This window comes from Sminthopsis crassicaudata, chromosome 3 (genome assembly GCF_048593235.1).
Source record: "Sminthopsis crassicaudata isolate SCR6 chromosome 3, ASM4859323v1, whole genome shotgun sequence".
Taxonomy (NCBI): Eukaryota; Metazoa; Chordata; class Mammalia; order Dasyuromorphia; family Dasyuridae; genus Sminthopsis; species Sminthopsis crassicaudata.
This window is the reverse complement of record NC_133619.1, coordinates 583,444,258-583,505,205: the sequence shown is the minus strand read 5'-3', so window position 1 is coordinate 583,505,205 and position 60,948 is coordinate 583,444,258. Positions and strand designations below refer to the sequence as shown.

General features: G+C 36.2%; 4 protein-coding genes and 1 pseudogene across 4 annotated transcripts in view; 1 reads left to right on the top strand and 4 right to left on the bottom strand.

Annotated features, from left to right (window-relative positions):
- Positions 1 to 12,534: 12,534 nt before the first annotated feature.
- On the bottom strand, positions 12,535 to 17,955 carry LOC141563637 (olfactory receptor 51I2-like; annotated as a pseudogene).
- Positions 17,956 to 21,617: 3,662 nt separating this feature from the next.
- Positions 21,618 to 23,280, top strand: FTSJ1 (FtsJ RNA 2'-O-methyltransferase 1). Its single transcript, XM_074305009.1, has one exon. The coding sequence runs from the start codon at positions 21,798 to 21,800 to the stop codon at positions 22,779 to 22,781; it is 984 nt and encodes a 327-aa protein (XP_074161110.1). The 5' UTR covers positions 21,618 to 21,797; the 3' UTR covers positions 22,782 to 23,280.
- An 11,555-nt stretch (positions 23,281 to 34,835) lies between these two features.
- On the bottom strand, positions 34,836 to 35,798 carry LOC141562487 (olfactory receptor 51I2-like). The gene has a single exon (XM_074302516.1). The coding sequence runs from the start codon at positions 35,796 to 35,798 to the stop codon at positions 34,836 to 34,838; it is 963 nt and encodes a 320-aa protein (XP_074158617.1).
- Positions 35,799 to 47,418: 11,620 nt separating this feature from the next.
- Positions 47,419 to 48,378, bottom strand: LOC141562486 (olfactory receptor 51G2-like). The gene has a single exon (XM_074302515.1). It carries the CDS (start codon positions 48,376 to 48,378, stop codon positions 47,419 to 47,421), a length of 960 nt encoding a protein of 319 aa, XP_074158616.1.
- Positions 48,379 to 57,915: 9,537 nt separating this feature from the next.
- LOC141562485 (olfactory receptor 51A4-like) overlaps positions 57,916 to 60,948 on the bottom strand; it is a 7,592-nt gene continuing 4,559 nt past the window's right edge. The window contains exon 2 of the mRNA XM_074302514.1: positions 57,916 to 58,874. Within this exon, the coding sequence (XP_074158615.1) occupies positions 57,916 to 58,874 (959 nt within the window). The remainder of the gene's footprint in view (positions 58,875 to 60,948) is intronic.

Genomic DNA, 60,948 nt, shown 5'->3' with positions numbered 1-60,948 from the left:
CCTCCTCCCTAGTATTTTGCTTCTGACTCTTATCTCTCTCAAACAGCTTTCCCCTTTTGTACAGCCCTTCCTGCTTTCTTATACCTTTCCCTTTTTAATTCTGTTCTCCCTTCTGTTAGCTTTCCCCTTTCCTTTCCTCGTTCCCCACCTACTTCATTATAGGATGAGACAAGTTTCTCTGTGAAGCCAAATATGTCTGATATTCTCTCTTTGAGCCAAATCTAATGAGAGTAAGATTCTTACAAATCTCATCCCCCTTCTTTCTTTCCCTCAATTGTAATTGATTTTATTTGGCTCTTCATGAAATATAATTTGTCCCATTTTAACTCCATTTTCCTCTAGTTTTTTTCCTATATCATCACAATATAATCAAATTATACCTACACCTTCTAAGTGTATCCATAACAGAGATACAGATCTCAAGAGTTAAACATATCATCTTAACATAAAGGGATATAAGAGTTGTTTTTGTTTTTTTTTTTTAAAGAAAGTGTTTTTTTTTTCTTTCTTTCTTACCTTTTTTATGCTTCTCTTGAGTTTTGTATTTGAACATCAAATTTCCTATTCAGTTCTGGTCCTTGCATCAGAAATAAATAAAATTCACCTTTTTCACTAAATGCTCATCTTTTTTCCCCTGAAAGATAATGCTTAATTTTGTTGGATAATTGATTCTTGTTTTCAGTCCAAGTTCCTTTGCCTTTTGGAACATCAGATTCTAAGCCCTTTAATACTTTAAAGTGGAAGCTGATAGGTCCTGGGTAATCCTGATTGTGGCTCATTGATATTTGAATTTTTCTTTCTGGCGGCTTATGATATTTTCTCCTTTATCTGATAATTCAGAAATTTATCTATGATGTTCCTTGGAGGTTTCACTTACTACCTTTTAGGAGGTGATCAGTGAATTTTTTTTTTTTTTTGCTGAGGTACTGGGGTTAAGTGATTTGCCCAGGGTCTAAGACCAAATTTGAACTCAGGTTCTTCTGACTTCAGGGCTGGTACTCTATCCACTGTGCCACCTAGCTGCCCCTTGGTGAATTTTTTCAATGGCTATTTTACTCTCTAGTTACAGGACATCAGGGAAGTTTTCCTTGATGATTTCCTGAAAGATGATGTCTAGGCTTTTTTTTTTTTTTTTTTTTTCTTCATGGTTTTCAGGAAGTCCAATAATTTTTCTCCCAGATATATTTTCGAGTCAGTTGTTTTTCCAAAGAGGCATTTTTACATTTTTTTCTTTCTTTCTTTCTTTTCTTTTCTTTTTTTTTTAATAGTTTTTATTTACCAGATATATGCATGGGTAATTTTACAACACTGACAATTGCCAAACCTTTTATTCTAATTTTTCCCTTCCTTCCCCCCCCCCCCAATACAGATGGCAGGTTGACCAATACATGTTAAATATGTTACAGAATAAATTAAAAACAATATATGTATACATGTCCAAACAGTTGTTTTACTGTACAAAAAAGAATCGGACTTTGAAATATAGTGTACAATTAGCCTGTGAGGGAAATAAAAAATGCAGGCGGACAAAAATAGAGGAACTGGGAATTCTATGTAAGTGGTTCATAGTCATCTCACAGAGTTCTTTCACTGGTGTAACTGGTTCAGTTCATTACTGCTCTATTGGAATTGATTTGGTTCATCTCAATGTTGAAGAAGGCCACATCCATCAGAATTGATCATCATATAGTATTGTTGTTGAAGTATATAATGATCTCTTGGTCCTGCTCATTTTACTCAGCATCAGTTCATATAAGTCTCTCCAAGCCTTTTTGAAATCATCCTGTTGGTCATTTCTTACAGAACAATAATATTCCATAATATTCATATGCCACAATTTATTCAGCCATTCTCCAACTGATGGGCATCCACTTAGTTTCCAGTTTCTGGCCACTTCAAAGAGGGCTGCCACAAACTTTCTTGCACATACAGGTCCCTTTCTCTTTTTTAAGATCTTTTTGGATTATAAATCCAGTAGTAACACTGCTAGGTCAAAGGGTATGCACAGTTTGATAACTTTTTGAGCACAGTTCCAAATTGCTCTCCAGAATGGCTGGATGTATTTACAATTCCACCAATAATGTATCAGTGTAAAAAAAAAAAACACACACACACACAAAAACAATGTATCAGTGTCCCTGTTTTCCCACAACCCCTCCAACATTGCAAATTATCTTTCCCTGTCATTCTAGCCAATCTGACAGGTGTGTAGTAGTATCTCAGAGTTGTCTTAATTTGCATTTCTCTGATTAATAATGACTTGGAACATCTTTTCATATGACTAGAATTAGGTTCAATTTCTCCATCTGAGAATTGTCTGTTCATATCCTTTTACCATTTATCAATTGGAGATTGGCTTGATTTCTTATAAATTAGAGTCAATACTCTATATATTTTGGAAACGAGGCCTTTATTGGAACCTATGACTGTAAAAATGTTTTCCCATTTTATTGTTTCCCTTCTAATCTTATCTGTATTAGTTTTGTTTGTACAAAAACTTTTCTATTTAATATAATCAAAGTTTTCTACTTTGTGATCATTAATGATCTCTAGTTCTTCCTTGGACATAAATTCATTCCTCTTCCACAGGTCTGAGAGGTAAACTATCCTATGTTCCTCTCATTTATTTATAATGTCATTCTTTATTCCTAGGTCATGAATCCATTTTGACCTGAACTTAGTGTACAGTGTTAAGTGTGGGTCAATGCCTAGTTTCTGCCATATTAATTTCCAATTTTCCTAGCAATTTTTGTCAAACACTGAGTTCTTATCCCAAAAGCTGGGGTCCTTTGGTTTGTCAAACACTAGATTATTAAAGTTATTGATTATTTTCTCCTTTGGACCTAACCTATTCCACTGATCAACTAGTCTATTTCTTAACCAATACCAAATAGTTTTGGTAACCACTGCTTTATAATATAATTTTAGATCTGGTACAGCTACGCCACCTTCATTTGATTATTATTTTTTTTTTTATTAATTCCCTTGAAATTCTTGACCTTTTGTTTTTCCATATGAACTTTGTTGTTATTTTTTCTAGGTCATTAAAATAGTTTTTTGGAAGTCTGATTAGTATAGCGCTAAATAAATACATTAGTTTAAGTAGTATTGTCATCTTTATTATATTTTCTCGCCCTATCCAAGAATACTTAATATTTTTCCAATTGGTGAGAACAGACTTAATTTGTGTGGAAAGTGTTTTGTAGTTTTGCTCATATAATTTCTGATTTCCCCTTGACAGATAGATTCCTAAATATTTTATAGTATCTGTAGTTACTTTAAATGGAATTTCTCTTTGTAAGTCTGTTGGATTTTGTTAGTGACATATAAGAATGCTGATGATTTATATGGGTTTATTTTATATCCTGAAACTTTGCTAAAGTTGTGGATTATTTCTATTTTTTAAACTATTTTAATAGTTTTTAGTTGAATCTTTGGGGTTCTCTAAGTATACCATCATATCATCAGCAAAGAGTGATAATTTGGTTTCCTTGTTACCTACTCTAATTCCTTTCATCTCTTTCTCCACTCTTATTACCAAAATTATCATTTCTAATACAATATTGAATAGTAATGGTGATAGTGGACAACCTTGTTTCACCCTTGATCTTACTGGGAATGGTTGCAGTTTATCCCCATTATATATGATGCTTACTGATGGTCTTAAATAGATGCTACTGATTATTTTAAGGAAAAGTCCATTTATTCCTATACTCTCAAGTGTTTTTAATGGGAATGGATGTTGGATTTTATCAAATGCTTTTTCTGCATCTATTGAGATGATCATATGGTTTTTGTTAATTTGGTTATTAATATGGCCAAATATACTGATAGTTTTCCTAATATTGAACCAGCCCTGAATTCCTGGTATAAATCCTACTTGATCATGATGTATTATCCTGGGGATGATTTTCTGTAGTCTTTTTGCTAATATCTTATTTAAGCTTTTAGCATCAGTATTCATTAGGGAGATTGGTCTATAGTTTTCTTTCTCCATTTTCAAATTTTGGGTATCAATACCATGTCTGTGTCATAAAAGGAATTTGGAAGGACTCCTTCATTCCCTATTTTTTCAAATAGTTTATATAGCATTGGGGCTAATTGTTCTTTGAATGTTTGGTAGAATTCGCATGTAAATCCATCTATTCCTGGAGACTTTTTCTTAGGGAGTTGATTAATAGCTTGTTCTATTTCTTTTTTCTGAAATGTGACTATTTAAGCAATTTACTTCCTTCTCCTCTGTTAATCTGGGAAGCCTATATTTTTGGAGGTAGTCAGCCTCCAAAAGTAAGTTATCAAATTTATTGGCATAAAGTTGGGCAAAGTAACTGCTTATTATTTCTCTAATTTCCTCTTCATTGGTGGAAAGTGCCCCCTTTTCATTTTTAAGACTAACAATTTGATTTTCCTCTCTCCTTTTTCTTTTTTTTAATTTCTTTTTTTTTAATTTTTTTATTAATTTTTATAATTATAACATTTTCTTTGATAGTACATATTCATAGGTAATTTTTTTTTTTACAACATTATCCGTTGTACTCCCTTCTGTTCCAAATTTTTCCCCTCCTTCCCTCCACCCCCTCCCCTAGATGGCAGGCATTCCCATACATATTAAATATTTTATATTATATTCTAGGTACAATATATATGTGCAGAACTGAATTTTGTTGTTGTTGTTGCAAAGGAAGAATTGTATTCAGAAGCTAAAAATAATCTGGGAAGAAAAACAAAACAAAACAAAACAAAACAGTGCTCACAGTTTATACTCATTTCCCAGTGTTCCTTTTCTGGATGTAGCTGATTCTGTCCATCATTGATCAATTGGAATTGGATTAGCTCTTCTCTATGTTGAAGATATCCACTTCCATCAGAATACATCCTCATACAGTATCATTGTTGAAGTGTATAATGATCTTCTGGTTCTGCTCGTTTCACTTAGCATCAGTTGATGTAAGTCTCTCCAAGCCTCTCTGTATTCCTCCTGTTGGTCATTTCTTACAGAACAATAATATTCCATAACATTCATATACCATAATTTACCCAACCATTCTCCAATTGATGGACATCCATTCATTTTCCAGTTTCTAGCTACTATGAAAAGGGCTGCCACAAACATTTTGCCACATACAGGTCCCTTTCCCTTCTTTAGTATTTCCTCCCTCCTTTTTCTAATCAGATTTACAAAAGGTTTATCTATTTTGTGTTTTTTTTATAAAACCAACTCTTAGTTTTATTTATTAGTTCAATAGCTTTTTTTTTTACTTTCAATATTATTAATTTCTCTTTTTAATTTTTATAATTTCAAGTTTAATATTTGATTGGGGGTTTTTAATTAGGTCTTTTTCTAGCTTTTTAAGTTGCAAGCCCAATTCATTGATCTTCTCTTTTTTTATTTTATTCAAGTAAGCCTCTAAAGATATAAAATTTCCTCTTATTACCACTTTAGTTGCATCCCACAAATTTTGGTATGATGTCTCATTGTTCATTATCTTGAGTGGAATTATTAATTGTAAATAATTTGCTGTTTCACCCAATCATTCTTTAAGATGAGATTATTTAATTTCCCATTACTTTTTGGTTTATTTACCTCTAATTTTTTGTTGAATGTAGTTTTTATTGCACTGTGATCTGAAAAGAAAGCATTTAATATTTCTGCCTTCCTGCATTTAATTTTGAGATCTTTATGTCCTAATATATGGTCAATTGTTGTATAAGTTCCATGAACTGCTGAGAAGAAAGTATACTCCTTTCTATCACCATTCAGTTTTCTCCAAAGATCTATCATACCTAATTTTCCTAATATTCTATTTACCTCTTTAATTTCCTTCTTATTTGTTTTGTGGTTTGATTTGTCTAAATCTGAGAGTGCAAGGTTGAGATCTCCCCCTATTATAGTTTTGTTGTCTATTTCTTCTTGTAACTCTTAACTTTTCCTTTAGGAAGTTAGATGCTATACCACTTGGTGCATATATATTTAGTATTGATATTGGTTCATTGTCTATCCTACCCTTTAGCAAGATATAGTTTCCTTCTTTATCTCTTTTGATTAGATCAATTTTTCCTTTTGCTTGATCTTAGATAAGGATGGCTATCCCTTGTTTTTTGACTTCACTTGAAGCATAACAGATTCTGCTCCAGCATTTTACCTTTACTCTGTATGTATCTCCCTGTTTTAAATGTGTTTCCTATAAACAACATATTGTAGGGTTCTGACTTTTGATCCAGTCTGCTATCTGCCTCCAATTAATGGGAGAGTTCATCCCATTCACATTTACAGCTAAAATTACTAATTCTGTATTTCCTGCCATCATATTATCCCCAGATCATGCTTTTTTCCCTTGCCCCCCTGAACCCGTTCCCCAGTATTAAACTTATGGGCCCCACTTGCATCACACAACCCTCCCTCTTTAGTATCCCTTCCTCCTCCCTTTAAATCCCCTTCCCTTTCTTGTACCCTTCCCTTATTACTCTTTTCCTTTTCCCTTTTCCTCTCCCCATTTTTAATAGAGAGAGAATTCTCCGTAAAACAAATATGTCAATTATTTTCTCTTTGAGCCAATTCTGATGAGAGTAATATTCACACAATGTTCCTCCCCCTCTTTAACTTCCCTCAAATATAATAGGTTTTCTTTGCCTCTTTCTGAGATGTAGTTTCCCTCTTTTTATCTCCCCTTTTCCCTTTTTCTAACACTATCCCCTTTCCATTTCTACTTCCCTTTTTTATGTTTTATCAGTAAAGTCAAATTATATATGTGGGCTTAGTGTATATCCACAACAGAAATACAGTTGTCAAGAGTTCCTTTTACCTTTTTCTGATTCTCTTGAGTCCTGTGGTTGGAGATCAAATTTTTTGTTTAGATCTGGTTTTTTCTTTAGAAACAAATGGAATTCATCTTTTTCATTAAATGTCTATCTTCTTCCATGGAAGAAAATTCTCAGCTTAGCTGGGTAGTTCATTCTTGGCTGCATTCCAAGGACTTTTTGCCTTTCAGAATATCAGTTTCCAGGCCCTTCGATCCTTTAATGTAGAGGCAGCCAAATTTTGAGTGACCCTTATTGTGGCACCTTGATATTTGAATTGTTTTTTCTGGGCTGCTTGTAATATTTTTTCCTTAGTCTGAGAGTTCCGAAATTTGGCCACAATATTCCATGGAGTTTTTGTTGTTGTTGTTGTTGTTGTTGTTTCTTTGTTTTGTTTTGTTTTGTTTTTAGGGTCTTTTTAAGAAGGTGTTTGATGAATTCTTTCAATGTTTATTTTATCTTCTGGTTCTATTACCTCTGGGCAACATTCTCTTTGATGATTTTCTGTGAAATAGTATTTAGCCTCTTTATTTCATCATAATTTTCAGGAAGTCCAATAATCCTCAGATTATCTCTCCTATATCTATTTTTCAGGTCTGTCATTTTTCCAAGTAGATATTTGACATTTTTCTCCAGTTTTTCATTTTTTTTTGGTTTTGCTTGACTGATTCTTGATATCTAAATGAATCATTCATTTCTATTTGTTCAGTTCTGATTTTTAATGAGTTATTTTCTTCATTAGCTTTTTTTACTTCTTTTTGTATATGTCCAATTGAGTTTTTTTACTAAACCTTTTTTTTTTTTTGTTTTGTTTTGTTTTCTTTTTTTAATTAATTTTAAAATTATAATTTTTTTTGGACAATACATATGCATGGGTAATTTTTTACAACATTATCCCTTGCACTCACTTCTGTTCGGAATTTTCCCCTCCTTCCCTCCACCCCCTCCCCTAGATGGCAGGCAGTCCCATACATGTTAAATATGTTATAGTATATCCTAGATACAATATATGTGTGCAGAACTGAATTTTTTCTTGCATAGGAAGAATTGGATTCAGAAGCTAAAAATAACCTGGGAACAAAAACAAAAGTGCAAAGAGTTTACACTCATTTACCAGTGTTCCTTTTTTGAGTGTAGTTGATTCTGTCCATCTTTGATCAATTGGAACTGAGTTAGATCTCTCTTTGTTGAAGATATCCATCCAATTGAGTTTTTAAATGAGTTGTTTTGCTCTATGAATTTTTTTTTCCATTTCACTATATTTGTTTTTTATTTTCTTTTTCCAATTCACAAATCCTACTTTCTTGGGAATTATTTATCTTTTCCAATTCACAAATCTTACTTTCCTGTGATTTCTTTACCTTTTCCAATTTACTAATTCCGTTTCCCTGCACTTCCTGTGAACTCTTTACCTTTTCTAATTCACATTTCAGGAAGTTGTTTACCATTTCCAATTCACATTTCAGGAGGTTGTTACTCTCTTGCATAGCTTCTCTTTCCTTTCCCCATTTTTCTTCTAACTCTCTTTTGAGATTTTTAATAGTCTCTTCTAGGAGAATGTTATTTGGGATATTGTCTGGAGATTGTTTGCTATTAGCCTCCTTGTGGTTGGAAACCCGCTCTCTTTCTGTAAAGAAGCTATCAATCTTCCTCTTGATCTTTTTTACTCATTTTTATAAGCCTTTATGGTCTGCCTTCAGGACAAGGAGGTTACCAGCTTCCTCTGCAGAGCAAGAGTGGGTATATGGACAGTAACTGTCCTCTCAATGGGCTGCAAGGAATGGCTGAGCTGTGGGAGGGCTCTGGGAAGAGCTCCACATTGAAGTGAGTAGGCCTGTGTATCAAGGCCTGGGCTGTGTAACTACCCTGCACGGAGCCCCACTGTGAGAATTAGTGATTGCCTTGGGGCTAGAGGGTAAGAGCAAAAGTATCACTGCCCCCTCACAAACATCCACTTTGAATATTAGCAGTCGCCCTATCCCTCAGGCTCTGGAAGTGTCTCTGCCTGGGGAGCGCAGTCAAGGTGGGGAAATTCCACTGCCCCAGTCTGAGCCCCCCACTGTGCAGATGAGAGGCTGCCCTGGGCTATACCCCTGCCATGTAGGTTTGTGACTGCCCCCCCAATAAGAGCCACTAGCTGCAGAATGCTACAAAGAGAATGCTGTGTTATGGTCTGCACTGACTCACTTCTGGTCCTGGGTGAGCACAACCAGATCCTGTTAGGATCTGGGCATCCCTCAGAATACCCTCAACCCTAGGCTCCAATTTCTCTGCTGGTCCACTACTCTGATACCAAAGCAAAGCAGTCAGGCTATGGCAGAGAGCTCTATGTAAACCTTCCAACTGCAGAAGCCGCCCTTGCTCCAGATTCTATCCCTGCCTGCACTGATCTGTTCCCGTCACTCCGGACAAATCTTTTCTGACAATATTCCTGATTATCTTCAGCTGGTAAGTTGTTGTACTTCCAATCTTTGTGAACCTTACCAGTCTAGCACTATTTTTGAGGCTGATTTTAAAAATTGATAATGAGGGTATGAGAGGAGCTCAGAATGTCTCCTGTGCCTTCTCTGCCATCTTGCCACCTTGATGTTTAATGTGACTATCCTAATGCCCAAGATATCTATTACATCAAGACCTCTTTGCTATCATGAATAGAATTCTAATGCATGAGGAATTTTGTGCAGTGGCTGCATTCCTGGATCCCTTTTTAGATCTTTTCTTATGCTTATCACAGTTATGTGAACAATGAGTACTTATTAAATGTATGCATGACTTATTACAGAACTTGTTTCCTTTCCCAATCATATATGACATTTATTCCTCATATTCTACTTCTTTTATACAGAAATTGTCATTGATAATAGGTAGCTGCTTACCCATGCTCATTCAGTTATTCTTCCAAAAAAAGTCTTGATATGCTTTGTTTCCTGTAGCATAGTCATTTCTAATATACCCTTCTCTTGTCTTCTAGTCCCTAGGACTTGGAACTTATTGCTTATGACATTAATTTAAAAAAAAAAAAAAAAAAAGGTAAGAAAAACCAACCATCACAGTGGTGTCTGACATCTTGTCCAATACTCTAGAAGCACCCAGAGTTCAACATCTCCTCACAGATAGAAGGAAGTGCATTTTTTATTTCTTTTCTGTAACAAATTTGTCATGGCATCCTAAAGGTAGAACTCAGAGCTCTTATAGGCTTTCCCACTCATTTCTCATGAAAAGAAACTGAGAACTAGAGACCTGGAGTAATTTGTCATAATGAATAGCAAAGATTAGCCACAAAGGCATAGGTTCACAGTTTCAGAACCTGAAGGAATCTTAGACTCCATTTAGCCCAAAGCTTCATTTTACAGATAAGAATACTGTAACCCAGACAGTTGAGCTGCCAAGCTTGAGGTCATACAGGGAGGAAGGAGCACAACCAGAACAGGAACCCAGGATATCTCTGTACCAATTCAGAATTCTTTCTAGTTCTATACCCCAACATTAGACCCTAAACAAGAAGAGATGAAAGGCTCTTGGTGCTCATTTAGACAGCTTTCAATTAAGTTTACATGTTCCAATGAGGAAAGCATTGTTCAGAGAAAGCTATGTCCTGGGTCATAAAGTAGGCCAGATAAAATCTGGGCCAAAACAGGAGACAAGCTTCAACACTTTCCACTCAATCAGCTCTTTTCCTCACTCTGGACCTTCTCTAACAAGCCCTAGGAAGTTCCCTGCACTCTGGACTTCTCACATTAGAATTATAATCACTCCTGATGCCCCTTCCTCTGATTGGCTGGTTCCTTCTAGGATCTTCATTTGAACAAAATAGTAAGGTCTGTCCTGTCATCCCCCCTTTTCAGGATCCACTCCAGACTCTTCAGATTTTCTTTACCATGCCGCCAAATGCACACCTTATCCCTCTCTAACTCCTTAATGCTTCATTTTATAGGTTGTCTTCTCTCGTTAGGATATAAGCTCCTTGAGAGTAGGAAACATCTTTTTTACTTGTATTTTTATTCCCAGTGCTTAGTACAGTGCCTGGAACATAGTAAATATTTAATTAATGCTTGTTTACTTAACTTGCTTAGAACTTGCACCTGGAAAGAAATGGAGAAAGGCCTTGAGAGCTACCTCTCTCCTTTTATCTCTCAAAATTCCTTGATGACTTCATTTTTCCCTCTCCTCCCTGAAACCAAAAGAGCCTCACAATTCTTTGAAGACAGAGTTCAATGTTCCTGCCCTGGCAATAATTCTATATAACTAGTCAGCTTTCCTGCCCATGAAGCTTTTCCCAGGATTATGCAAGATTCATTTTAAATACATGTTTTATACTAGTCCAGTTGTTTACTTTATTAGATATTTATATATTCTTTCTAGAATAATAATAGTGGACTTTTTTGGTCAATTTAGAGTTTGCAAAATATTTTACATTCATTATTTCATATTGGTCACCACAAAATTGTGTGAGGCAATTATTACTGCCATTTTAAAGATGAGGAAACCAAGTCTCAAATGTGTAATGTCTTTTTGACTTGCATGTAAATTAGATTTAAGTGAGGCAGAGTGGCCAACGATCATCTGTCACATTATCTCTTCAAGAGTCATCAAATCTAATGGAAAGACAAAAGTCAAGATGCTTGGTGATGGGTCAGGATTAGTGGATGACCTTGGCATCCATGATGTCTGACCAAGCTCTAAGTGTTCCATAACACTTCAGTCATCTTCATATACTATTGGAACAAATTGTTCTTATTTGAGATCTCATCCACTCTATCCAAGGGGAGTCTTCACATATTTTGGGTACACATTCATCCTACTTCATCACTGGGTTTGAGGCTTGTCAGTTACTCTTAACTTAGTTTTAGCACATCTGTGAAAACAGTTTTACTGGGGTGTGACTGGGTACATGCTACAGCTTCTTGAGCCACAGTGAAAGATGGTGGCATGTAGACAGTACAGGTGAAAAGCAACCCTGAAAGGGGCTCAGCAAGTTCTCATACCAGAAGTGCTAGTCTTCCTGAACATCCCAAAAATACATAGCATTTCACTCATGGTAAAAGATAAGAATAATCAGCATCATAGATGTATTAAAATCCAGATCTTCCATTTTCTAAGTCCAATATTCTATTCAGAACACATATATTATTGTGTTATTGTGTTTATGCTCATTTTATGTACCTAGGTTTATGATTGCATAATAATGATGGTTCAGATAATGGTGGTTAAGTAGTATTGATGTGGAGACATTCCTTATCACTTATTTCTTTTCTTTTTCTCCTTTTAGTTTGTAAATTTTATCAAACTACACCATGATACAAAAGTGGTTATGTGCCTTTCTTAGAAAAAATCTTTCAGTTATACTTGGTCAGTTAGTCAATAAACATTTTTTCATTGACTACTATAAGTTTTCTATTACTTTTTAAAGTTTCTGTCCTAGGAAAAGTCAGGACTACAACCACAGGAGTTTAGAGGTCCCAATTAAGAAAAGTTTCTAATGTTTACATAGTGCTTTGACTCTATACTGTTTTAGTTTCAGCCAAAGGCTTCTTGGATCTTAGAGGAGGCAATAGTCTTCCTTGATTTATCACTTTTCTACTACAGCTAAATCCTACTATCTCTATCATCTTTTCTCTCTTTCACCTGTATAAGAATGTTTCTGTCTAAGCTGACTTAGGGTTAGCAGAACTGGGAAGGTTGACCCTTTGTTCCTAAAAAAAAAAAAAAAAAAAAAAAAAAAATTCAGATCCCCTCTCCTCTAGCAATTACCATACTATCTAGCACACACTAGGCACTTAACAAATATTTATTTGACTGATTCCTTTTATTCAATTTCCTTATTTGTGTATATCTCTATAAGGATTCTGTTATGACTTTATTCTGCCACCTCAAAGATTAAGAGGGAATGCTTGTCCTTTTGAACTATAAATCCTCAAAATGTTAGTCAATCCTCCAAATCTTAACAAACCTTAACAAGTGATATTTTAAAGTTTAAATTTCATAAAGTCATTCTATTTTTACTTTTAAAAATTTTATTTACGGTTACAATTTCTTTGAAACCAAATCCTTGCAAAAGAACTTCCCTGCTAGGAACTTTGTTTCTATGGGAAAATACAAACTGGCCTAAAATATAATTCATATTATAACTTAAGTTGATTAAGTTACTGTGAAATGTTGAACTGGTGTGAAACTCATTGTACATGTAGAGAAAAAGTGAAGTCTACTGGATTTGAGTGAAAGAGGCTATAACTAGTATGAGAAGCCTGTCTTCTCAGAAACTGATGTCATGACTCATATTCTCTAAAACGTCCAGTATATTAAATCTTACACAAATGATAGCCACTAGTTTTGTTGTTTTTATATTTTGTTTTTTGCAAATCTCGTAAAACCAACACTTAAAGTCACAGTGAATAAGATGGGATGATTCTCTGTGTGTCCAGTGTTTTATTATTTTTTCCTCACTTCTACTGTTCAGGGTTTATTCACAGACAATAACTTGATGAGCCTCCTAAGGATCTCTTTTGTCTTGATAGAATAAATGACAGCATTGAACATGGGAAGGACAAAGAGGTAGACAACAGACATTAGTGTAAACACATATGATGGTGCATATATACACATATACACAAGTAATAAGTGTTTTAAGCCTCTCTTCTTAGGAAGCAATAGCCAGCATAGAATGAAGAATAAAAATATGAGAAGAAAATAAGTGCAGAATCAAGGGCAAAGGTAGAAGTGACAATGCAAAGACCAAAGATATTATTAAAAGAGATATCTCTTCAGACACAGGTCTGAGTGCAGGCAGCAAGCATGGGACAAGATGTTGGCTTTGCAGAAGAGCAGACACTTCAGGAGGAAGGGCAATGGAAAAACCACACAGAAACTGCGGATACCAATGAAGAGGCTCATTTGTATAACTCAAGCATCAGTGAGAATGGTAGAATACCTCAGTGGGCTGCAGATAGCTACATAATGATCAAAGCTCCCAGAAAGCATATTGAGTACATCCCAGACTCCATGAAAGAGAAGAGATGTATAAAGAACATCTATGTCATGCATGCATCAAAGGCAATCTGCTGGATATGGAAGCAGAAAGTGACACACTGAAGGTAGTGTGGACAAGGTCATACCAAGGTCATTGAAAGAAAGTAGGGACAAGGAATAGTACTTGGATTGGTGCAGATTTTGTTCCTCTTTGACAATGAAAAAAATTAGTGTAGAGGATTCCAATCAGCAGGAACGTCCAGTGTTGGGAAGCTTCAAGGCCTGGGAGGCCAGTTAGGGTGAAGGGAGGTAACCCTGTGCCATTAGCAGAACTTCCCATGTTGGGAGTTTTGTTCAGAGTGCATAGTCAAATTTCATGGAAATAAAAAGAAGGGTTTGGTAATTGTTGATCAGAAACCTCAGTCTGGCGTTTAAGACCTTGAATAAGAAATTAAAATTTCATATTAAAATTGTAAGCTCACTCAAATCTAACAGGCCTGAGCTTCTAAATTATGGGAATTTGACTATTCCATGAACTCTATATGTCCTTGACAACAGATACCAGGAACTAGCCATCCCTGGGAATGTCTAGGCTGGGTGGCTTCCTCCCCGAGCATATACAATTGATAAGGAAATACGTCAAGGTATAAACAATATGGAATGGGTCAAAACACCAGATGGTCACGTATTTTACACATGTATATGTGCCAGACTTCTTGGCTGAAAGCCCTCTTTGTCTAAGAGGGGTATATAAGATTAAGAGTCCTACATCTCCACTGAGTCTCATCCATGGGGAGGATGCTTTGCCCGGAAAAATCTTTACACAATTCAAGTTGATTGAGGCTGAAACGGGACTCCCAGCCATTTGAGTTTTTGAGGTTCCCTTGAATTGGTGATGTATTCTCTTCCTCTATCTGCTATAATTGTCATGTTGTTAATTGTTCTTATTTCTATTTGTTTTGTTGTGTAAATCTAAATTGTCTGTACCTTGTCTTGTTTGATTAAAACTTTTTATTTTCATTTTTTAATTGAGCTTGAGAGCGTCATTTATAGGAGCGAATCCGAACTTTTCTTTAAAATCCTAATACAGACCTCCATAATCTAAACTCCTCTATTCAAAGTTCTATTTATTCTGTTGCTCAGCACATACCCTCTATTCTAGCGAGGAAGGTCTCAACATCTGTCCTTCACTCTTTGCCAAAACTTAGAATATTTTACCTTAGTCTTTCAGTTAATCCTTCTGCATTACCTTCTATAAGGCAGATTTGCAACTCAACTCATCTAGAACTCTTTTTTTGTTAACTCCAGAAGTAACCTGTCTGGATCTCTTGGCCTTCGTGATTGATGATGATAAATGATAATGTCTAATTTTTAGTATTGTATATTGTCTATATTTTCAGCATCACCCAACACCTTGCTACTAAGTTTCCTTGACCCTACAAATAAATATTCAACAACAGAGAGCAAAAATTTCTCTCCCTCCTTTCCTTCTATATCAGGGGTTCACAAATTATGGCCCGTGGGTCAGATGCATCTGAGGACTTTTATGCAGCCCGCTGGGTTATGGCAAATGGGCTGAGAGGCAGAGACAGAGTGTGAGTTTTTGTTTTTACTATAGTCTGGCAACAGTCTGAGGGACAGTGAACTGGCCTCCTATTTAAAAACTTTAATATATTTTTTCTCCTTTTTTTAATCCTCCTATTTTCCCCCTCCTTTTTTCTTCTCATTTTTTCCTCCTTCACTCTTTCTTTTTCCTCCTTTTCTTCTTTCTTCCCTTCTGTCTTTCTTATCGCTTGTATCCTAGTTAGCACTTCATTCTTGTCCTCCTTTCACTTCTTGTCTATTCTCCCTCCTATTACTCATTTACTCCTTACTCTTCCTTCTGGGTTTTTCATTCTTCTTTCCTGTTTCTTCCAGAACCACAGAAAGTCATACCTTGACTATTTTCTTACTCTCTTACTAGACCTTGACATCAAATACTCTTTGAAATTAAGGAGAGTGGAGCCTTCTTTTGCTGCCTGAATTTGTTATCTTCAAAATTAGGATGTGGTAAAAGTTCTTTAACAAGCTGAGTTAGTTATACCTAAAAATCTTTACAATCTGTTATACGTGTGTGTGCATGCATGCACATTTGAGAGAAAGAGAGAGAGAGTGAGAGAGAGAGAGAGAGAGAAAGAGAGAGAGAGAAAGAGAGAGAAAAAGAGAGAGAGAGAGAGAGAGAGAGAGAGAGAGAGAGAGAGAGAGAGAGAGAGAGAGAGAAGAGAGAGGACACATATTCTTTCAGAGAATGATTGATTTAAAGCTAGAAAGAACCTTAAAAACCATCTAATCTAATTTTACAACTGAGGATCCCTAAGCAGGAGTTAATATTCTGGGGTTGGGGACCCAGAATTTACCTATTTCATTGGCACTACTATTGCAAAAGATGAGTCTGCAAATTGTTCAAACCAATACTTCTCAGGTTGCTGGCTCTGAGTTCTCTGATTTTAATAAGAATGCCTCTAGGGGATTCCCCAATTACAGAGGCACTTCAGGAATAGATCAGGAAATAAACAAGAAGGGAGGGAGGTGTCTATGGAACCTTGGGATCTGGCAAAGAAGAAGCATGGCAAGGGATTTCTTCATCTCCAATCCCAGCAAGTAATTCCAAGTCCCCCAATTTGCCTGTACATTATGTTCTTGAGTGGTGTCTTCTTCTGATGATTGAGGCAGAATTAAACCACTGTTATTGAAAAAAATCTCAGAATTTGATGGAACTTCTGAGGGTATCTAGTCTAACCCATAATTGAAGAGTGAAAACAATCAGGTCATCTCTGCTTGAAAATCTTTGTTGAAGGGGAATCTATAATGTCCTCATGCAGTCCAACATTGTAAAGATTTTTTCTTATATTGAAACTGCCTCCATAATTTCTATCCATTGCTTCTCATTCTGCCCTCTTTTGCCAAGCAGAAACAAATCACTCTTTCTACTAGATGGCTCTTGAAATACTTGAATGCAGTTAGCATACTTTCAATCCACATCTTTTCTCCATGCTAACCTACTACTTCTTTTAGCTAATTCAATTCCTTCCCTATTCTAGTCACACTCATATGGTCTTCTGCATCTCCTATAGACAGACTTTGGCTTCTTCTGCTGAGTCCTGAGAGGGGCCAATAGAACACATGTCAGGGAGGTCATACTGTATTTTATAAGGCTATTGACATAACTAAGTTGGGTTTCATTTAGCAAAATGAGCAATCTTTTTTTTTTTAATTTAATAGTTTTTATTTACCAGAGATATGCATGGGTAATTTTATAACATTGACAATTGTCAAACCTTTTGTTCCAATTTTTCCCCTTCTTCCCTACCCCAGATGGCAGGTTGACCAATACATGTTAAATATGTTAAAGTATAAGTTAAATACAATATATGTATACATGTCCATACAGTTATTTTGCTGTACAAAAAGAATCAGATGTAAAATAGTGTACAATTAGCCTGTGAAGGAAATCAAAAATGCAGGTGGACAAAAAAAGAAGGACTGGGAATCTATGTAGTGGTTCACACTCATTTCCCAGAGTTCTTTTGCTGGGTGTAGCTGATTCAGTTCATTACTGCTTTATTGGAACTGATTTGGTTCATCTCATTGTTGAAAATGGCCACATCCATCAGAATTGATCATCATATAGTATTGTTATTGTTGTTGAAGTATACAATGATCTCCTGGTCCTGCTCAAAAATGAGGATTGTACTGTGGGTTCATTCTTCTCCTATAAGTTGATCTCTAGGGTAAACCATGTTGAATCCTTATAAAATGATGAATAGTCTGACATTTCAAAATATTAAGTAGATGAATTTCAAATTAATAGTTAGTTTGAAGAAAAATCAAAAACTAACTCTGTTTGTTAATACTTGAGCCTAAGAGGGCTAAGCTCCTGTCAGTTTAATAAAGAAAGAACCTGTTGAGAAATATAAGCTAACTCAGCAAAAACCTCACAGCATAAATGTAAGCAAAAAGTTTAAAGCATGAACATTGGCTTAGGGAAATGTCACATCACCAGTCTGGCCCACTTTACATATTTGGTTTTTAATTAACATTTTATTTTTCCCCAATTACTTGAAAAACAATTTTTAACATTAATTTTAAAAAGTTTTGAATTCCAAACTCTCTCCTTTTCTTCTTCCCCCACTTATGAGAAAGCAAGTAATTTGATATGTATTATATATATATATATATATACATATATATGTACATATATATATATATATATACATATATATATATTTGATCATGCAAAACCTATTCTTGTGTTAGTCATGCTGTGAAAGAAAACACATACCAAAAAAACAAAAGAAAAATAATGTTTTTATCTGCATTGAGACTTCATCAGTTTTTTTTTTTTTCATGAATAATGATTTTTCATCATAAATCCTTCAGAATTATCTTGGATCATTGTATTGTTGGAAATAGCTGAATCATTCAAAGTTGATCAGCATACAATGTGGTTATTGCTATATACAATGTTCTTCATCTGCAGTGGTATATATATATCATATATATATATATATATATATATATATATATATATATATATATATATATATATATATATATATATATATGCTTTTTTCCAGGTTTTTCTGAGAACATGATGCTCATCATTTCTTACAATTATATTCTATCACAATCATATACAACTTTTCAGCCCATCCCTAGTTGATGAACACCCTTCCAATTTCCAATTCTTTTCTACCATTTAAAGACCTATTATACATATTTCTATATGTGTATATACTATATTCTATATACTATAAATATTTCTATATATACGGCTTTTTTTTTTTTTTTTGCTTCTTTATCTCTTTGTGATATACACTCAGTAACGGTAGTGGTTGGTCAAAGTTTGTCCTTTGGGCATTCATTATGCTTCACATAATGGTTGAATAAATATACCATTTCATCAATAATGTATGTCTCTCAATTTTCCCACATCCCCTCCAATATTTGTCATTTTACTTATCTGTCATATTAACCAATCTGATAGATATGGGATTGTAGCTCAGAATTGTTTGAATTTGCATTTCTCCAATCATTAGTGATATAGTGTAATTTTTTCATGACTATAAATAACTGAATACTTCATCTGAAAACTGCCTACTTATATATCCTTTGAGCATTTATCAATTGAGAAATGGCTCTTATTTCTTTATATATTTGAGAAATGAAGTTTTTAGCAAACTTTCAATAAATTTTTTTCACTGTTAAGATTATGTATTTCCTTAGGTCCTATTTCAGTTTATTCTACTCTCTCCTTTCACCCTATCCTTCTCAAAAGGATTTTGTTTCAAACATTATATTTCACAATCTACCATCTTTTTTATCAGTTATCTCCCTATTATCACATTGCTCTCCTAATTTTCTTTACAGTAGGATAGATTTCTTTAACTGAGTGTATGTTTGAAACAACTCTAATGAGAGTTGTACTCTCCTTACAAAACAATAAAAGCAAAACAACCTCCTCCCCTCAAAAAGAGTAGCTTTTCTAATTCTTTTTTTTTTTTTTTTTAATGTATGGATACTTTCCCACTTTTTTTTATCTCATTGACCAGTAGGATAACTGTGGCATTACTGGGTCAAAGAGCATTCACAGTTTGGTAACTTTTATCAAAATACCATTTTAAATAGATTATGGAAGGATATATGATAGCCACAGGCTACTGAGAGTCAGGATACTGTTTTAGTTCTAGAGGAAGCATTTCAGCATGACTTGATAATTTTAGACCAAAAAGAACCTCACTGCCATTGTCATTGACATGACTATGCTATTTGAGAACAGATATTCCAGATATTCTGCTTTTAAATCAGCCAGAGCTGGTAAAATTGGAAAATATTTAGTAGTATGCCAGCTTATAGCCTAAATCATAACTATGAGGGTTCTGAGAAGTTATGCTATCCAAACAAGCATCCAGAGATATGGCGATATCATCAGAAAATTGTGTTGTTGGGGTTCATGGGGCACCCCCAAAATGTTAGAATTCAAGACCAGTGTCAAGAGGTATCTCAAAAGAATTTGTAGGCTCAGACCTATCTCTAAGGCAAGGGACAAAGTTTATTACAATTCTAATGTTAATTCATATGTGCTAAATTCCAAAAGAAGTTAACAAAGGACCAACAGCAGTAAGGTAAATTTATAGAAAAAAAATTAGAGAACAGATTTTTCATGTCACTGATATGCTAATTTTATGGTTTAAAGGTGGAATTGAATAGTCTGGTTCTGACTTTGTGCACAGATGCAATCCCTATAGTTCTGTGAGCAGAACTCACAGGTGTGTCTTCCAGAGGTGTGTTTTGGGGCCTGAAATAACACTAAGTCAAGTGGTGGGTATCCAACTTTGTCCTGCCCCTGGGTTAACTAAGTATCTCTTTATTGTTTCTCATTAATCTCAGAAAACTCCTTATCACAGACCAAGAGGCTGTTATCTGACATCCAGCAATATTCCAATTTCAATCTCCAGAATTGGGGCAGGATAGCCTAACCAAAAAAAAAAAAAAAAAGAATATATAAAATTTTTAATCAAGACCAGGTATTTTAGGATTATTGCTATATTCTTCCTAAGGTCTGCACCACATCAGTGTGAGAATGCTGGAATTAAGACACATACATTTAGCACATCAAACATGAGAACTTATAAAGACATGGTCTTTATAAGTGAAGGATGGTGAAATTTATTTTTAGTTTTAGCAAGGATCATTGGTCTTGCTGTTTTTAAACCATATCAGCTTTCTTTCATTCCCCATTTATAAGCACCTGTGATATTGTTTTTCACCTAATTTTTAAGAAAATTATTATGGTTGAATGTCATTCCTAAATCTGGACTTGCCCATGTAGACTAAAGATGATGAAGACATTACTTTGCGGCAGGAGTACAAAAGAAAGACAAAACTCACTCCTGTTTTCAAGGAGCTAACAATTCAATTCCAGAGTCGACGTGCATGCAAAGATCTAAGTATAAATAAGCTATTAATTGCACCAAGTCTTTTGGGACAAGCTTTATGCAGGATATTTTGGAGGTAATTTCAGAGAGAATTAAGATGATTTATGAAAGGTTCTAGGCAGTAAACAGTGTATTTATTTCATTTACAAAGGAGTTTTGAGTAGTTCTTCCCTGGGAACTTAGATCCATGCAGGGTTCTCAAACTACGACCTGCGGGCCAGATGCGGCCCTTTTTTTTTTTTTAATTAAAAAAAATTAAAACCAGCATTGATTTCTTCTAATTGCTTCTCATGGAAGACGGGTTTGTGTTTGTTGCAAGGGCTAAAGCTGGTGCTGCCTTGCCCACGTTTTGAGGTGATTTTTAGATTTCTTAGAATCTTAGATTCTTAAATCTTAAGAGATCTTAGAATCTTAAATTGCCAGTTTTAAGCTCGCCTCGTACTAAAATCCTTCGTATTCAGGAACAGGAGCCAAGCTCAGAGGCCGCCCAGGCCCCCCAGGCCCCAAATACACATTAAGCGACCCAAAAATAGCATTGGGCGCGGGTGAAAAGGCCCTTCCCTCAGCGAGCCTACAATCTGACCCTAGAGGCAACAATTAACTACGGTCGGACAAGATGTAGCTTCCGAATAGTCACGGAATTCTGAAGAGAAACTGCAGCGGTTTGCTCCCAGCTTGAGGAGTTCCCCGAGACATTCATAAAAGACAAGAAAAGGGACATACTTGGAATCTCGGCGCTCACTCCCTCACGTGAGAAGGCGGGATCCGCCTCCACGGTTTCTGCACCAATCACAACACCCCAAGCACCATGACGCTCCACCTTTTCCATCTTCCTGTTTCTTCTCCCTTTAGGACGCCGTCGCGACTGAATGACGTAACCGCGTCTTGCGTGAGAACCCTACGCACTTCCGGGCGCGACTCGCGGTTCTCCTTAGTAGAACTACCTTCTTTTCTGTTTTCCTCTGCCCTGCGTTTGCTGGTAACGTCTCTGTGTGTGTGGACTTGGGGCACTTCTTGCCTAGCCCCTCTCCCCTCCCCTCCTCCCGGTGCTCCGCGATGGGACGCACGTCTAAAGACAAGCGCGATGTCTATTACCGCCTGGCCAAGGAGGAAGGCTGGCGGGCCCGCAGCGCCTTCAAGCTGCTTCAGCTGGACGAGGAATTCCAGCTGTTCAGCGGCGTGAGGCGGGCAGTGGACCTCTGCGCCGCCCCCGGGAGCTGGAGCCAGGTGCTCAGTCGCAAGCTCGGGGAGTGCGGCCAGCCGGCCTGCATCGTGGCGGTGGACCTGCAGGCCATGGCGCCCCTGCCTGGGGTGGTGCAGATCCAGGGGGACATCACCAAGGCCTCCACGGCTCAGGAGATCATCGGGCACTTCGAGGGGCAGCCGGCGGACCTGGTGGTGTGTGACGGCGCCCCCGACGTCACGGGCCTGCACGACATTGACGAGTACATCCAAGCGCAGCTCCTCCTGGCAGCCCTCAACATCGCCATCCACGTCCTGAAGCCGGGAGGCAACTTCGTGGCCAAGATCTTCCGCGGCCGGGATGTCACGCTGCTCTACTCGCAGCTGCGGCTCTTCTTCCCCGACGTGGTGTGTGCCAAGCCTCGGAGCAGCCGCAACTCCAGCATCGAGGCCTTTGCCGTGTGCCGGGGCTTCGCGCTCCCTGAGGGCTACGTGCCCAGCATGCTGAACCCTCTGCTGGACCACAGCTACCGCGGAGACTTCAACCAACTCGAGGGCCCCACGCGGCTCATCGTGCCCTTCCTGGCCTGCGGGGACCTCAGTGCCTACGACGCCGACCGCACCTACCCCCTGCAGCTCGAGGGGAGCCCCGAGTACCGCTACACACCGCCCACACAGCCGCCCATCCGGCCGCCCTACCAAGAGGCCTGCAGGCTCAAGAAGTGTGGGGGGCTGGGCCGGGGCTCACTGCAGCCCGCGGCCCTGCCCGATGCCCAGGAACAGGCTGCTTCCCAGCCCGAGGACAAGGGCGAGCAGGCTGTGGCCCAGACCCTGGGCTCCCTGTCCCTGGACTCCTAGGGAGGAGCTTCCCCTCCCCCAAAAGTGCCTCCAGAAACTTCCCAACAAACCGGAGTGGTGGTGAGGGGCGTGATCCTCCAGGTGCAAGCTCCTCCTTTCCTTACTCCTCTGCTGAGTTCCCTAGGCTAAACATAACAGTTTAAATTGGTATCTGTAGAGGTGGGGTGGGATAGGGGAGAATATAGATGTATGTGTATGCATGCATATACACTTATACATGCACGTGCATATTTGATTTTACATTTATAAAATAAAATTTATTTTTTTTGTCAATTTTTTAAAAAATTAATTTAATTGATGCTTTTTTTTCCCTGTATGCCCCAAATTCCTTCAAATATCCATCTTTCCCATGTTATAGAATTTTTTTAATAGTTTTTATTTACAAGATATATGCATGGGTAATTTTACAACATTGACAATTGCCAGACCTTTTGTTCCAATTTTTCCTCTCCTCCAGATGGCAGAGAATTTTTTATTTTAATAAAAAGGAGGAACTGTTAATCAGCAAAACTCATCAGTACTTTACAAAAATCTGAAAATGTATGCAGGGCTATATACCTGGGGGAAACTTCCACCTCTGCAAAGTGTGGGAGAAAGTATCTTCTAATATCTTTTGAGGCTGTGTTTGTAACTTGTAATTCTGCAGTGTTCACTTTCAGTTATTTTGTGGTTGTGGATTCTTATAGTTGAAAGGATTGTTTAGATTTTTTGCAAACTGAAATAGGAACTATCCAAACAAGTGTTTATTAATTTGATTGACTTATTATTTATTTAAGTTGATTGACTTATCTCAACTTAGTTCCTTTTTTTTTAATTATTTGTTTGATTATTTTAACATATATTACTTTATGAATCATGTTGGGAGAGAAAAATCAGCAAAAAGGAAAAACCATAGGAAAGATAAAAGACAACAGAAAAAAGTGAACATAACATGTGTCCATTTGTGATTTGAATCACTGAACCACTGAGAAGAACCAAATCTTTGATAGTTGATTGTCATTATACATTCTTGCTGTTAGTGTATTACAATGTAATCCTGGTTCTGCTTGTTTTACTCAGTATCACTTCATGCAAGTCTTTCCATGCCTTCTTAGTTCATCATTTGTTACAGAACAATAATACTCCATTACCTTCATATACTATAACTTACTCTGCCATTCTCCAATTGATGGGCATCTGCTCATTTTCCAGTTCTTTACTACCACAAAAAGAACTGCTACAAATATTTTTTATACATTTGGGGCTTTTTCTCTTATAACCCAATAATGGCACTGCTGGGTCTAAGGGTATGCACAGTTTTATAATCCTTTAGACATAGTTCTAGATTGTTCTCCAGAATAGTTAGACCAACTTACTTTTTAAATTTTTTTATTTTAACTTGATCCATGCTTTTTTTTTTTTTTTTTTTTTTTAATTAAACAGAATTGGAGTACAGATATTTAGATATACTCACTCAGATCTCAGAAATTATTTATTCTGAGAGTGATTATTTTGGTCAGAAACAATGAGAAACATGGGATTATTGACACTTTGCTTTGTAAGTTAACTATAAGTAAATTAGATGTTTATTTCGAGCTTGGAAAATTTTGAAACTAGCCAATTAGCCTTACAAAGAAAAAAATTACTAAAGTGAATGCCTAAAAAGCTTAGAAATTATATCAAGGAGAAAAATAATTTCTTTTTTAAAAGGGAAACTTTTGAAATAGAAAAACACCAGATAGGTGGATGAAGGACAGGATACAGAGAGAGAAAAAGGAAGGGATTTTTGCAGGCCAGAAAAAAGAAAGTTCCTCATCTTTCACATAGGAAGAGGACCATAGATCACAGGAATTTTGCATGGTAATATAGTTGCTTTGTAATGTTTCCAGGGGAGAATGATGAGAGTAGTTCATACTTCTCAAAACTGTTACAGGAGGCATGGTTCAAGAATTGGGGGTGTTTATTTCAGAAAATAGATCAAAGTAGGAAAAGTGAGGGTTTTGTTTTGTTTATTTTTTTTAATTTGAAAGACTTCAATAGAATTGGTAGTAAAGGAAGGAGATTTGTTCCATTTACCAAATTATCAGAAGGAGGCCAATTTTGGTTCAGCATAATAACTTGGAATTGTGTGGAAAGACAGCATTGAAAACGTAGATCAGCTTAAATCAGAAGTCCTAGATTTAAGTCCCTATTTCCATTGTGTGACTTGACTTTGGCTAAACTGCTTAACTTTGTTGGAGCTGTTGTAAAGTGGGGCAAATGCTTAAAATGGTATAATAGAGTAGAAAGAATTTGGGACTTGGAGTCAGGAAAAGCCTCGATTACTTCAACTTAAAAGCTTTTTTAAAATTAGGCTTTGATGTTTTCTTTGATCTAATATCAATATTGAACTAATATAGCAAGTAGTATGTAGGCTGTGACTTAACTTTCAGGTCTTATGTGAAATTCTTCACATATCCTGTGGCCTAGTCAAATTCTCTCCTGTTCTTCCTATATGACTCTCCACTTTCTAGCTCTGGATCTTTTCAGAAGCTGTCCTCTGATTATTCCTAGTGAAGTATTCTGAGTACTCCTTAGATGAAACTTTTCTCAATCCCTGTAACTTTTCCTTAGCCCTTCCCCCATATCTTAATTTTTTTTCATTTATTATTAATTGATTAAAGATCCTATGATTCTATTATGCCTATGTAGTTTGGTAAATTCCTATCTATATAACATGTACTTTAAATTTTTTATTTCATTGATTCCCTAATATGACACATACTATCAGCAGGAGAGCTTTGCTCTTTCATCAGTAAAATTTTTGTATATCTGTAAATCACCCAGTTATTTTCCTTCTTTGGTGAGGAGCAGTGTGGGACAGTGAGAAGAGGGCTGAATTTAAATTTAGATGATCTGAATTTTTACTCTAAGTACCAAACAATTTGGGCAAATCATTTTATCTTCCTGGCAAAAGCAGTTTTTTGAAGATGGTTAACATTGTTTATCATAGGTCCTTCAAAGTTGTCTGATCAAAGTTTGTTGAGAATAGCTATGTCGTTCACAACTGATAATCTTACAATATTGCTGTTACTTTGTATATAGAACAACAGTTCACTTTGAATCAGCTTATGTGTTTTTCTGAGTATATCCTGTTCATTAATCATATACCATTAATTTATTTAGCTATTCCCCAGTTGATAGGTATCTCCTCAATTTCCAGTTCTTTGCCTTGAGGAAAAGCTGCTATAAATATTTTTTATGTGGTTCTTTTCCTTTTTTTTTTTTTTTTTTTTTTTTTAAATCTCTTGGAATATATGCCTGAATTTACATTGTTTTATATCCTTTGGGCATAGTTCCAAATTGCCCTGCATAGTTGAATCAGTTAACAACTGAATCAGTTCAACAACAACAATACATCTTCTCACATTCTCTCCACCATTTGTCATTTACTTTTTCTGTCCTATTAGGCAATAGGTATTAGGTAGTATCTCAAAAGTTCTTTCAATATGCATTCTTCCAAGAAATAGTGATTTACCATACTTTCTCATGTAACTATAGATAGCTTTGGCTACATATGAAAATTCTTCATATCTCTTAATCATTTATCAATTTGAGAGTGGCTCCTATTTTTATAAATTTGACCTAGTTCTCTATAATTTGAGAAATGAGGCCTTTACCAGAGAAATTTAGTCATTTTTTTTTCAGTAATAATTGCTTATTATCTCCTTCTATCCTCTTTCCCCGTTTATTCTCTCTCTTTTCACCCTGTCCCTTCTTAAAAGTGCCTTGCTTCCAACTACTGCATCTCCCATATCTTTCTTCAATCTTCCTTTCTATCAATCTTTCCTTCCCCCTATTCCTTTCCCTTACTACTTTCTTGTAGGATAAGATAGATTTCTCTATCCAATTGAGTGTGTGTTATTCTCTTTGAGCCAATTCTGATGAGTAAGGTTCATTCACTCCTTCCATATCCCTCATCTTCAACTACACTCAAGGATTTATTTTTTTTCGGGTGAGGGGAAGGGGGAGGGAAGGGGGGGATCTCTTTTATGTGAGATAATTTATCCTATCCTATCCCTCCCTTTTTTCTCCCAGTGCATTCCTGTTTCTTATCACATAATTTTATTCTTTTAGATATCTTCGCTTTATATTTAACTCACATTCATATGTTCTGTAACTCCTAATTGCTCTAATAAGTTTTTATGAATTATAAGTATCATCTTCTCATGTAGAAATATAAACAGTTTAACTGTATTAAGTCCCTTATAATTTTCCTTTTCTGTTTTACCTTTTTATGCTTCTCTTGAATCTTTTACTTTAAAGTCAGGTTGTCTATTCAAGTCTTTTCATCAAGAATGCTTGAAAGATCTCTGTATCATTGAATGTCCTGAAAGATTTTATTTATTCAGTTTTGCTGGGTAGGTGATTGTTGGTTGTAATTCTAGTTTTCTAGTTTCTTTGCACTCCAGAATATCATATTTTAAACCCTCTAATCCTTTAATGTAGAAGTTGCTAAATATTAATGTCATTCTTACTGTGACGCTACAATACTTAAATTGTTTCTTTCTGGCTATTTGCAATATTTTCTCCTTCACCTGAGAATTTTCATTTTGGAACCTCTTTGAAGAGGTAATTGATGGATTTTTTCATTTCTCTTTTAGCCTCTGGCTCTAGACTAGACTATCAGTATAGTTTTCTTCATAATTTCTTGAAAGGTGAAGTCTGTACTCTTTAAATCGTCTCTCCTGGATTTATTTCACAGGTTAGTTGTTTTCTAATAAGATATTTCATATTATCTTATGTTCCGCATTCTTTTGTTTTGTTGTTGTTCATAATTTGTCATTAGCTTCCATTTACTCAATTCTATTTTTTTTATTATTATTATAGCTTTTTATTTACAAAATATATGCATGGGTAATTTTTCAACATTGACCCTAGCAAAACCTTCTGTTCCAAATTTTCCCTTCTCTTCCCTTCCTCTTCCCCTAGATGGCAAGTATTCCAATACATGCTAAAATATATGTTAAATCCAATATATGTATACATATCCATACAGTTATCTTGCTGCAAAAGAAAAGTCAGATCTAGAAAGGGAAAAAAAAAAAAACCTGAGAAGGAAAACAAAAATGCAAGCAAACAACAGAAAGAGTGAAAATGCTATGTTTTGGTCCACAGTTCCCACAGTCCTCTCCCTGGGTATAGATGGCTCTCTTCATTACTGAACAATTGGAATAGTCTGACTCAATTCATTGTTGAAGAGAGCCATGTCCATCAGTCATTTCTAATTTTTAAGTTATTATTTTCTTCAGGGAGCTTTTTTTATCTCCTTTTTCATTAGACCAGTTCTACTTTTAAAGGAGTTTTTTCTTCTGTGAATCTTTGTGCTCCCTTTCTGTTTAGCCAATTCTGTTTTTCAGGACATTCTTCTTATTTGCTTTTTTGTGCCTCCTTTTTTTCCCTGAGGCAATTGGGGTTAAGTGACTTGCCCAGGGTCACACATCTAGGAAGTATTAAGTGTCTGAGGTAGATTTGAACACAGGTCCTCCTGACTTAAGGGCTGGTGCTCTATCTACTGTGCTGCCCAGCTGCCCCCTTTGTGCCTTTTTTACCATTTGCCTTAGATCTGTTTTTTAAGATGTTATTTTCTTCAGTATTGTTTGTTTCTCCTTTGCCAAGCTGTTGACTCTTTTTTCATTTTTTTCTTGCATTACGCATTTTTCTTATCAATTTTTCTTCTACCACTCCTACTTGATTTTCAAAATCCTTTTTTTTGAGCTTCCATTCCCTGAGATCAATTCATATTTTTCTTGGAGACTTTGGACTTTATTTTCTTTTGAGTGTGTTTTGATCATCCTTATCACCGTGGTAACTTTTTATGGTCAGAATTTTTTTCAGTTGTCTGCTCATTTTTCCAATCTATTTCTTGACTTTTAACTCATTGCTATAAAGTGAGGCTTTGCTTCCAGGTTAGAGGGTGCACTGTCCCAAGCTTCAGAAGTTTCATGCAGTTGTTTTCAGAAATACATCTAGGGACCTGTAATAGGTTTTTAGTTCTTCCAAAGTGGAATGATCTGAGGAGAGGTGCATTTAATACTCTTCTGATATTAAATTTAATCTGCATTTTTAGCAAAATATTTTTTCATTACTTTCTTAAGTCTAGACCAGTAAGGTCAGATCTTTATAATAAGGCCAATCTTTATGGCTGCCTAATTATTTAGAAAAACAAAAATATTATTTATTATATTTTATTAATTTTGTTGTTTATTTCCCATTTATATTTTAATCTGATTCTTCCTTGCACACTTTCTGCTAATGTTGACACTGATGGTCTAGGCAATTACATTTTCTGATTGCCAAGGTATGAGTGCTCACCCTGAAAATTTACTCATTAGTTGAGTTGATTTCAGCATCTCTTTGATATCAGTACTCCAGAATCTTTGGGAATAGGGCATAGCTGGAGCTTCTACCATGCTAAGTTCATTCAAAATAACTGGACTGGAAGTCCAGCAAAGTCTGAATTCACATTTCGAAACTTGTGACCCTTAAAAACAAGTCAGTTAAGCTTCAGTTCTCTCCCTTGTAAAACAGGAATAGAAAGAATGTTTGCCTCACAGGTTTATCAGGATCAAATGAGATAATATATCAATGACACTTAGCTATATAAAGCAGTATATAAATTTAAAAAAATAAGAATTATTAACAGGAAGACAACAAGCATTTATTGTGCTTACATGCCAGACCTTAGAATACAAATATAAAAAAGAAAAAAACAATCTTTGCTCTCAAATTTTTATATATATATATATTCCTATAAATGGAAATTGAAAAAGTAGAAGAGTAAGAACCCAAACAGAAACATGGTGGAAAAGGAATTGATGGATTACTGTACCCAAAATAGACCCAAGATACTCATTGATGAGAAAAGGGGGCTGTCATGGCAGAGAGAGTCCCAAGCTCTGAGGGCATTACAGAGTGAGAAGCTGAGTAATGGTGGTGAAACCCTAACAATTATTATTATAGCCTTCACTTATATAAACCATTTCAAAGGTCTTAGTGCCTAAATTTTAAGTTTAAATTGCTTTGAATGGCACTAAGACTTTTGGGATACTTTGTGTAGCATTTTAAAGTTAAGATACTTAATATGTTTTATCTATTTTCTTAGTTTTTTGTTTTCCAATTCTATATAAAGACAATTGTTAGCATTCATTTTTACGAAACTTTCAGCTGCAAATTTATCTTCTTCCCTCTCTTCCCTTCTCCCTAGAATGATAAACAATTTGATAACGATTATATTAGATGTGCAGTCTTGTAAAACATTATCTTATTAGTCATTGTTACATTAGTCAAGAAACAGACCAAAAGGAAAACATACACCAAAAAAACACAATTTTTCATTAATTTCTTTGATATTCTTAACCTTTTCTTATTCCAAATGAATTTTTCTAGTTCTATAAGATCATGTTTTATCCTCCAATTTTATTATAATTTTCTGTCATTAAAACTGGTAGCAAAATTTGTCTTGATTTTTATATGGCATTCTGGCCATTCTCAGGAACATATGTTGGATGACTGGTACTGAGGAAATAGTACTAAGGATTGGCCAGATACATCAAGTATGTTACATTTTTCAGAAGCTATGAGAAAGTAATTAGTGAGGAAAAGTGGTCTGGGAAGAGGAAGGAAATTATTCCCTATTATGAGTCAGGCACCAAATATCTCATTTGAGACTCATAACAATCCTATGAGTCAAGTGCTATTATCATCTTCATTTTACAGCATAGGAAATTGAGGCAAATAGTCAAGTAACTTCCCCAGGATCATACAAATAACTATCTGAAGCTGTATTTGAATTCATATCTTCCTGACTCCAGCCTCAATCTTCTATGCCACTAGTTTTGTTTCTGTTTCTCTAAGAGGAGGGAGGGCAAATGATCAGAGTAGAAAATGATGAGTGAAAGTTATGAAAATGATCATTAAAGAAAAAATAGCAAAGGAATAGGAATAGTATAGTCATGAAAAAGAAACTGAGAACTTCTGAAAGGACTGGATCCAAAGGTATTCTTGCTCTCTTCCTCCTCCTCCACCACTAACGTCATCACAAAGCCACCAGGAGAAGAGAGAAGAGTGCATTAATGAGCTAAGAAAGCAATTGAAGAATCATAGGTTTTGAATCTGATTGAGATTTTGGATCATAATAACTACTCTGAAGGGGAATTTTGGGCCACTTGTCCTAAGTATTGTATATAGCTTTTGTTTCAGGTGCATGAGAATCCTTATGAGAGGGACCAATGACAAGAAAGAACTCATGAAATGTCCTTATGAGAGGCACTATTGGCAAGGAAGAACCAGGTATGGGAAAGCAAAGCACATCTGGGCTGAAAATCTGGCTGCCTCTAGGTGCTCTTTAATTCATCAGAGTTCCTTTTAGAATGTGGTACCAAATATGCAGTGGTACAGAAGCAGTCCTCCCATGGCAGTGGACCTTCTTATTGTGGACACTCCGATCTTATCAATGTAATCTAAGATAAAATACTTCAACTTCTAATGACTGTGATCTCATATTTCTTGCCTTGTGCGATTAAGTTGGGTCCAAGAGATTCATTCATTGTACTTGGAAGCAACCAGATGGGTATGATGTATTGAGTACTGGACCTGAAATAGATATATGGAGTTCAAATGCAGCCTTACATACTTACTAGCTATATGAGCCTGGATACATCACTTCACCTCTATTTGTCTTGATTCCCTGAACCGTAAAAAGAAGATAATGTCATCTACATCACAGGCTTGTTATGAAATAATACTTGTATTTAGCATAGCACTTGACATGATAAGCACTAAATGCTTCCTTACTCAAGAGTTCAATTCAAGGTTTGGATGGACTAAGTTATTAAGGTACTGATGTGATAGGCAGATGTATTTGTAGGGCTAGTGATCTTTGAAAATAAGGAGAAGTAAGGAAAAATGTTACTACTCTGAGAAGAGCAGAAGTCAAGCTTTAAAAAAAAAATTGGGTAAGATATTTCATTCTTCCGTCTATTAGCTGGTGAGTTTCATTTCAGTTCTTGGCAAAATACTAGGATATGTTTTGAAAGACTGCTTTTTTTTAAAATATGAAGAACCAAAGCTGTGACTAATATCCAGAATGAGTCCATCAGAAGTAGATTATTCCAAATAAAACTTATCTCCATTTTGGTAAGTTTATTTGAAATGCTGTTGGCAGTCAGTAAACATTGATCAAACACTTGACTCTGTGTCATGCATATAGCACCTGTGCTTGGCACAACACTAAATTAGAAAAAGAAAAGTAGTTCCTACCTCAAGTAGCTTATATTCTAATGGGGGAAAAAACATATAAAAGGAAGTCAAAAAGTAGAGATGGGGAATATAACTGGCATATTATATACTTAGAATTTAGAAAGGGATTTGTCAACATCTTGAATGATAACATGATAAATGGGAAAATATATTTTAAATGAAGGCTTCTTAATTTTTTTCCAGTTTCAAATCCTCTTTTACCCAAATAATTTTTACTTGACCTTGAGTATATAAATATATGAAATAGATACATGAATCAAATATTTGCTGATAATAAGTTATAATTTCAAATTCAGTTCTGCAACCCCATATAGAATTGCAATCCACAGTTTAAAAAGTTTTGGTCTAGATGATAGTAAGTTAGCTTTGGAGCAAGTTTAACCAGATCCAGTGTAGTGATTAATGGATTAATATCAGCTTGGAATGACAATGCTAGGGATGACAGAAAGCTAGGTTAAATAGCTAAGAGTCAGAACCCATTAAGGTCATTAAAAACAGAATCAATGAAACATACAAAAAAGTAAAATATAATAGTGATAAATGTAAATTACTATAATAAGTAAATTACTATAAAAATTTTAGGATGGAGTGGTATGAAAAAGTTCATCTAGGTATTTTAGTGAATTACAACCCTGAGGATGTTACCAATGTGTTACATTTCAGATAGAAAAGTTAAAGTGAACTTGGGTTTCATTAATAGAAGTATCATAAGAACGAGGGAAATATATAAATTTGCAGTTGAAAGTTTCATAAAAATGAATGCAATGTATATATATATTGTTTTTAAATTTTTTCTAATCCTTGAGTATATATAAAGTTTCTGAGAAGCAAATTTTGGTTAGATAGAAAATACTTCTAAGAAATTAAGGAAATCCAAAAAAAGAATGAGCTGCTTTGAGAAGTGGTAGTTGCTTGTTACTAGAGTTCTTCTAGAAGAGGTTAAACATGTTTTTGTTGGGGATATTGTCAAGGAATTGTTGATGAGGCAGAAGTTGGACTAGACTGTAAACACAGAGAGATTGCATCAACAGAGTGATTCCTTTTCAGGAAGTTCCTGTGCAAACTAAATTTCAGGGCTCTCCAGTCTATTCCAACCAATACTTACATTACTACTTTGTGTTGAGAGAGAGGAAAAAAAAAAAAAAAAACTACACAAAGCTTATACCACTAAATAAATGTCAGCATTTATATATTAGAGGTCCTTTCCAGTTCTGTGATTATGAGATTCTACTACTGAAAGAGGGAGTTTGAGGTGTGTCGGTTGGCCTCCCTCATGTCTCTTTTCTGTAGAAAGTAAGCTCTCATTTTATAATATCTAAATAACCTTCTGATCTTTCAGCTCTGCATAGTGAATCTGTGGACCAGGAAGGGTGAATCCTACGAAGATTTCTAAATTCCTATCAAAACTTAAAAGTTGACATCTGATTTCATCATTCTGTCCCTTTGAACTCTGATAAATATAAATTAATCCTAAGAAACCTAGTCAGCCATAAACCAAATAAAACCTTGGTCAGGCCATATTTGAATTATTACGTTCAGTTCTGGACATCACATTTTACCATGACACTGAAGTCCAAATTCAGGCCTTGCTCTGGAAAGCAAAAATTGTCATCCCATACATTATATTTATTTATAGTTCAACTTTTAAAATCAGGAATTACATTTTCTTCTTTATTCAGTAGCACTTGTCACCTCTAATTTTTATCTGTGGGCAGTGAGGTGTCAGAATGGACAGAGCTTGGACCATGGAGTCAAGAAGACCCAAGTTCAAATCTAGACTCAGATATTTGCTAGGTTTATGATTTTGGAAAAATGACTTAACTTTTGTTTGCCTCAGTATATTTCTTTGTAAAATGGGAATAATAATAGCACCTACCTCCCCAATTTGTTGGGAGGATCAAATGAGATAATGTTTATATAGTACATGACACAGTGCCTGGCACATATTATATAAATGTTAGGTATCATCATCATCATCAATAAAGGACTAATACTCTATTAAACTCCATTTTTCCAATAATAATTTGTGTATCCTTGGCAATTCCAGTTCTCAGTTTCCTTAATTGTAAAATAAATGAGTTCTATGAGATTATCTTTATTATTCTGCTATATTTACATTTAAGAATTCTTTGACTTCAGACAAATACAATTAGAACTTTAGGGTTATCATTTGGTCTGTTAATTAAGATAAAAAACAAACCTAGCAACCAAAAGCCCTAATTTTAGATTAGGTTTATTTTATCTATCTTAAAATGTAAACTTTCAAACTGATATGTCACAAAAGCAATGTCCAAGCAGGTTTTTTTCAATGATAACCAAATTCCAAACAATACTATTAAAAGAAGATGTATTACACAGTGCTCAAACTTGCATGCTTTCATAAAGTCCATAAAACACTTTAGAATTATGAATCAAATGGGAAAACTTAAAATCCAAAGTGCTGGGCTGCCTCATTGATAGTCTATGTTGGACATCCTCTGCTGAGCCAGAGGGGCCCATCTTCATTAAGATCATTAAACTAAAAATATAACAGCCTTGGCTATAACTGGTCCTTCTTTTAAAGAAATGAACCAAATTCGTAGGTTATTCCTCCTCCACCGAAATGAATCAAAATATTCCATTGCTCTCAGGAATGACTAGTTCTTCCAGTTCCTTAGTTTCCATGGCTTCTTAGATTTTGCCTTCAAGTGGTAGTAGATTAGCTCTTATTTAGCACTGCTCCACTCAAATTTATTTATTCCCCATGTTTTTGGGATACATCTTCTCTTAACCATGCTAACCCCTGACCCTCTTTTTAGAGAATACACGAACAATACCTCGACGGATCTCCTTGGTCTTGATGCTGTAAACAATTGGGTTTACCACAGGTGGGAAGAAGAGGTAAATATTGGCCATGGTAGGTTGTACCAAAGTGGGAAGATGTCGCCCAAAGCGATGCACCATGGATAGACCAATCATGGGTACATAGTACACGAGTACAGCACAGACATGTGAGCCACAAGTATTAAGAGCCTTCCACCGGCCTTCCCCAGAGGCGATACTCAATACTGTGTGAAGGATGAGTATGTAGGAGACCACAATAAGTAGGAAGTCCAGCCCAAATGTGGAAATTACAATGAAAAGTCCATAGATGTTGTTGATGGAGGTGTCAGCACATGGGAGGTGGACGAGATTGGGATGCAGGCAGTAAGAATGGGAAAGGATATTGTGTCCACAGAAAGGCAGGCGTTGGAGTAGGATAGTCAGTGGGGCCATGAGCACCACACTCTTGAGTGTAACTGTAGCACCCATTGAAAAGATTCGAGGCAAAGTCAATATGACTGTATAGCGCAGTGGACTATAGATGGCCACAAAGCGGTCCATGGACATGGCCAGCAGGATACCCGACTCCATAATGGAGAAGGAATGTATAGAGAACATCTGGAGAAGGCAGACATTGAAGTCGATCTCAGTTGCATCAAAAAGGAAAATTCCCAATACAGTGGGAAGTGTAGAAGCAGATATACCAAGCTCAGCAAGAGCCAGCATGGCTAGGAACAAGTACATGGGCTGGTGCAAGGTGGCATTCATATGGATGACATGGAGGATGGTTCCATTTCCAAGGAATATGATGATATACATCAGGCAAAAAGGGATGGAGATCCAGATGTGTTCAGCCTCCATCCCTGGGATGCCAGCCAAGATGAATGTTTTAGGTGTGAACCCCACTATTAGACCAGAACTATTACTAGTCTGCATGATGGAACCTTGCATTACAGAAATAATTTTGCCTAATGAATAAGAAACAAAGTGCCAGTCAGTTTAGGACAATGGAAAGAACTGCCTGGGGACAAAACCCAGGACTGGGCATTGGAAAAATTACTAGAAAAGAGAATACATACTTCTCATCCTTTGAAAACTTTAAATCTTATTAGAGGAATGATATATTTGCTTTTGGTCTGATAGGGAAGATGTGGTCTTTGTACACTGAGAATATCTAATATCATGAGAAAGAAGTGGGTCATGTTCACATGTTCACAAGGCTATGATGTCCCACGCTAGACCCTTTCTAGAACTGGATAGTATATGAACAAAGAGGTACATAGAAAGCCTGAAAACTTTTGAGTAACTAACTATGGCGTTGAGAAAATATGAAAGCAAAGAAAGAGAACAATGGAGCTTGACAATGGGGAGAAGCAGCTATTCAGTGTTAATGGAAAGGAGATGGAATGACATACTCAGAAGCAGGGAGGAACAAGTTATGTTCTGTGTAGGGAAATAGCCAAAAAATTGGGGGAATGGGTGAAAAAAACAATAAGCCAGTTGACTGATTTTTCTCTAAGACCATATTCCCTTGGCAGAAGCCAAGAGCATGGGAAAGAACTATTGGTGGATACTATGCTAAGACATAAATTTTTAGTTAGGTTTTATCAATTATAATTTATTTATAATTGTATTAATAATAATTATTATTATTAATTTTATTTATAATTATGTGTAACTTTGAACATGTAATCACTGCTCTGAGTATCAATATTCTCATCTGTAAAATAGGGATAATAATATTTATATTATCTACTTCACAAAACTCATTTGAAGAAAGCGTTTTTTAAACCTTACAATATCACATAAAGATGAATACAATATTTTCAAAGTACTGAGCTTAGTACCTGACACAAAAATTTTTGCAGTTCAATTATGTCCCTGTGGACCATACTATCCATGGGGTTTTATTGGTAAAGATAACAGGGTGATTTGCCTTTTCCTTCTCTAGTGGATTAAGACAAATAGAAGTTAATGACTTGCCCAAAATTACAGAGCTAGTAAGTGTCAGAGGCTGGATTTGAACTCAGGACTTACTCCAGGTCCAGCACTCTATCCACTGAACTCTGTCTCCTAACATTGGCCTTCCCCTATGCCTGTAATGTTCTCTCTCCTCCTCTTAAACTCCTGTCTTCTCCAGGTTCCTTTAAGTCTTACCTAAAATCCAACCTTATCTTAGCATACCAGACCTAAAAAAAAAAACAGACTATTATAAAGCATCTTTGGTACTGGCTAAGAAACAGAGTAGTTGATCAGTGGAATAGGTTAGATTTACAAGGCACAATAATCAATGACTATAGTAATATAATGTTTGATAAACTCAAAGACTCCAGCTTCTAGGATAAGAACTCACTATTTGGCAAAAATTGCTAGGAACATTGGGAAATAGTATAGCAGAAACTAAGTATTGACCAACACCTAACACCCTATACCAAGATAAGGTCGAAATGGGTTCATGATTTAGACATAAAGGGTAATATGGGATTAAGATTGGATTGAGAACTGGCGTGGGAATTAGTAAAGGAGCTAAAATGAGGACTATGAATACTGTTAGGAACATGGTACATGGGAATGGGGTTCAAGGAAATGGGTGAAGCCAGGATTATCTAACATTTATATAAGCTTTTACATTGTACAAACTTCTTTCCTTATTTGAACCTCAAGACAACACTGTAAGACAAGTAGAATTATGTGAATGTTATTTTCATTGTAAACAGAGGATTGAAATTATTTGCTCAGGGTCATATAGCTAGCAGGATTTGAAGACCCTTCTCAACCAACTCTGAGTCCAGTGGTCTTTCCACTATATCATGAAACTGAGTTGAAGCTAGAGGCCAGTGTGCTACCTTCCTGAAAAGACTTAAATCATCTAATGTGACTCCTTTATTTTTTTATGCCATAAAACCTCTCTTTTTTTATATCTCCCATCATTATCCCTTCTTTTCCAATTTCACATGATGAGGGAGATCTCTTTCCCAATGTTAAACCCCCACCCATATCCTAGATCCCATCTTTTTGTTTTTAAATTGTTTAATTGTCTCTGAAGCATCTGACCAGCCTCTCTGAATCTCTCTTATGAATCTTCAATCTTTCCATAATTATTTGAGCTTTTTCCTTACTTTTTCTCCCAGAAAGTAAGAAAAAAAAAAAAAAACAAGCAGACTAACAAAAAGTCATATAATACTTACCCTTGAACCTTCAAGCTGTTGTATTAACTCTCTCTTCACTATAAAAATTTTAGAAAGAGTATACAACATTCGTTCATTGCCTTTTCTTATCAGCCATTCAGTTTTCAGTCCTATTAATTTGACTTCCATTCCCATCATTAATCACCAAATTCAATAACCTTTTCTCAGACCTTTTCTTTTCCAATCACTCTCCGGAATTTGCTACTGTTGACTACCTTCTTTCTGCCACATCGTCTCTTTTTTCCTTCCTCACCATTTTATCAAAACTCTACATAGTCTTCTTTGATCGTTCTCCTATTTCTTGAGGCCTCTTTAATTCAATAAACATTTAATAATGGTGTACTATTTCCAAAGTATATGAGGAAGGAGGGATACAAAGAGAAAACAAAAAACAAAACAAAACAAAACAAACAAACAAACAAACAAAAAAAAAAAAAAACAGTCCAGGGAGATTACATTCTGTATCTTTACCTTTATATGTGGGTATCCTATTTTAAGATTCACACCTCACTTTTTTTTTCTTCCTCTCTTTATATGCCCCCTTTTTCAATAATTATAATATTTTTTTCTTGGTTCTAATTATCAGCTCTATCAAGATGATTCAAAAATTTCTACATTGTTCTAACTTCTCTCCTGATATTTTGTTCTGAAGCTTCAGTTTTCTATTTTCCTTCTAAGCATCCCAAATTCAACATGATTAAACATGATTAAAATGAAACATATTCCTCTTCCTCTCAAACCCTTCTTTCCAACTTCTCTAATTCTATTGCAGCATCACAGTCCTTCCACTCACTCAGGCTCAAAATGTTGGATCATCTATGAATTATGACAATTTTTACCTCTGAAATATCTTTCATTTCTGTCTTATGATTTCTACTTCCATTGTCACAGTCTTAGTTCAAGTCCAATTCACCTGTTTTTTGTATTAAATGATAATATATTTGTATTATTAATAAAATATATTTAAATATATTTGTATATATTTAACTCATATTCAGTTATCTCTGCAATCCTGCAGGTCTTACCCAATAGATTACCCAAGTAAACTGCCTAATTCCCAAATCTGACCATGACACTTTCCAGCTCAAAACTCTCTAGAGTTCCTCTATTTTTATTCTATGCATATCATAAAAAAATCAATTCCCCCTTCCTGAAAAAAGTCTTAAATGTAAAGCCTTCCTAAATATGAATCCAATCTACCTTTCCAGACTAATTTCATATTTTAGGCACTGTATATTCACACTGAGGCTCATTGTTCTGGGATCTCATACTGCTTTCTCCCACCATTCTGCTTTTGAGTAGGTTGGCCTTCAAATCTAAAACCCATTCAACTTTCTCTGCCTACTAAGAACATCATTTTCCCCAAAGACTCAGATTAAGTATTATCTTCTTAGGGCAGCCATTCCTGATCCCACCAGCTTAAAATGTTTTTTTCCTTTCTCATATTTTTATGATGTTTTCTCTAAACCTCTTTTTTTCCCTCCCATCCAGTTGTACCTTTTATTAGATTTATTATGAATAAGTAGACTTACTACTAGATACATAGGTTGGAACCTCCCTAAGGCCCTGGATTTTGTCTTTTTTATTTTTCTACCCCAGAATAAAGTAGAAGGCATTTAACATAATAAATATTAATACATTTTTATTGAATTGAAAGATACATGAATGAATGAGACTGGTAACCAAATACTTACCATGATCAAAGAGGCAAATTCAGCTTCTTTTGAGTTAGAGACACGACACTCACACTGTCTCACACCTGACATCTCCTTCTTTCTGGGCACATGGAATGGGCCTCTACAGCTTCTTAAATCAGATGTGGGAAGATTCACTTGGGCAGCGGAGGCACTGTGGCAATAAGTAGGTGGGGTAATGGAGAGAAGAAGAAGTCCTTGGAGGAATAATTATCCATTTAGTTACTATTTTCTTCTGCACTGATTTAAGGAGCTCTCTGGGAATCCCCAAGAGACTAGAAGTCAAAATCCTCATCTGTACAATAGCCTAAAAAAGAAATGTCAATAGTGACCAGAAGCATATGAAGTAATCTTTTTTTTGTGACTCAGTTTCCCAATCTGTAAAATGAACCAGTTGGATTAGATAATCCTTAATACGTTTTGTAGCCCCAAACATTTTGTTAGTTTATGAAAAATGGCAGATGCCTAATAGTCATCAAACAAGTGAATACAAAGGAAATTAAAATATTTTCTCTCTCTCTTTTCTTCCTTCTCTAAGATTTCCTAAAGAAGAATGGCACACACACACACACACACACACACACACACACACAGATTTGTGTAACTATGATTTATTATAGATATTCTAAAAAATAATTTGGACTTATGCTAAAAATGACTAAAATATCACAGAACCAACAACTATGCATATATTCCAATAAAGTTAAAAAGAGAGAAAAAAAAAGGTCTTTTATCCAATAAAACTATTTAGAACCATACCTTTTTTTATAATTATATCAGAGAACCGGAAACATATTAGAATGCCCATCAACTGGACAAAGAATAAACAAATTGTGTGACATGAAAATAATGGAATTTTACTGTGACACAATGAATTGTTTCAAAAAAGCAAGAGTAGTATGGATATATATATATATATATATATATATATATATATATATATATATATATATATATATATATATATATCAACTGATTCATCATGAACTTAGTAATAACAGAAAATTGATATGTACAATAATGAAATTAAATGAAAAATGAAACCAACTATTACATAATTATAATGATCAAAATTGTACCCAAAGAAGAGATGAAACAATGTACCTGCTTAATGAAGAATTGAGGTCTATGGATGTGATATTTTTTTTTTTGGTTTTGTTTTGTTTTGTTTTTGTTTTTGTTTTTGCTGAGCCAATTGAGATTAAGTGACTTGCCCAGGGTCACACAGCTAGAAAATGTTAAGTGTCTGAGAACAAATTTGAACTCAGATCCTCCTGACTTCAGGGCTGGTGCTCTATCCATTGCACCACTTACTTGCTCCTCCTTTTTTTTTTTTTTAATCTTTGTTGTACAAGAGATGGTTCTCTGGATAGGGAAGGAATATGCAAAAATAAATGTGATATTTAAAAAAGATCATTAAACATAAAAGATAGATAACCAACAAATATGGCTGTGTTAAAGTAAAGAGGAAAGTAAAAAGAGAGAGACTGACCTAACAATCCATATAGTATCAACTACATGTGTAAAAATTGCCCATTGTCCAGCTGACACTATCAACTAGATGGTTAGTACATTAAGTTAGTGATGCAGGTTGTGGTTCCTTTAAAACTAGTCCTTTTAGATTGATTTATTCCTTTCTGATTCTCTGTCCCTCCTAGCTGATCAATTCAAGAAGCTGGGACCTTTGATTCACAAATCCTGGTCAAAAGCACCCCTTTGAATTCCAGTAGGAGATATCTGAACTCTCACAACCCCCATAGGATCTGAGCCAACTTGGGCTGTCCCAGCCCCCATTCTAATGATCTGCTCAGTTTCCCAACCCACACCTAGCAAATTCTAGTCCTTGCTGAAAACCAGTGAGGAACCAACTTGGAACTCTACCCACGGGTCCCTTTAGCTAAATCTCTCATTATAAAATAACTAAGCTGGAGTCTTCTCTTTGCAGAGGTTCCAAACATGCCATCACCATGCCTGGCAACAAAGACCCTCTCTACCCACTTGAATTCTATTTCCAGTGCCCTTTTATCTCTACCTTCACCTTTTACTAATTAGAATTTAATTTTACTTCCAAACCCCAATTAAACCTCTTTTATCAATCTATGTTTTCGGGTTTGTAAATTCCTTTATAGGGGACTCTTATGCCATCACTAGACCTCATTTAACTCTATATCCTTGCGCTGAATCCAAAAAGGTTGCAGGGAAGCTCCATTTGATTCGCTGTACCCAGAACCTGAAACTAGACCTCAATTAAACCCCAATTTTATTTAGGTACCCCAATTCTAAACCTCATCAGTTAGTTCAACACTATATGTGGTTGAAATAGATAACTCTTACAGAGAGTAAATTGGACTCATTATTCAATAGGAAGAAAAAAGTAGGTGACTAGGACATATTTGTGCTTCCTTGTGATTACATATCTTGAAGGACCACAAGTTCCAAACAATCAAATTTAAAGCTAACTCAAATGTCAAAGGAGAATTATGTGGAGAAATCAATAGAGGGACTATAGCATATTTTAACAATAATCTACACAGAAGAAATGGCCTAAGAAGTATTATTCAGCAAAATATGATCAGAAAAGTAGATGGATTATTATGTAGCAAGAGCAAGAGATAATCCATGTTTGGGCCATTATAGCCCAAATACCACTTAAAGTAAGGCTTGTAGTATGTTGTAGTATGTTGAAAAACCCTATATAATACTAATAACAAGAGCAACAATAATGCCGATTAATATCATATAATACTTTAAAGTGCATTTCATGTATTATATCTTTTGATCCTCTCAGGAAACTGGACAGAAGGTAAGAGTCACACAAATAATAACTAAGTAATGTTTTAAACACAGGTCTTCTCAATTCCAAATCCTAGATTCTGCCACCTGATTGCCATGATGGATCATTGAAGGGATATGCTATAGTCAATTTTTAAATTTTCAGTGTGAGCATTTTATGCCTGAGACTTTGGCCAACACTGCAAATCAAGGCTTGATTTATTATTTTGTTGATTGTCTAGACTTAATAAAATAATGAAGAAATGTAAATAATGTAGATTAAATTTAAACTTAAAAGTGAGTCATGAATATTCTCCTCTCTCTACTATCCCTAGAGAGCTGATTTACATTTACCAGCACACCAGTGGATCTATTGAATAGTCCTGAAAAGAATAGCATAGAAAGAAAAGTCATGAGTCTCAGTATGCTCCTAGGAAGGAAATATCCCTTATCCAGGAGATCACACATTCATTCAAATAGTGAAGAATATTTATAATGCTCTATGCTAGCCAGTTGGGATCCATAAACAAAACAATTCCTGTTTTCAGAACAGCTTACATTCATTCTAAGAGTAGAAGGGGTAGAGAATACAATAGATGCTCAGAGAAGGAAAATCAGGTGATTTGTGGGGAGGGGTGGAAGTAGGTAAGAATACTAATTTCTGGAGAATCAGAAAAATGTTTTCTGGAGGTGATGTCCAGATAGAGTTTTTAAGAAAACAGAAAATGCTTAAAGAAAGAAACATTGAGTGATATTCAAATAGAACCAGTGGATAGTAGATGTGTTGTCAGAAAATATATATTTTAGACATCAGCACTGGGGCCATCATGCCCCCAGCACAATCTCTCCCTTTCAGAAATCCAAATAAAATATTAAAAACTCTCTAATCTCTATCTTGCCTCAGTTTCTCTGGCAATACAAAATCTCTCTTCTTTTACCTCCTCACCCATTTTAAATATGTTAACTGACACCAAGGTTATATAGCATGTAGCAAATCAGACCTTTAATTTGAATCCAGTTTCTCTGACTAAATATACTGCCTTTTTGCCATATTAATGAGGGAAAGGAAAGGGGGAGGAACCCCATTTCTCAGTGCATAGATAGTAAGATAATCCCATGAGGTGCAGTGTCCCCTGTAAATGAATTTATAAGCCCAAAAACCTAGATTGATAAATAAAAGGTTTATTGTAGAAATTTGGAAGTAAAGCTCAGTTAGAAATACGCCAGGGCCGAAGGTGGCCGCTGGGCGGGCAGGAACCCTTACATGGCTGAAAGGATATCATGTGTTGGCTGGGAGGGCTCATGCAAAGAGGGAGTTTCTGCTCACCTCCTTTATTCCTAGAAGATGGGCGGTACCCCTAAGTTCTCTCGGGCTTTTCAGTTAGCTCAGATCAGGTGAGGGCTGGGGGAAGCTGAGCTGATAGTGGGGCTGGGCCCGGATATTCAAAGGGTGCCTTTGACCAGGATTTGTGAATTAAGGTCAGCCATGGATTGGGCAATTAGAAAGGAATCTTAAAGGGACCTCAACCCCCATAAATATTATTTGACTATTTCACAGGATTTGTGGAGAAAGTATTGTTACTTCCTGTATTTTCACCTTTTTGTTAAGGCCAGTGTGATTTCTGGCAATGGGGTTTTTTGGATTGGACTTTCAAGTTGTTGGTTGGAAATTATGGCTGCAAATAACTTATTTTGACTTATTTTGCTAGAACCATGATATTCTCTACTAATGTCAAAGTATAGTTTTAAAATAGGTGTCTAGAGATGAAAGTAAAAGTCAGTTCTCCATGACTTTCTTCTTCCATTCTCATCTTCATGTATCTCCCTTCCAAGGTCAGCATCTCTAGGATAGACTGAAGAGCGTAGTGTGGATTGTTCTATTGACTGTGTGGATGTACAGGTTTCACCTGTTTTGAAGTGTCTAGTTAACTCAAATCTATGTGAATGTCTCAAAATATCTCTAGTGGATATGCCTGCCCCCTTTTCTAGGACTTAATCACGTTTTGTAGGAGTTTCCCACCCTCAGTTTCCAGGAAGACAGAATCCAGGGAAGTCAAGGAAGATCTTAATCCAATATGAAATATGCAAAATTATGAATAGAAAAATGAGCAGCTAAACTGGAAGAAAATTAATTTATTAGGGCACTAAAGAAGAGCTGTAGTGATTGAAGCAGCTTCAAATTCTTGGAATACATCTTGGATTTTTATAGTTTTTTAGGGCAGCTTGGAGTACAGGACCAAACAGTGGCATTCTATGGCAAAATGGAAATGGGGTGAGTGTGTAAAGCTTGCAATCATAGAAGTTATAGTCTAGTTTAGGTTTCTTCCTGGGGGAAATTAATTTTTTCTGGTTAGTCTTATGCAAATTCCCTATATTGTAATGCAGGAGAAACTGAGGCAAGGTAGAAATTAGAGAGTTTTTAATATTTTGAGAGGAAGAGATTGAGCTAGGGGCATGTTGTCCCCAGGGCTAATGTCTCAAAGCATCCAGCAGGGAATGCGAGGTTCCCATGAAATATATAATCACAAGTCTCCAAGCTAAGGGATAGACCAAGGCATGGGCAGAGTCAGACCACTGAGAGAGGGAATGGACTATCACCCCAGTTCTGCTCATCTCACCCAGCACCAGCTCATGAAAGTCTCTGGGGCCTCTCTGAAATTGGCTTCCTCATCACTTCCCATAAAACACTAATATTCCATTACATTCACACATTATTATCCAATTTAGCCATTTCCTAACTGAAGGGCATCCACTCAATGTCCAGTTCCTTGCTACCACAAAAGAGCTGCCACAAACACCTGTGCACCCTCCCTCTTTTATGCTCTCCTTGGGATACAGAACTAGCAGTGAGACTGCTAAGTCAAAGGGCATACACAGTGCATGACACATAGTAAACTCTTAATCATTACTTATTTCTTTTTTAAACTTTTCTACCCAATTTAAAAATAAAAATAAAAACTTTATTTTTTAAGATTTTGAAAATATTACAATAGCTAATAGTTGCTTTAAATGTCCTATTTTAACTTTGGAAATATTTTATTTATTTATTTTTTTAAAAGTTTGTATTACATTTTCCCTAAATATAGCTCGCTCCTTTCTCCTATCCTTCTAGCAACAATATAAAAAGGAGAGAGATAAAGACATTAAAGCAAAACTAGAACAGCAACAATGCTCAAGTAAACTTTTTTATCTCTGTAAGGGAGATAGGGAAGTGCATTTTTAAAAATCTTCTTGGTAATTTTAATTATAATATTCTTGTGCTTATTATACTTTTTCACTTACATTATAATCATTTTCAAATCATTTAAGTGGTTCTGCTGACTTCACTTTGCATCAGTTCCTGTTTTCACATCTTTTTTTCTTCACATTCATTTTTCTTATGATTTAGCAATATTTTATTACACTTATGTATGAAAATTTATGTAGCCATTTCTCAATAGATGGATATTTACTGTGTTTTCAACTGGTATCAGATGGATATGCAGTTTATTTCGAGGAAAAGTACTACTATCTATATTTTGGTATGCAGGAAATCTTCATTTCTGTCTTTGACTTCCTTGGTGTACTCCTAGCCGTAAGAGTTGAGTCAAAGGATATAAATATTTTAGGCACCTTTTGTAACAATTTATAGCCTCAGCAACAGTGTATTAATTTGCTTGTCAATTCACAATCTCTACAATATTTATTTTCACCTTTGCCAATTGAAGTAAAAGTTCAGTGTTGTTTTCATTTGCATTTCTTAACATAGTTCCAAATTGTTTTACAGAATAGTCAGAACACTTTACAGTTTTAAATGTAGTTCATCAATGTTCCTGTCATTTCACAGGTTCTCCATCTCCAACACTGATTATTCTCTTCTTTTTTCATCTTTACCAATTTTCTACATGTAAGATGAGATGTTATGATTGTTTTGCTTTACATTCTTATTCTTACTGATTTGAAGCAATCATTTTATGTATTTTAATAACTTTATTTTTATTCCCAGACATGATCCTCCTAAACCTTCCCCAAAAAACATACATGAAACACACATACAAGAAAGAGACGAAAGCATAAAAAATATAGCTGATGAAGGATGAGGTAGGGAAGGAAAGGAAAGTGGGTGAGGAGTTCAGGGTAGACAATTCAAGATTCTAATCTCAAGAATTTATAAACAAAAGTACCAAACCATCCTCTCCCCAAATTTTTATCCCTGCTTCCAAATCATCTCTTATTTCCACCACTCAGTGATGAATCCATGTGGAATTGTTACTCAACAGCTGCTTCTGCAGCTATGGCATCCCCTTACCACCTTGGTAGCCATAGTTACTGAAGATCTGGGAAAGAAAGTTTTTACCACCAGCCTTTTGCACTGTCAAATGGTTTAACAATGGAAAGAGGTAGTTTTGTTAGTGGAAATAACATTAAAGAAAATGCATTACCAACTATTTTGCAGCTGGTACCTAAGAACTATGGGACTTTTCCATTTGGCTTACAGTGAAAATCCCCCTTATATGTTGTCTCCTCTAGTAGAAAGTGAGATCCTTGAGTACATTATTTTGTTTGTTATTTGGATCCCCAACCCCTAGCACATATGTGCTTTGCACATAGTAAGCAATTAATGTTTTTTCAATCATCCATTCTTCCTTCTATCCTTCTCCTTTCCTCTTCCCCCACTCTGCCTAGCCTTCCAACACACACACACACACACACACACATAGTGGAAGATGGAACAATTGGTGATAAATGCAAATGACTTGGGTCACAACAGAACAATTGAGTTGCTATTATATTCTGAAAGGCTCCCCAGATTGATGTCAAAGTCTTACTTTCAAAAGGAAATCCACAAAAAATTCTCACAAGAATGCCATCAGCCTATTTGAGCTTAATCTACAATTCCCTGTGTGATCTTCTCACTATTTATCATGAGCTAACTGTGACCCTCTTCCTGGACAGTGTTTGTATAATAGCTCGGCGTATTTCTTTGGTCTTGACACTGTAGACAATTGGGTTGACCACAGGTGGGAATAAGAGGTAAGCATTGGACATCATGACCTGCAGCAGGGGAGGCATTGGGTGCATGAAGCGATGTAACACAGAAAGACTAATCACGGGTACATAGTATGCAAGCACAGCACAGATATGTGACACACATGTGTTAAGTGCCTTCCATCGACCTTCCTTGGAGGCAATGCCCAACACTGTTCGAAGGATAAGTACATAAGAGACCACAATAAGCATTGAGTCTACTCCAAAGGTGAAGATGACAATGAAAAGCCCCAGGATGCTGTTTGGGCGGGTGTTTCCACAAGGCAACTTGATCAGGTCTGAGTGTAGGCAATAAGAATGGGACAGAGTATTGTGTCCACAGAAAGGCAAACGCCTTAAGAGTAAGGGCAGTGGAAGCATGAGCCCAAAGGTCTTTAGCCCAATGGCAATCCCTGTGCAGGCAATTCGAGGCAGAGTCAGGATGGCCATGTAGCGCAGTGGGTTGTAGATGGCTATGAAGCGGTCCACAGACATGGCCAGTAAGACACCTGACTCCATCATGGTAAAGGAATGCATAAAGAACATCTGGAACAGACAGGCTTCAAAGCTGATTTCATTGTTGCCAAAAAGGAAGATGCCCAAGACAGTAGGCAGCGTACATGTGGTGACACCGAGCTCCACTGACGCCAACATGGCCAAGAAAAGATACATGGGCTGATGAAGAGTTTGGTCAACCCGAATTACATGAAGAATAATGCCATTACCCAGGAAGATGATCGTGTACATCAGGCAGAAGGGAATAGAAATTCTGACTTGCTCAGCTTCCAGTCCAGGGATCCCAACCAGAATGAAGGTCTGAGGAGTGAATGGGAAGGAGTTGTTGAGACCTTGCATTGCAGAGCTGGTCCTATAAGACCAGAGTTTCCTAAAGGATTGTAAGCAAAATGTTAATCAGCCAGGGACTACTGCCAACAGGATTCCTGTGGGCGTATTGTAAAGAACACTGACTTTGGAACCAGAGGAGTAGGCTTCAAATCCTGCCTCTTTCATTTAACTGTCTTTATGATCTTGTATAAATTAGTGAACTTCTCAGGTTCTACAATGGTCCAAATGAGAAGTTTGGATTAACTAATCTACAAAGAAACATTCATATAGAAATCTGAGATCTTATGCACGGGGTGTCCAGACAGGGCAGATGAAAGGAAAGGAGTAGAGGTGATGAGGAAACCCCAAAAGTCTTAAAACCTCCTTGGACTCTGCCTCAGGGAGGGGACTCCACCCTAAACACAAACAATTTTCATCTTTGTTCTCTGATTCAGTCCAGAAAGCCATTGAATTCTATTCAAATTCTAACCCTGGCTGAAACCCAGCCCGAAGCCAACCTGGGACTGGACTCACGAGCCCCTTCAAATTGTCCAAAGCCCCCTATTATAAAAGAGCCAAACTAGAATCCTCTATTTGCAGAGGTCCCCAAACATGGTAGCCTTACACCTGTCATGTCAAAGGATTCTGCCCAGTGGAACTCAGGTTCTGGTGCCTTTTATCTCTACCTTCAACTTTACTAATTAAACTTTACTTCCAAACCCCATAATAAACCTCTTTTATCAATCTAGGCTTTCGAGTTTGTAAATTCCTTTACAGGGGACTCTTGCACTGCTACTAGACCTCATTTAATTCTGTATCCTTGGGCCAAATCCAAAGGGGTTGCAGGGGAGCTTCATTTGACTCCCTGTACCCCGAACCTGCCACTAGATCTCAAACCTAATTTCATTTAGATGCCCCTTATCTAGTTCTTATCAGAGGGAGTCTCATCCCAAGGTAGCATGGTGGATAGAATGCTGAACCTGGAGTCAAGAATACTTAAATTTAAATCTAGACTGATACTTATTAGCTCTGTGTCCCTTGGCAGGTCACTTAATCTCTATCTACTTCAATTTCCTCAACTGTAATATGAGGAAACCTACTAGCAGTTCCCTCATATATGGTAGTTGTGAGAATTAGCAGAGTGCCTGCAAATAATTGTGCCTGCAAATAATTGTTTATTCCCTTTCCCATTAGAATCCTATAGGTAAACATACATAATGGTCTTCAAAGTTTGATCCAAAAATTAAAAGAAGGTGATGCTGGACTTAGTTTTAGAGCATTATAATGTTACCACTACATAGTATCTTTCCTATTTTATGAGAAATGGTTTTGCAAAAGAGAAAAAATAAGAATGAGTAAAGAAAGGGGAGAATGAGAAAAGAATGGAAAAAAAAAGAAAAAAGAAATATTAAAAAAGGAAGAAAGCATTTATCAAATACTTACTATGGGCCAGATACTGTGCTAAGTTAGCTCTCAAGAGTCAGAATACCTGAATATGAGGAACAGTTCTCCCACTTACTGCTTATGTGACATTCATCATTCTAAATCTGTGTCTTCACATGTAAAAGGAAGTTAATGATACTAATGATACTAATTCATTTTTTTAAAATTGAGTTCCAAATTTTTCTTTTCCCTCTCATCCCTCCCACTCAATGAGAAACAGAGTTATATTATATACATACCATTTCACATATTTATCATGAAATCTAAGTGATTTAAGGTATGCAAAGCAATTTATATCCATAAAACACACACATACACAAGCAATCTATCTACCTATTTAATGTAGCTAGGGATACAAAGATAAAAAGAAAAACAGTCTCTGCTCTCAAAGAGATTACATTCAACTCGATTACCAGAATTCAAAGCCAGTTGTGGAGATCTTGAGATGTTGACTAATTAGAGGCAAATAACTTAGAAAAAAACTTGAACACTGGGGCATTTTTTAAACTTTATCAAGTCAGAGAAAGAGAACTCAAAATAATCTGGGATGATAATTGCATTCAGTACTACTGAATTTCAGGTACCTATGGAGAAAACAATTTCAAACTGGAAGCAGAGGATAGTTTGGAGTGCTTTAAAGAGAAACAGAAGTACTCTAGCAATGCTTCAGAAGCTAGTACTGCCCCATCCCCAAAAGCAAAATAAACAAACAAAAAATCCCTGTAAAAGCCAAACTTGCTAATAATTCCCCTAATCTTTTTTTTTTTTTTCTTTCCTCACATTTTCTGGTTCTACTCTCTTTCCTTATCCTCTCCCTCCTTCTCTTCAGCAGCTACCTGATTGAGCTGCGTTTCCTGAATCCTAGACAGGAGTCCTGTTAAATTATTTTTCAATCTCAATCAGGTCCCTCTGTATCTTCTATAAGGGGAAGAAAAAGGGAAAAATTGTATCCTCTTTTCCAGCAAAGACAAAGTCTAAGACATAAGAATTAAGATGTGAGGCTAAGAATGGGAACTGTGATGGATATTAAGATGCAGGACTTGTTCCAAGAAAACTTGGTCCCAAAATCTGGATCACAGACACTTACCGAAAGAAAAGGAAACTCTTTGGAAACTCTATATGTAGGTCTCTGGTGTTTTGACATTTGTGTCTCCTTCCCTCTAGGTATGTAAAGGTGGGCAAAGAGCTTCATTTTATATGAGTCCATGAAAGTGTATGAAGCCTCCAAGGAATAGAGTAAGAAAAGCCTACAGAACAGAATCTTCTACTCATCTGGGGATCAATTATCTAGAAAATTACTCACTCTGATCATGGAGACACAATGATATTGAGAGAATAGCTAGCTAGGCTAAAATTAGGACTAGAGAAGGAAGGTAAGGAAAATACAACAAGAAACATAATGTCAGATAAAAAAAGTTCTAAATGACTTTTTTCTTTCACGTGAGATTTTCATATTGAATTGGGATAAGGTATTCATTATTATTCCATACCAGGAAAAAAATATTGGGAGCATTCAAACAGAGACTTGATGACCACCTCTTTGTCAGAAATATTATAGAGAAGAAGAGAGGTTGGATCACATGGTTCAGTGGAAAGAGAGTTGAATTTTATGTCAGATTTGTATTCAAATCTTGTTCTTGATGCTTACTTATCTGAGTGTTCTTGGGCAAGTCACTTCAGTTTCCTCAACTATAAAATTAGGAATTTTGCTTAGATGATCCCTTTGATGTCTTCTAGGTCTAAATTGATAATACTTTGTGATGTGGGTCACTTCCCTTCTCTTGGTCTTAGGTTCTTCATATGTAAAATAAGTATTTGTGCTAGATAAACTTGGAACTTCCTTTTAACTCTAGATTTATGCTGTATGAATTTATAAATTGATTTCTGAGGTCCCCAAATTGCCTTGATTTATATTTTTTTATTTGGAATTTTTCAGTTCTTTGTTAGGATTATAAGGTGAGAACTCAGGTTGTCTGGACAATTACAAGGTGAGAACTCAGGTTGACTTGACAGTTCTCTGGCTCAGACCTTTGGTTTGGTCCTTTAAAGGGAGTTTACACCTTAGGAATTCTAAGAGGAGCAAGTTCATTGGTGGAAGTATTTCCCCATGCCCCGTTGAGTTCTCACATGCCTATTCTCTGGAAGGATAAAAGAAGCGCAGCATTGGGTCTGAGAGAATCAACTCTGGGATAAGGAGACCAGTCTGATTTGGGGAAGGACAAGAACTGGAGGAGATTCAGAGCTCCCAAGAAACCTGAGCATAGAGGAAAATATTTTACACATCTCCTCCCAGAGAAGGATTATAATTGAGCAGAGGACCAGACCCTCACAAGTCAGGAACTATAGTTCTTGTAATTTTTCATGTAACATCTATTCATGATATCATTTCCTTTGTAGATTTCTTGCTAACTTTTCCTTTTGTATAATTCCAATATTGATTTATCTGACTGGCAGCTGAACTTATAGCCAATATTTCTCTTTTAGTTTTCTTGCTATCTATTCCCTTTTGTTCTTAAAAGCAAATAGTCAGGATTCATCTACTCTTTTACCCCAATACTATCCTTCACCATTTTGTTTCCTTCCCACTAAAATGCTGACTTCCTGCTACTCTCCACCTCCTCACTTCTGATCTAGACCCCAGGACTGGGCAATTTCAGTGACTTCCTTGAATTAAGGGATAAAACTCTGATTGTATGCTAGCAGCATATAAACTTATATGTGGTTCTTCTTTAAGATGAGGAAACTAGATTTTTTTTTGGAGGAAAGTAAATAAGTATCTAGTAAGCACCATGCCAAGTGCTTTACAAATATCATCTTATTTGATCCTCACAAATTCTGGCAGGTAGATGTTACTGTTTTCCTCTTTTCCAATTGGGGAAACTGAGGCAGGAAAAGGTCAAATGACTTGTTTGGGATTATGAGCCTCCTAAGTGTTTGGGGCTAAATTTGAACTTAGAACTTCCTGACTCTAAGCCTGAAGCCCTATACACTATACCACCTCCCTGCTTGTGTAGAGAATCCATTTGTCCTCTCAGGAATGATAATGTAGGTCTACAAATTGCACTAGATAGAAGATTTTCTTATGAGTTGAAAGAAAAGTTTAGTAGTTGTGATTTGTGACTTCCTATTGAGTATTACTGAGCCCACTATTTCTTTTTTTTTAATTTTTATTTTTTCATTAAAGTTTTTTTATTTCAAAACACATGCATAGATAGTTTTCAACATTCACCTTTGCAAAACCTTGTTTTCCTAATTTTTTCTCTCTCCCTTCTCCTCACTCTCTCCTCTAGATGGCACATGTTAAACCTGTGCAATTCTTCTATACATATTTCCACATTATCATGCTGCTCAAGAAAAATCAGATCCAGAAGAGAAAAAATGAGAAATACAAAATGCAAGTAAACAATAACAAAAAGTGAAAATGCTATGTTGTGATTCACATTCAGTCCCCATAGATCTCTCTCTGGATGCAGATGGCTCTCTCCATCACAAGACCATTGGAACTGGAGATTACAATTTCTTGATTTAAAAGCAACAATGGAAAGAGAAAAATCTGTTTTTTCCTTCTGGTGCCTATTATTCATGACTAAGAGAAAATACAGATGATTACTATATGTGTCTGGTCATTCACATTGGCAGAAAGTCTACTGCTAAAAATAACACAGAGAGCATTGCTGAAAATATGAAATTCAGATTAAGAAACTGAAGACTTTATGGGAGTAATGTCCCCTTCATGATTGCTGCCAAGGTCAAAGACTTCGTTAGAATAAGGCAGACTTTGGAAGTCAACAACTGGTTAATAAGTTTTTTTCTGAGAAAGAAATAGGGATTTTTGGATGGAACTTTCCAAATAGTTCTCCAGTATTAATTCATGATGTTTTTATCTTGTACAGAGTTTTGTCCCCTCACTTTGCACTATCTCAGTCACTGGGGAGGGGAAGAGGTTTAAGTCATAGCTTAGTTTGCTATTATAGAGCACAGTCCAAGTACCACATCCAAACCCTGCACCATTCTCATTGAAGTGTATGTGTGTGGTCAAAAAGACTAAGATTCCAGAGGCTCTTCTGAACATTACCTCCTGGAATCTCTCCTGGAATCACCAGGCTTGAACTCTTGGGTCCCATGAAGATTACAGATGGCACTTAGAAGCTGAGAAAGTCAAACAAAAACTGAATAGGTACAATCACTCCCACTCCTTTTCTTGGAACAGGTGTAGAAGAGGGAGCAATTAAGTTTTTGGTGTATACACTATGAATTAACTTGGATTTTCATCCTCTGGCTGTAGCAAGTAAGAGCAACAGAAAGATACAGGTAGTCATTCAAAGGAAGCCATCCTACTCAAAGAATGGGGATACAGAAAACTCCATGTTAGGCTATGTGGACTTGCTCCAAAATCCCTTCAAGAGCACTTCCATGCTAAGTGAACTGGGAATGCCTAGACAAGCCTGGGTCATACACTGAAATCTTAGGGGTTAAAGGAACCTTAAATTAGATAATAGAAATTATTTTCTGATCTGTATCTTCCTCCTAGATTGGGGACTTCAAAATCATGCCTCTGTGATGACCTCATCCTGAAATTTCTCTCAGTACCCAGGTTCTCATCACTCTAGAACATTCAACTAGTCTTCTTAACTTGGATTATCCCTCTGTAAAAACTGCCCCCTTCTCCCACTGATGAGTTTTTTTCTGGGACCTCCATTTTCTGGAAGAGCCTAGATTGGCTTTCATTTCCCTCTTGGTCTTGCTCCTGGCTCCTGGCATACTCATGACATGAGCATCTCCCCCTCCTCCCTTTCAGTTCCCTTTTGCATGTTGTATTTCTCCACTAGAATATAAGTTCCTTATGGACAGAGATTATTGTATTTTTATGTCCAGTGTTTAGCATAGTATCAGGTCATAGTAAATGCTTAATAAATCCTTCCTTTCACCCTCTGTTCCTTCCTTGCTTCCTTCCTTGTTTCCTTTCTCTCTCCCTCTTTCCTTCCTTCCATGCTTCCTACCTTCCTTCCTTTCCTCTTTCTCTTTTTCCTCCTTTTTTTTTCCCCTTTCTCTTAGCATCTCTAACCATTGTTCCTGTTTCCTTCATCAGATCCTCATCTGGTATGGAGTGCCTTCACTATAGGAGATGTCCTTCTCTGTATGCTCACCAGCTTCTCAGTAGCCTTTCAAAAATGTAGTGCTAAATTTAAGAAGATGGAATACCACAGAACTAGCACTTCCTTTGTTTTGATGCTATTCCTCAGTTAAAGTCATGTTGACTTTTTTTTAGCTTTCACACAAGTGGCCCCAATGTAGGAATTTACATTGCTCCATGTTTGATGACATCCTATTAAATTTGACTTGACTCAATATTCTAGTAGTAGTGGAAGAATTTGGGGTTTCTGGTTTTGACATCTGACCTGTTAGCTTTCCCACCATGGTTTCTGTATTTGACAAGAATTCCACTTATGCTTTCATTCAACACATTAGCAAAAATACTGCACAGAGGATCAAGTGAGATAGCATATATAAAATGTTTACAAAACCCAGCAAGAAAGGACCAGGAATAATGTCCCATGTGAATCAAGGCTATAGTTCACTGATCTGTGATTGACGCAAATCCAATGTGAAAGTCAGTTTTATGAGTTAGACCAAGTCAAGATAGATCATGTTGACTGAATCACGTATCTCTAATTCTCCTATCTATAAAGAATTTTTATCATCAGATTTCTCTTAGTGCCACCATGTAGATTTAGCATCTAAATTACCTGAGTATGTGCTACTTATGATTAAGAACAGGAGGAGGGACATATGAGATAACAGTAAAGATGAAGAAGAATCACCATAACTTTACAAGATCAAAATCAAAATTCATCAGAAATATCTAGTCCCAACATCCCACCCAAGATAAGGGCAGCATATTTTATGGGATCATTCAGCCTTTTCTTTAACACTTTTAGCTCACTTCTCAACAATTCAACATATTTTATTATAGGCAGTACTTTTTGTTTCTTCACTCTTCTTTGATTCATAGGATTATTGCATCTTAGAACCAGAGATCAAAGACAAACTCCTTTTTTAATTAATAGAGAAGAAAATTAAGGCTCATAGATATATGATGTCACACAGACAGCTAGTGATACCATCAGCCCCTGGGAAAGTTAGCTTTCTATCTCCCAATCTAGGATTCTTTTAGTAATCAAAATAAGGCAAAAGGTAGAAGTAGAGATCACAAACAGAAAAAAAAAAAAAAGAAAAAAAAAAGAATTATTCTGTGTAAGGATATGAACTTCTATGAATTGATGCAGACTACAGTGAGCAAAAATGGAATTAATACCAAAACATCAATATTATAAAAATTAATATTTTTGAAGACAATATAAACTGATAATGAAACTAACAAAACCAGGAGAATAATTATACATCAACAACAACACCAAAAACAAACAATATTGAAAGTCATATGCTATATTCAATCTAATGACAATTCATGATTCCATAAGACCTATTAGAACACTGAAATATGTTTTCCATCACAAAGAGGTGCTAGATGTTAGGATGCACGCATTTGTGTGTATATGTTTGTGTGTTTCCTTATCTATTGGGGAAATTTATTTTTGCTTGACTATGAATATTTCTTATAAGAAATTTTATCATTTGTTTCCTTTTTCTCAAATAATTTGGGATAGAAAAATAAATAAGAAAATAGATTCTTGCTAATTAAAAAACAGAAAGATGGGGATTGCAACAAATATGAAATATTGTATGAACTTTTGCATGAAGTCAATTTTATTTAACTTTTTTATTTTATTGCAAGAGACCTCTTATAAGGAAATAATCACTAAATGTAATGAAACTTTAAAAAAAATGGAAATTCAAGCACCTCTGGAGAGACCTAACATATTTTAGTATTATCAGTCATTAAAACCTCAGAGAAAATAAGTTGACCAAATAGAAGAACAGAGATCAATCAAAATAATGATTCTTAAGGGACTTTAGCCTACTTGACAGAAGACTCTATAAGGAGTAAGTTAGGTGGGGCAGTGGATAGAGGACTACATGGATTTAGGAAGATCAGTGTTCTAATACATTCTACAATAGTTGTATGACTCTGAACAAGTTATGTAATCTCTGATTCGATTTCTTTATCTGTAAATCAGGATGATCATAGCATCTGCTGCCTAGAATTGTCAGAGTGATCAAATGAGAAAATATTTGTAAAAACTGTTATATAAATGTTAGTAATTACTATTAAGGATAGGGAGTATCATTCATTCATTGGATCCAATATTCCTTTTGGTTAAATTCTTATTAATCAATCCAAAAAAATTAAGTAGTTCCTACTTTTCATTAAGAATTGCTCTAGGTACTAGGGATACCAAATTGAAGGAACTTACAGAATATTGAGAGAGACAACATTTACATATATAACTATATTGGAAAAAGGCACAATAAATACAGAGTAATGTTGAGATAGGGAGAGGTGCTGGTTGCTAGAGGAAGTAGTGAGGACATGTGAGAAAAGACATTTCACATGGAATTTGAAGAACATTAGTGGTTTTTAAAAAGCAGAGAAGGAGGAAGGGGCTCCCTGAAGAAATGGCAGAAGCTCCTTTGACCAGAAATTCCAGAGAGCAGAACTAGGTCTTCCTGTTAGAACAAGAATTCTGTCAGGTTAGGTAGGAGCTACATTACATTCCTGAGATTGGGACTTCTTCAATATGACCTTTTGGATTGTGGGTGGTCTCCACCATTAGACTGTGACTCCCACCACAGCAGGAATGTCTTTTACCTTTCTCTATATTCAAAGCACTCAGCAGAGTGCTTGGCACTTAAGTTTTTAAAAAGTGTGTGTTGACTGACTGGATTAGAGGCTTCTCAGAAGTAGGAAATACTGTGTACCTTCTTTTATTTCTCTCCCAAATACCTAATACAAAATCAGTCGTAGAGAAGCCATTCCAATCTGTTATAGACTCATGCCTCATTGACCCTTTGATTCTACTGAGGGGATCCTGCCCACTATGTGCTTTTACTAGGAAAAGAGAACTTCCATTGCCTTATCACTGGGTTCTCTGATTTTAGACTTGACCTCTTGGGCACAGGCTTTGCCAGTTGGGGTGACTTCTTTCCTTCCAAAATCCATTATCATAAACATTTTTTCTGGAGCAGAATCTGGACCAGTCCATGACGGATCTGCTTAGTCTTGATGCTGTAGACAATTGGGTTGACCACAGGGGGCACAAGGAGATAGACATTGGCCAGGAGGAGACGGACAGCAGGAGCAGCATGTTTCACAAAGCGATGGACCATAGCTACCCCAATCATGGGCACGTAGTATACAAGCACAGCACATATGTGTGACACACATGTGTTGAGAGCCTTGCGCCTACCTTCCCCCGAGGCAATGCCCAGCACCGTATGGAGGATCAGAACATAAGAAATGACAATCAGCAATGAGTCCAGTCCAAAAGTGGAAGTGACAATACATAGCCCAAGAATGCTATTGGGACGTGTATTCCCACAGGGCAACTGGATCAGGTCTGAATGGAGGCAGTAGGAATGGGATAGGGTATTGTGACCACAGAAGGGCAGGCGCTTCAGGAGGAATGGCAGTGGAAACATGATCACCACACTCTTCAGTGCAATAGCAACTCCTGTGCGGGCAATGCGGGGCAGTGTTAAGATGGCTGTATAGCGCAGTGGGCTGTAGATGGCTATAAATCGATCTACAGACATGGCCAACAAGACAGCTGACTCCATGATAGAGAAGGAGTGGATGGAGAACATCTGGAACAAGCAGGCATTGAAGCTGATCTCATTGGCGTTAAAGAGAAAGATGCTCATCACAGTGGGTAGTGTGGAGGAGGAGACTCCAAGCTCAGAGAAGGCCAGCATACCCAGGAACAAATACATAGGCTGATGGAGGGATGGATTGCCATGGATCACTACTAGAATCAGGCTATTGCCAACAAGGGCCACAAAGTACATGGAGCAAAAGGGGATGGCGAGCCAGGGGTAGACAGCCTCTAGTCCAGGGAGGCCTGTGAGGAAGAAGGTCTCTGGTGTGAAGTAACTACTGTTGAATATCATCCCCAAAGCCAGGTCTTTGAGAAGTGTTCAGGAAGGAATCTGGGGTTTGATAAACACATTTAAGCATTGTGCATGTAAGTCATGGAAGAGTCAATTAAATAATAGAGGTACTAGAGCTTAACATCATGGCTCAGCTAGTTGAACTTTCCCAAGAAGTGAATCAAAAAGTACACTTAAGCCAATTATTTATTTTTCTATTCAAATTTTTACAAAGCATATATATGTATATATGTACACACATATATATGACCCAATCTGTAATAGTCCTATATATTTAGTGATTTAAGGCAAAGTATAATTTTGTATGTGATTTAGAGAAATATAAATACTTAGGCACATTTTAATACTTCCTTATTAAACCATTTATCAATCATTTTTAAGCTGACTTTTGTTTTAGGCAATCAGGACTAAATATAAAACTCATACTGATTCATGACCCCTAGTTCTCAAAGACTGTGTCAGTGAAATGGAAACAGGGCTTCCCAAATTAAGAAGATATAGAATGTTTGCCTAAGGACACACATTATTTCTGTCTTTTGACAACTTAATTTAGTGAAAGCAAGTTCACTGAGAGGTGTTTTTTGTCTAGAATAACTCATGAAGGCATATCTGGGTTTTCATCAATAGAGGAAATAGCTACACTGATGAAATCTCCAGTCTTTTGAATTATTGAAATAAGATCTTAGTATCAGACTATCTTCTATCACACTTTCAGGAAATTTCAATTCACCTTTTGATCTGTCTGGGTCTCAAAAAAAACATTGTTACCTCCTTATTTCCACTTAAAACCTCAAATGCTTCATTTAGCCCATCATTTCTAAAATATTCATTGGTGAATTAATTTTCTGTTAGTGGCTTTCTGATCCATATGACTTAATTTAAATGGATAAAAGAAAGGCTTGTTGCCTTTTTAAATGGTCATTAGCAATACTGATTATTCTGAGTTTGGGTCAAATACTTTAAAATATATGTATGTATGTATGTGTATAGATAGATGACAGATAGATAGATAGATAGATAGATAGATAGATAGATAGATAGATAGATAGATAGATATGTGTGTTTTTCCAATCAGGAGAAGAATTTTTCTGATCCTATGAAAGACCAGATTTTATCTTTTAAAGGAGAAATCCCCCAGTTTCCCCATTTCCTCCTAGGCAATTCTAAATTTCCATAGAATTCATTCCTTTTGTTGTGGTTCAGTCACTCAGTTGTGTCCTGACCCCATCCTGTCCATGGAATTTTCCTGGCAAAGAAACCTAAGTGGTTTATCATTTCCTTCTCTTTTGCCTACAATTAATAAATATCTGAGACTGTATTTGAACTCAGATCTTTGTCACTCTAGACTCAGAACTCTTTTCACAAAACCATCTAGAAAAGCTTTGAAAAACTCTAGCTAATTCCAAAATTTGTTTATATTTTAGAAAAAAATAATTTTCCCAGAAAGTACATTTTAAAATACTTTAAAGAGGATGCAACTGCATTTTTAAAAATATATAATTTCTACATAGACTTAGATTCACCAAGTATTGGGACCAATTCTCCTAGTTTCCTCTCATAGATAGAGAATTCCTCAAGAGTAAAGGCTGTTTCACTGAATAAGGAATTCATGGGTAATCTCTTATAATCTATCTCCTCTTCCTGACGAAGTAAAAATAGGGTGAATAGCTGGAATCAACTGCATTGACAATTATTACCCACAAGAAAATAGAGTGAGATAGATAAGCATTCCATAAAGGGAAGGGAGAACTTACAGTGTGAGGAATTTGTGTGAGTCTTGGATTTTCTGTTCTAGGCAGGCAGGGCTTCTCTCTTCTTTTCTCTAACACTTCCCAAAATTCCTTTGGTATAATAATAATAATAAAGGAAATTAAATGTGCAAATCCTGGGGTGAAGAGAACCCAGAAAGAGCAGTGTTTACCTCCAAAGATGGATCTCTTTATTGGTGGAGATTTGCAAACAGAGGGAGATCAGAGAGTCCTTCCCAGTCCTCATCATATCACAACAACAGGTCATCTGCATATAGGACCAGCCCTTTATATGAGTCACTGAACCATTGGCTAAAAAAGGAACCTCTTTTCCTAGAGA

Coding starts and splice junctions, on each gene's coding strand:
- FTSJ1 (XM_074305009.1), top strand. CDS start 21,798: ATGGGACGCACGTCTAAAGACAAGCGCGATGTCTATTACCGCCTGGCC.
- LOC141562487 (XM_074302516.1), bottom strand. CDS start 35,798: ATGCAGACTAGTAATAGTTCTGGTCTAATAGTGGGGTTCACACCTAAA.
- LOC141562486 (XM_074302515.1), bottom strand. CDS start 48,378: ATGCAAGGTCTCAACAACTCCTTCCCATTCACTCCTCAGACCTTCATT.